Source organism: Mytilus californianus, unplaced genomic scaffold, assembly GCF_021869535.1.
Source record: "Mytilus californianus isolate M0D057914Y unplaced genomic scaffold, xbMytCali1.0.p SCAF_12, whole genome shotgun sequence".
NCBI lineage: Eukaryota > Metazoa > Mollusca > Bivalvia > Mytilida > Mytilidae > Mytilus > Mytilus californianus.
The window spans coordinates 26,840,293-26,912,381 of NW_026262604.1; the positions used below are offsets into that span (position 1 = coordinate 26,840,293).

The window sequence follows — 72,089 nt, forward strand, 5'->3', positions numbered from 1 at the left end:
CTTTTTGCGCCAAATATGAACTCATTTGTGCCACAACTTATTTGCGCCAATACTACTTCAGTGCCACTTCTTTTTAACAAGAGTGCACACGCTGAAATGTCTCGCCTTCTTTACTAATCATTGATATTATGTTGATTGTCCTAAATATAAAGCTTTATTACAACTGTCACATAAACTTAACATTAACCAAGTAAACTAAACATTGACCAATGAACCATGAAAATGAGGTCAAGGTCAGATGAACCATGCTAGGCAGGCATGTACAGCTAAAAATTCTTCCATACAACAAATATAGTTGACCTATTGCTTATAGTTTAAGAAAAACAGACCAAAACACAAAAACTAAACACTGAGCAATGAACCTTGAAAAATGAGGTCAAGGTCAAATAAAACCTGCGTGACTGCCAAATAAATCATAAAATATTTCCATACACCAAATATAGTTGAACTATTGCATATATAGTATTAGAAAAAAAGACCAAAACTCAAAAAACTTAACTTTGACCACTGAACCATGAAAATGAGGTCAAGGTCAGATGACACCTGCCCGCTAGACATGTACACCTTACAATCATTCCATACACCAAATAAAGTAGACCTATGGCATACAGTATAGGAAAAACAGACCAAAACACAAAAACTTAACTATAACCACTGAACCATGAAAATGAGGTCAAGGTCAGATGACACCTGCCAGTTGGACATGTACACCTTACAGTCCTTCCATACACCGAATATACCAGACCTATTGCTTATAGTATCTGAGATATGGACTTGACCACCAAAACTTAACCTTGTTCACTGATCCATGAAATGAGGTTGAGGTCAAGTGAAAACTGTCTGACGGGCATGAGGACCTTGCAAGGTACGCACATACCAAATATAGTTGAACTATTGCATATAGTATTAAAAAAAAAGACCAAAACTCAAAAACTTAACTTTGACCACTGAACCATGAAAATGAGGTCAAGGTCAGATGACACCTGCTCGCTAAACATGTACATCTTACAATCATTCCATACACCAAATATAGTAGACCTATGGCATACAGTATAAGAAAAACAGACCAAAACGCAAAAACTTAACTATAACCACTGAACCATGAAAATGAGGTCAAGGTCAGATGACACCTGCCAGTTGGACATGTACACCTTACAGTCCTTCCATACACCGAATATACTAGACCTATTGCTTATAGTATCTGAGATATGGACTTGACCACCAAAACTTAACCTTGTTCACTGATCCATATAATGAGGTCGAGGTCAAGTGAAAACTGTCTGACGGGCATGAGGACCTTGCAAGGTACGCACATACCAAATATAGTTATCCTATTACTTATAATAAGAGAGAATCTAACATTACAAAAAATCTTAACTTTTTTTTCAAGTAGTCACTGAACCATGAAAATGAGGTCAAGGACATTGGACATGTGACTGACGGAAACTTCGTAACATGAGGCATCCATATACAAAGTATGAAGTATCCAGACCTTCCACCCTCTAAAATATAAAGCTTTTAAGAAGTTAGCTAACGCCGCTGCCGCCGCCGCCGCTGCCGCCGCCGGATCACTATCCCTATGTCGAGCTTTCTGCGACAAAAGTCGCAGGCTCAACAAAAACTATATGTATCATTTGTGCCAATTTTATGAACTTATTTACATTTACTTATATATCTATCAATCTCTTTTATCCAGGCTTGAGTCCGACAGTTTATCGACTGGCAGAATAAAGTCATTTGAATACAAAATATATGCTGAATTAAATTGCTCACTCATATATACATACAGTTAAAACTATAAAATGTCTATGTTCAGGCTGGTATTTATAATTTAAAATAGAAACATATTCCTTTCTGCCCACTTCTCCTCTCACTAGTTTTTTTAAAGCTTTTTCCGAGATCTCCATCTTATTTCTTCATTTTTCTTAATAATTAAATGCATGACGGATTTTGTGATCTTCTACAATGATGATAGGTTTCCCTTATTCGGACTCTATTTTATAAAACGATATACATGTATTAGACATATTTCCAAGTAAAAAACTCTTCTATTACTGAACAATTTATGTATTGGTGAGTTTTCTTAATTTTGATGAGTGTTCAGTTAATCTAAAGTGGATAGGTTAACGGTTACATGAATGATATAGGTAAAAATATACAGGTAAATGTGGCGCAATTTGATTCTATTTACTGGCGCAATTAATACCATCAGAAAAATGGAGAGTGGCGCAATAAGTACCTTTTCAAAACTGTAATGGGCTCAAATTGATTCTGCCCATTACAGTAGTGCTTCTTTATAGATTACTGTCAGTTTTATGACTAGAAAAGTGTGGCTGTTTAAGGCAAAAGGTCAAGTCTTATTGGTTGATTTTTCTGAATCACATGAATGTTTAAATGGCAAACCCACGTAGGATACCGTTTCATGCTTTGCCCAGTCGGACAGTCTGGTAAACTGAAATTTGTCCTGCAAATACCACCGTTTTGGAAGCCTTGAACTAAACTTGTAGGCTAATCAACTTTAACCAAAATTTCAAGATGTAAATAATTTTTGAAGATGGAATGTTATAGAAATTTGTTAATTTTATGAAAGAAATATTAAACATACTTCCCGTCACTTCAAGTTGGAATAAACCATCTGCCACCATGTGATCAGGACCTTCAGGCCTAGGTGAACAAGATTTACCTAAAATAAATACAAATCATTCTGAAAACAGATAATTATGTGGAAAAAAGGGTCAATTTAAATTGAAAGGTTAGTTACTTAACAAAAATTATTGTCTGATTTATGCAACACAAAAGTTCAGGTGTCAGACCATTAACAAAACAAATACTGTCTCTGGACATGGGTCTCTACATGCAGTCTATTGAAATAAAATGTGTAACCAAGCATAACTGGTCATTCCCTTTCATTGAAGCCAAAGAACACTTTTACAATTGTCCTTGTACAAGCAGTGTTGTAAATGTTAAAGTGTTTACAAAAAGGGAAGTGACTTTTGCGGCAGATGAAACAACTGCTGAAGGTGTAATACCACCATTGAATTTCCCTTATTAGTTTTTGTTAAATTTGCACTTTTCAAAAAATTGTTTCAAGTAAAGAAATACTTGGCATGAGCATTATTCTGTCCAGTACTATAAACAAAATTTCACATAACATTTCATTCCATATATATAAGAAAATAACCATTACTGGAAGTTAACCAATCAAATTTTCAACTCTTATGAAACTGTCAGCTACTGCTCACTGAAGATACCCAAGCCGCAATTGGATAATTTTAATAGTGGAAAAATATGCGAGTTTTCGGTAAAAAGTAAGTTGTTGAGTGATGAATCTGAAAACGCATCACAAGGTATAGCTGACTCATATAAACCCTGAAACCAAGTTTCAGAAATCCTTGTAATGTAGTAATGTAGTTCCTGAGAAAAATGCGGCGTAAATTTTCAACTTGGGTGTCATGACTTGTGTAAAATGATGTCAGTGTTCGGTAAAAAGGAAGTTGTTGGGAGATGAATCTGAAAATGCATCACATGGTATAGCTGACTCATATAAACCCTGAAACCAAATTTCAGAAATCTTTGTATTGTAGTTCCTGAGAAAAAATGAAAAAAATTTCAACTTGGATGTCATGTGTAAAATGATGTCAGTGTTCGGTAAAAAGGAAGTGGTTGAGGGATGAATCTGAAAACGCATCACACTGTGTAGCTGACTCATATAAACCCTGAAACCAAAGGACAAGGTACACTAAGGGCCTTATATGGTCCCCTTTTTTGTCACAAAATCATTTTCATGACATAAATGAACTGAGCATCAGAAAAGATTTCTATGTATCTGTTCTTCAGTAGCACATGTGCGTATTTTATCTTCATGAAAACAGAAACCTGATTTTGGGTCGCTTAAAGTGTGTTGATAGCGTCAAAATATAGAAATTGTAGTTGATTTTTGGACTGCAATCCTTCGTTTTAAAAGGCCTCCGCCAACGTGAGCCACAGTAATAATTAGTGATAAAGATGGTATACAAACAGGGTTTCCCAAATAAGAAAAGAAATAATTACACCTTAAAATCCCTAAAACTTAACATGATCAAGCTACAGACCTAATATAAAATCATTCCTTTCAATAGTTTTGACCGAATTTGACCATAACTTTCCTTGCACATGTGTTTTATAAATTTTCTAAATATCTGGAAACAGGAAGTGGCTTAACTACAAATGTCAAAGGAGTATGTTCAATAACACCCTAAAACGATCCCTATTTCTAGCTACAATTATAAATTAGGATTTAATGACCAATATCACAATGAATCATAGCTAATACAATGACTATATAGAAAATATGTCTTTTTGTTGAAAATTTACGTACTTGCTTTCTATTCATGATGTCACAAATATCACTCATTTTGATTTTGACCAAAAATTCAATGAAAACGGGTCAATTTCCAATGATTTTTTGGACAGGAAACATAAAGCTCATGCCTCAACAAAAAAGCTTTTTAACAAAATATTTGTTATCACATTTTACATATCTGACTTGAATATTAAGTTTGTCGACGCCTGTGCTCTAAGTTTCCTAGGCCATAATTTGGTTGAAATTTTGACAATTTTGTTAAATTTAGCAAAAATCTCTATTTTGATCTTTACAGGATGTAAAAATCAACGCTTTTAAACTAGAACTTTAACAAAAAAGTTCTATTCAACTTTCTCACGTGTCTTTTTATCACTTTAAAACATTTATTGTCTTGAAACATTGAACATAATAATCGGGGCCAAATATGACCCTTACCAAACTTACTTCTTTGCTAACACGGTAAAAAATAACATTATCAGGCTGCAGACCAAATATAACCTTATTTCCATGGATAGATTGCTAAGAAAAACTTTCACAATTGGCAATGCAGGTAAAAAGTTCTAAATGACTTAAATGCGGACTTTTTAATATGAACTATGTTCATAATTTCACATTATATGCAAATTTGTTAATATAAAAAACAATATTCAACTGTAAACTTTTATTGTATTCAACAGTGGTCTGTTTTGCTGCTTTTAAAGCAACACCAGTAGGCACATAGTCAAAACAACTGCTAGTTTGGTTACATTTACTTGATAACAAGGCACACAATATATCATTGTCGAGTTCTGATCAGAATTCAGGGTAAATTTCTTTATAATTGAAAATGATCTCTCACAGTCAGAATTGATATTTGGATGAACTATAATAGCTTCATGAAGCTTTGAAAGAGTGTCATAATGTTTTTTTTTGCCATCTAAAATGTCATCTATGATCTCTGCCATTGCTCCCAACAAACTATACAATATATGTTGCTATTGCCTGGTCAAAGCTGGGTAGTTCATCAGAAGACAGCTAATACTATGAGAACTGATCCAACAGTTCCGTGATATTTCCATCCCTTATGGCCTGTGGAAATCTGTTGGCTACATTTTAAACTGAAAAAGAAAAATATTTTATAATTGTTAAATGCTTAATCAAATAGCTATGTATTTTAGTTCTCCTCTCATATGTATTGTTATGATTGCAACATAGAGTGCACAATGCGTTACTCATCCCTCAATGATTTAAAATCGAACTCCCAAATATAATTTATAAATCTTGGTACGTACACATCGTTTTCGCTTAGAAATCGGCTCTATAGACGACGGCACAGGTCCTGAAAGCTACCTCTTTCTGTGGACATTTCCCCTAAGTGAATTTGAAAGAAAGAAAGTCCCAAAATTGTAAAAACTAATCACAAACTACTTACCTTGAGAGCTTTTGCTGTTCGTCCATATAGAAAAATAAACAATGGCCAGATAACAATTACTTAGCCTGGGATCCTGGCCAACTGTTTGACATCGACGAAGTATTAGATTTGGTCAGGATGCCAGGCTAAACAATTACTTCGAAATTTCGGTATTTATCGTGTTATAATGAAAAAACCCGAGAATCGCGATATCACTAACAACCTAAAAATCATAACGAAAAAGCGTGTAATTGCGTGTAAAGTGGTGAAAAGCGTGTACACACCATGTGATAAAATCCTCACGTGTAAACCGTTGAAAAAGCGTGTATTACACGCGAATATCATGTCAGTTGGCAACTATGGTCATAAGGAGTATTCATGCCATGTTTTATTCCATTCCATTCAGTGGTTCTTTAAAAGAAGACATTTGTATGTATTTCCCATAGGGTCCTATGTTAAACTAAGTCCCTCTCTGGCGTCCATCTTGGATGATGGATCAGTTTCAAAGTAATAACACTTGGTCAGCACCTGAAAAGGAACATTTTTGCCATGTTTGGTTCCATTCCATTCCTTGTTCTCTTAAAGAAGACATTTGTATGTATTATCCATAGGGTCGATGTTAAACAAAGTACCCTACTGGTGGCCATCTTGGAAGATGGATCAGCTACAAAGTAACAACACTTGGTCAGCACCTCATAAGGAATATTCATGCCATGTTTGGTTTCATTCCATTCAGTGGATCTATAAAAGAAGACATTTGTATGTATTGTCCATATGGTCCTATGTTAAACAAAGTCCCACCCTGGTGGCCATATTGGATGTTTGATCGCCTACAATGTAACAACACTTGGTCAGCACATCATAAGGAATATTCATGCAATGTTTGGTTTCATTCCATTCAGTGGTTCTCTAGAAGAAGTTCAAAATATAAAAAGTTATCAACGACAACGAAGATGGACAATTACAACAGACAAGGACAGACAACAGGTGCTAAGTAATGAGAAAAGCTCACTTGGCCTTTTAGACCAGGTGAGCTAAAAACCAAGCCATAATTATGAAAAAATAATAAAGTTACACATTATTTGATATATGCTCTTATAAGCAGACTTCATAAGAACCAACTCCGACCTGTTGGTCCTAACGTTGACAAAATTTAAAGACGTCTGCCAATTTCACAATTGAGCCTGTCTGTTTGTACGACTGCTATCATACAAAAGGCCTTTTGGGTCACTGGGGTTACTTCTACCAACATTTTGTAGTTTGTCAAATCATTGGACACTTGTTTTTTGTTTTACTTTTACTTATTGAGGTCAGAAATCATATTACTTAAATAAGGATGATTGTGTCTGACAAAACTTGTTATAAGGATCTATATTTCAATGATGTTCTCTAAACATTTAAACTTTTTAGCAAAACATATTTAACTGAAAAATAAAACGAAAATTTCATGTGAATAAATTTTGAAAATGGTATATTGATAAAATTTGTTGATTTTATTATAAGAAATATTAAACATACTTTTTGTCTCTTCAGGTTGGATTAAACCATCTGCCACCATGAGATCAGGACCTTCAGGTGAACAAGATTTACCTAAAATAAATACAAATCATTCTGAAAACAGATAATTATGTGTAAAAAGGGTTAATTTAAAGTGAAATTTAAAACAAATTTAAATTGAAGGTTATTGACTAAACAAAAATTATTGTCTGATCAATGTAAAAGTTCAGGTGTCGGACCATTAACAAAACAAATACTCAGTCTGGACCTGGGTCTCTACGTGCAATCAATTGAAATAACATGTGAGCCAAACTGATCATTCCCTTTCATTGAACAATGAGTAATGTGAAATTTTCAACAGTCTGCAAAAAGGAAGTGGCTTACATGACAGGTAAAAAAAAATTGCTGAAACACTCAAGTTCAACATTATCAAGCTACAGAGTTTTGACCAAATTTGACAAAAAAATTTCCCTTGTTTCTAGCTTATTGTACTCTATAGTCCAACCCTATCTGGCAGGTTCAATTTTGGAGAATAAAACTGCTGACTATACAAGCCTGAATTCGTTGGTGGTGCTAAAAACTTTGCCTCTACGCATTTTTCACAGGGTCTTACCCTTTTGATTTGGCAGTCCTACTACAAATCTTCCTCCTATAAGACAATACACAAAAAATCAATTAGTTTTCAATTCTATAATTTTTTAATTATATGATGAATGACAGCTGAAAGATTTACTTGTTGACAAAATATTTTTGTATACATAATAATTAGATATTTGGGCCATCTTTTAGTCCTCCTTTTAATATGTATACTATCTGACACTGAATAATTGGTGTAAATGAAGAAATGTATATGGAAAGGGTTGGTGTTTAATGTCTAGTGGAAAACATAACATGCATATGGGATGAAAACATGTAAATGTGAATCACTGCTTAGAACAAGATAGACATGCTGAGTCAAAATTTCAACAATAGTATTTCCCAAACTACCAGTCAACATGAAATATGCAACCCAACCCAGAACATTTCAATTAATTGGTTTGACACAGATCAGGATAGAACCCAAATCCTCCCACACATGCTAGGCAAACTGCCACCACAAGACTATTCAGGCAGTCCCCAAGGAAAGGCTCTTCATTTTTATGGATGGCAGAGATGACAAAATATCACACAGTACAAAGTTAGTAGAACTTTCCTAATCTATTAAAAGCTAGATTGAAAACTGTGAAGTCATGCATTAGATAAACCATAAAAGTGAATTTTCACTTGAACTTGCATTGGTCTATAGTATGTTGTGAATACTGATTTTATTTCTAACCGTACTTTAACTGAATGGTCTCAGAACTTTGAACATTCTATTGAAAGGTAAACCATTTTACATACCAAAAATTAATACTTACTTTTCAGTTCTGATATTGAAAACTTTTTCAAACTGACATAACACTTCTTTGTCATCTGAAAATATTATTTTTGAAATTATTTCCAGTCTGAATAAGGTATATAATTGGTTAACTGGCAAATTCCATTAAACTTAGTTTAAGCATACATATCCATAAACCAATCTTACGACTAAGGCCATCCAAAATGTGTTTGTGCCTGGACATAAATTTTCTTGAAAATAGGCCTCATAAGCAACATAATTTTCAAGAAATCTTATATAAGACTGATTTTTAGGCTTTTCAGTCAAAACGTTTTTATTGCAGACTCTTTACACAGAATATAAATAAAACAAGAATGTATCCATAGTACATGGATGCCACACTCGCACTATCATTTTCAATTTTCAGTGGACCATGAAATTGGGGTCAAGACTCTAATTTGGCATTAAAATTAGAAAGATCATATCATAGAGAACATGTGTACTAAGTTTCAAGTTGATTGGACTCCAACTTCATCAAAAACTACCATGACCAAAAACTTGAACCAAAAACTTTAACCTGACACGTGACAGACGGATGGACGAAAGAATGAACGAACTGAGTGAGGAAAGGATGAACGAAAGGACACAGACCAAAAAACATAATGCCCCTAAGTGGAGAATAACAAAATAAGAGGTACACATCAATAACATAGCAATACATCTGCACAAGCAAAAACATTTATAAGATATAGACTGAGAAAATCCTTATGATCTTCATTTATGATGTCTTTTATTTTGAATGATTTAGTTTTCATTTTTTAACATCTTAATTTTGATTATCTGATTGTTGTGTTTTTGTTTCTTAACCAATAAACACAACAACTAATCCTATATATATATTAATGTTTTTGTCCAATTAGTCAAAATGATATGCAAGGCCAGATTCAATTCACCTCAACATGGTCAGTACTTCAGCTTGCTGTCAGTAGTTCAAAGTCTTCTTTGACACAATATTTTTCAAACAAGTGTATTTCTTGTACTTTTGGTTTTACTTGAAATGTACCATTTCTTATTCAACAGTTCCAAATTATAAAGGACAGCTGATACTCAGATCTCAAAAAGTTAGGTAGTTGATCATGTACCAAACGTTTGTCTTATGAATGTCTATAAACCAAATCCCTGTTACTTGTTGTCTTTTGTTATCTAAATAACTTTGTCATTGAGGGAATTTTATACACATTGTTGTCAATTTAATGGAATTTTATGCAACTGTCATACAAGTAAGAGGTTTAGCTAGCTATAAAACCAGGTTTAATCCATTATTTTTTACATGAGAAAATGCCTGTACCAAAGTCAGGAATATAACAGTTATTTTCCATTCCTTTGATGTGTTTGAGCTTTTGATTTTGCCATTTGATAAGGGACTTTCCTTTTTGAATTTTCCTTGGAGTTTGGTATTTTTGTTACATACTTTTTGTTATGGAAGATTAATTTTAACTTTATAAAAGTTGTTGTCTTACTTGAAGTTTCGAAGATTGCTCATGGACAGTACACAAAGAGTCTTCCAACATGTTTGGAGTTCTTGGTTCACCTATTTAATTCAAATATAGAATTGTAAGCATATGATATTGCAAATGTTTAAAGGCAATCTGTAAATTTAGGCATAACAGAAGGCAAAACTATTACACTCTACTGGTAAATATTATGTGTCACTGACGATGACTATATATAGCATGTAAAAAAAAAGTAAAAACTATAACCTACAAGATAAAGACTATCATAGCAACATTGCATCCATCTGCCAATGAAAATTACATAATACAGATATTCACAATATAGAGAATTCTGACTTGAAATCTAGAAGTGAATTTAAATATTATAGTCAAATTAGAAATTATACAATCAGGAAAAGAACTATTTTAGCAGCAAATCATTTTGCCCTTTTTGAAAGGACAAGAAGTGACCTCTTACAGAAAGCACATATATATTTTTTTTTTCTTTTTTAAAGGTTCCACCTAAATAATCCTCATTGCTCATAGTCTATAAGGGTGTGATAAACTCAGATTAACTCATAACATGAAAACATGCAGAGAAAATTTACAACAGATAGATCTCAACTAGATTAACATTTTTACCCCATGTCAGATTTACTCTAAATGCTTTAATTTCAGATATGTAAGCCAAAAACTGTATTTCACCCTTATATTCTATTTTTATGGGCCATGTTGATAGGCAGGCAGGGTCATCGGACACATTTTTTCAACTAAATACCCTAATGATTAATGTGGCCAAGTTTGGTTAAATTTGGCCCAGTAGTTACAGAGGAGAAGATTTTTGTAAAAGTTAATGGACGACGGACGACGACGGATGTCAAGTGATGAGAAAAGCTCACAATGGGCCAGATGAGCTAATAAATCGTGGTACTATCATATAGAATCATCAAAATATCTAAATGAACAGCAGACCGGAAATGATTTCCAGTATTCACTTCATCCTACAATAGCCTTTTCTTTATACTATAATCAGGATAATGGTAGGTTTCTTAATGACTTTAAATCATCTGAAAAGGAACACAGTAGTCCATTTTATTATAATTGCATGAATTTAAAGTGAGATTTTAACAGAGAGCGCCTAGTTTTCTTCTTCTTATTCTTCATAATTAAGGTATGAAATATTCCATCGACATCTGATGACCACATACTGTTGCATATGTGGACTATATATAAAATCTACCCCAATTTAAACAGAAAATAAATATTTATAGTACAATGAAAATAACAACCTTGATACTATAAACATTCTAACTTTATGTTATTAAATAATAGTACAGAGAACAGCAAGAGGGAGCTTTTGTCTGACGTTATTAACTGATGGTGCCTGAACAAGTACCACAGGAGCTGATTCCACTCACAGTGACACAATGCAAATGATTAGAAGGGACCATCAGAGAAATATGGGGAATAATGAAATCAAAGTTATTTGTTAATTTGTTCATATTCAAACACTTCTTATTTGACTCAATTTCAAATTTAGAATTTTGTGGAAGACATTTATTATGGATTGCCATGTCCAAGGATAAAAAGCCTTTTTTTAAATGTTTTTCGTTAAGCAATTGCTGTATCATTGCTAGGCTGTTATAAGCATCTAGTACACTAAATCTAAGGGTCACCATTCATTTGTCCCGTAATTAGGCTTGTATAGTTTGCACTGGTACATTATCCGAACCCCCCTTCTCGCCATGAAATTTCAGGTAAAACAAGTGAAACTGTGAGCTACTGCTCACTGATGATACCCCCGCCCAAATACTTGACGGTAAACAGGAAGTTGTTGAGTGATGAATCTGAAAACACATCACATGGTATAGCTGATTTATATAAACCCTGAAACTAAATTTCAGAAATCCTTGTAATGTAGTTCCTGAGAAAAATTTGACGAACATTTTTCAACTTGGATGTCATTTGTACAATGATGTAAGTGTTCTGTAAATAGGAAGTTGTTGAGTGATGAATCTGAAAACGCATCACACGGTATAGCTGACTTATACAAACCCTGAAACCAACTTTCTGAAATCCTTGTAATGTCGTTCCTTAGAAAAATGAGACGAAAAATTATTCATGGGACGGACGGACGGACTGACGGATGGATGGATGGACTGACTGATGGACGGACGGATGGACAGACAGAGGTAAAACAGTATACCCCCACTTTTTTAAACCTGGGTATAAACTCTGAACTGTTACAAAATGTCTGATGAAACTCCAGTAATTTCAAATCTTGTGTGGTAATTTGTGGTATCGTTTTCCATCATCAAACAGAAGTTGAAACTGCTTGTAAATGGTTCTAGAACACTTCACAATTGTCATGATTGTTAAAATAAGTCAATATCACACAAAAAGCAATTTAGAAACTTGTGTATATTTAAACCAGAAGTTTGAATAGCTCATGTAAAAGAAAATAAATACGGTGAGAGTGTACGGAAAAATCTGTATTTAATAGATATCACTAGAATACGACTTTAAAAGTAAAACAGTTCCATTCTTGTGTAAAACAATGTTTAATATTTATATAACACTGATGTTTGAAGGATTTTAAGCTAATACAAAACACAGATTCCAGTTTATTTTAAGCAATGCAGTGAAAGAAACAAGAAATTTGTAGTGAAGCATTTAGTTTTTAAATTTATCAGTTTTAACTTGATATTGAATGAAAATAACATATTAATATGGATAAGGTAAATTATTAGTTTTGAAAATGATAATAGCGCCCTCTACAATAATAATAATAAACATGGCAGAACGTAAACAAACCATCTCGCGAAATAGAATTTTTCTATTATTTCTTGCTTATTGCACTCTATGGTTCGCACCCCTGTATGGCAGGTTCATTTTTTGGAGAATAAAACTGTGGACTATACAAGCCTTTATTCGGAAGCTTTGAATTCTTCTTAAACAAACAATATTATTTTGTTTTGTTCTAATTTTGTACTAATAAAGCAATTAATATGTGATAATCTTTGTATCTAATAAAAACTGTTGCTAGGCAACCTTTCTTTTAACAGGAGCACAATAGTTTTTTTTCTTCAAGTAACTTAGGGCATTGACCATCAATGATATAAACATTAACTTACTTGGAGAGGGCTAAAAGTGACCCTAATCATACCTTGTCCTTTACTGATTGACAATTAGTAATGGCACACAAACTATTATGCAATAAATATGTCATAATTAAGGATCATTTAAGCCATGGTTTAATGTAGATACATATTTATTTAGTCCATGAATCAGAATCATGTGCATTCGTATCAAGAAATTTTCAAAAAATCATGAGTTTTGGGATAATATAAGTCTCCAAGAATATTGCTTTACATAGCAAATTAGACAAGACTGCCTTAAATGCAAACCATTATTCCCGTTGGGACAGTAGGCGACTATTAAATTATGGACAACAGAAAACAAATAAAGACAAATTTAGCTGAATGATAGATACCTTTATCATGTGAAGCTTTAACTGTCTTCAAGCTATTCTTGTCAGACTGGAAAAGAAAAATCAATTCAATGTAGCCTACAAGAATCTTGCATCACTTATCAGGCATCTATACAATTCACAACTACATATTTTTTCTCTTCCCCATAAATAACATGAGCCCGTTATTCAGTTGTTGTCTTTGGTTACTGTTTATTATATTTGTTGTTATTCATTTTTTTAGGATAAATCATGCTGTTGCATGGTAATCTCGTTTGAATGTTTACATTTTTATTTGTCTTACTATAAGGTATGCATGGATTTCGCTCAATGTTGATTGCAGTAATATGAGTAAACATGACCTACAATTTCTTAAATCCAAGTCTTTTGGTTCCAGTGGATAGTTGTCTCAATGGCAATCAAACAATGTCTCCTTATTTTCATACAATTGCTTTCGAAATGGGACATTAAAAAAAACCATAAAAACACAACAATTTTTTTTATAAATTCCCCCTAAATGATGCTTCAGATAAAATCAAGTCTCTTTGTTTCTTGCTTTAATATGTGTAGTATTGTGAATCTTTGAGGACAGTTTTTTGTGGATTTTGTGGGTACAGATGAATAGTTAATTCAAATGTTCAACAAAGTATAAATTTCTCTTAGGATTGTATGCAAACTTTAAAGATTATCCCAAAGTCTGCATCAGCAGAGGAAAAATTTAGCATAACTAACAAAATATGAAAAATGTAAATCATAATGCAATTGGCCTGGTTGAGCAATTTTCATCAATAAAGCCATTTCTTAATCAATCAAGGACTATTACATCAGATCAACAACAGTGATAAACGCACAGATATGTCTCGCTTTTTTGTTATTTTTGTTGTAAAATGCAAATGTTGAAATCAAAATAGCAATACCTTAACATGTAAGATATGCAAAATATTCAGAGTCAATGAAAAAAGGTACAGGGCCAAACAATCTCCATGGAAATGAGATGTGTCAATGCTAATACAAGTGCATACCATATTATTGACCTTCCACTAGTGGTTCCCCATAAACTGACCTAATCACAAACTAATACATGCAAACTAACCAAAAGTTTCAAAGTCAATAGACCATGATTGAGGGGCGTGGTCAAATAATCTCCATGGAAATGAGGTGATGTGCCAATTCTAATACAACTACAAACCAAATATCATTAACCTACCACCATTGGTTCCCCATAAACTGACCTAATCACAAACTAATATGTGTAAACTAAGCAAATGTTTCAAAGACAACAGACCATGACTGAGGGGGCTGGGCCAAATAATAGACAAAGAAATGAGATGTGACAATGCTAATACAACTGCACACCAAATATCATTGACCTACCACCAGTTGTTCTACATAAACTGACCTAATCACAAACTAAAACATTGCTGATGCCACCGATGAAAGCGCTGTATGAAACAGCATACCAGGTCTTGCTATAAGTCTTGCTTTTTTACTACATCATGTACATTAAGGTGATACACACATTATTAAAATGGAACTTGACCACCATTTTCTAATCAGTAACAACATAAAAAAAAATTTAATCATTGATTGATGTTTTATCAAGTGATCATTATCATAAACAGCTGGAGCAACCTGGCCAAAAAACCTGCTGACACTGCTGTAAATGTATTACCCCAAATAAATGACCAGTGCTGTACATGTATTACCCCAAATTAATGACCAGTGCTGTACATGTATTACCCCAAATTAATAACCAGTGCTGTACATGTATGACCCCAAATTAATAACCAGTGCTGTATGTGTATTGCCACAAATTAATAACCAGTGCTATACATGTATTACCACAAATTAATAACCAGTGCTGTACATGTATTACCCCAAATTAATAACTAGTGCTGTACATGTATGACCTCATATTAATAACCAGTGCTGTACATGTATTACCCCAAATTAATACCTAGTGCTGTACATGTATGACCCCAAATTAATAACCAGTGCTGTACATGTATGACCCCAAATTAATAACCAGTGCTGTACATGTATTACCCCAAATTAATAACTAGTGCTGTACATGTATGACCCCAAATTAATAACCAGTGCTGTACATGTTTTACCCCAAATTAATACCTAGTGCTGTACATGTATGACCCCAAATTAATAACCAGTGCTGTACATGTATGACCCCAAATTAATAACCAGTGCTGTACGTGTATTGCCACAAATTAATAACCAGTGCTGTACATGTATTACCCCAAATTAATAACCAGTGCTGTACATGTATTACCCCAAATTAATAACTAGTGCTGTACATGTATGACCCCCAAATTAATAACCTGTGCTGTACATGTATTACCCCAAATTAATAACCAGTTTTTAGTTTGTTTGAAAACCAAATAAATTTGACAAGGCCTCTTTTAAACATATAAATGGTATTAGAAAAAATCAAAATGGATCATCAACAATAACTCATATCATAATATAATTCAAATAAATTCAGTCATTTAAAATGTTAGAAAAATGTTTAAAAATCAAGCTTACATTTGTTGTTTTGGACTTTTTTCTCCATGGCAGGTTTTTAGATTGATCCCCATAATCGTAGCGTAACTCCTCTCCCCTGACTATTTCTTTGAGGGCAAATAATGCCAAATGGGGATTACCATCCACATGAATACGCCTCATAATAGAATTTTTTTCTCTGCCAACGCCATCATTGACATACCTGCCCATTAATTTTGAATTTGTAGCATCAATGCTGAAAAATGAAATTTCACAATAAACATTCATTGTCAACGATCAATTAGCAGTTTTGTAAAGCCTGTCATGGCATATTATACAATATTGTACAATTAGTAGTAAATTGATCAAAATATACAAGAGCTAGTACCGGACATGAAAAATACCTGTGTCAATGCAGATGTTAGCATCCATATGTCACCCTACAGCCTTCAACAATGACCAAAACCCAAAACATGACAAAAAATGTAAAAAATATCAAAAGAATCAACTGTTGACACAGATATGTGTCTCACCTTTTTGAAATTTTGATAGTATAATAAAAATATTGAAATTAAAATGTAAATATCATGTACCCTATGCAAAACAATCAAATTCAATGAACCATGGTTGAAAGTGCTGGTGCAAACTATTCAAATACATGTAATTCAAGCAAATGTTTTAAAGCCATTAGACAATAACTGAGGGGTATTGAGCCAAATATTCACCATTAATATTTGATGTGCCAATGCTTATACATCTGTATACCAAATATCAATAACTTACATCAAGTGGTTCCCCTTAAACTGACCTAATCATATCATAGTATCAAAGAAACAGACTTAACCAGAAAAAACTATAAACATTGACCAATGAACCATGAAAATGAAGTCAAGATCAGAGAATCCTACCAAACAGACAGACACCATGTCCTTTTTTCCATATGTACACCTTACAATCATTACATACACCAAATATAGTTGACCTATTGCTTATTCTTGTATCTGAGATTAGGACCAAATTTCAGAAACTTAACATTGACCAATGCTACAGTTGACACAAAAAAAAATGATCATGCTGCACAGAATGTTTTTGAAACAATGGAGAACTAGACATCATTGAGATGGGAGCCATCTTTGTGGTCCCCGCTGTAAATAACCTGTGGTAACAAATTTGTATCTTTACCAAAGGACATGGGGTTGTGAACTGAAACCAAAGTTTTTGAGCTTGACCTTTGACCTAGGAAGTTGTAAATACATTATGACACACCCTCTGGTAGTGGTAAATATACATGTCAAGTATAAACTTTGAAATCATAACGGTTGTCAAGATATAGAGCGGACACGATCTTTACCATAGGACATGGGGTTGTCAACTGAAACCAAAGTTTTTGACCTTGACCTTTGACCTTGGAAGTTGTACATACATTATGACACACCTTCTAGTGTTGGTTAATATATATGTCAAGTATCTATAATATTATATGAGAAGACCTCATTTTGTGTGTTGCTTTCCAAGATAAATTAATCATCATGCCTCTGTGTCCCATAGGTATCATGCATAGTCGTGTTTGTCATCCTCGCTTTTCATTATTCAGTTTGGGTTATTTTTGGAGGAAAAACGAAAATAAAGGCATTCGGATATTGTGTCCGTCATCCGACGGACTTTTAAGTCATAGACAAGACCTCCTTTTAGGACTGTTTTAACATTACACATAATTTTCATAAGTACTTGGGGACAGGACAATTATTTATGTGTTTTTCTGTATACTATGATCATACATATACTATAAATAAAGTGTATTTGCTATTTACTATCATTTATATTATATAGAATCTCTATATTATGTACAAGTGACCGCCTTGCATAGTAAACTTGGAATTGAATGATAGTAAATAGCAAATATAATTTACTTATAGTACATGTTTGTTCATAGTATAAAGAAAAACGTGAAAATAATTGAAATTAATAGAAAAAAATAACGGACTGTGGAAAAAAGGGAAGGGCTAAAAACTCATCCTACAACAGTTTACATAATTTCAACAATGCTCTAAATGCCTGCAATTTCGCGGGTGTGTTCTAGTAAACTTTGAAATCATAACGGTTCTAAAGATATAGAGCAGACACAGTCTGCGCCATAGGACATGGGGTTATCAACTGAAACCAAAGTTTTTGACCTTGAACTTTGACCTAGGAAGTTGTACAAACATAATGACACTCCCTCTGGTGTTGGTTAACATACATGTCAAGTATAAAGTATGAAAGTACATGTATGAAGTTTCTCTAGACATAGAGCGGACACAATTTGTTAGGTGTGGACACTGGACAAACAGACAGAAAGATGGATGGACTGACTGACTGATCACTATAGGGCAACCCGCCACTAGGCGGAGCCCTAATGATCTTTACAAATTACTACTGTGTAGCATCATCACCTGATATAGGCACTCCAGAAGCAGTTGAAAAAACAAATGGGTAGTCAGGACAAGGTCAAATTCTTCTCATTTTCATAATATTCTACGTTTTGCTGACAAGTAAAGTTTTCTGATACTGATTCCTAATACATGTAACATAGCCATTATTTGGGTCTGATTATGATCCTTTAATGACTTTTTCTCTCTCAAATCTTCAAAATCAGAACTGGTGGTACCTGTTCAAAGAAGCATGTAACAAGTTGAAACTCATTTAAACACATTTATCCTTCAACTATTCATTTGAGGTATTTGTAGAACAAAGTTATATTATATTTAAGCTTGAACAATATTGTGACATAATTAGTTTTTATCTATTGTTTTCTGAGAATTTCATGTAAATGAAGTGAATAAATTGTACAGCAAAATGCTTTTTTTTCATCTTTTGCAAAGTTCATATCCTCTTACATTTTTTTTATTCTTGAACATGCATGAAATATTTGCCACTAGACATTAAGCTACCAAAAATCAATCAATTATACAATTCAATAATATCATGTGCACAACTAGTACTGTAATAGTTGTTCAATAATTCTGTGAAGTTTAAGGGATCTAAATTTAAAATTGAAGGCAGAATTGTTTACACAAAACAGATCCCTCTTTTGTTAATTTTGCCAAAAATTATAACCAAGTTTGGAAAAAGAGAAAAAATTCCTTTAACAATTCCATAATAGCAAGTGTACAATATTTCCGTCAAGTTTCGATTGCTACACTTTATATTGCTAAATCAACACCGAAAGGGTACTGTCACCTGCATTTGTAAAGATGATTACTGTAAGATCTAAATAATCACTTATTAATTGTGATGTACATGTGAGTATGTTAAAATTGTGTAGACATTTTAAATACACAAAATGTTGTTAAAAAGTAAATGTCAATATTTCAAACCCTAGCAAATTTTTATAAAAAGGAAAAAAAGATCTCTCTTACCCCTCCCCCTGAAATTACAATCTGAATAATGAATTAAAATGTTTTCTCACAAAATATGCTTAGAATAATCCTGAAAAGTCACAACATCATCATTTTGAAACCAAAAAAATGCAGCTTTCTTACCTCAGCTTCTGATCCTCATTGTCTCTAAAAAAGAAAACATAACATCCATGGCCTTTTCTGACATGGCTGTCAAGTCTCCTGTCTCCTTTTTCACTGGACATCAACTTGCCTTCATACTCAAGTAGAAATTCTCCCTTCATAAAAGCTCTTGTTGTAAAGACCCCTTTTCCTGAAATGAAAAAAAATTGCTTATATCTACTTAATACAATAAAATGCTTCGCTGATTGCAGCCTGATATGACTGCAGAAGTCGAAACCTGAACAGCTGGGGCAAGTTTGGACATAAAATTCAAGCTTGATACTGTCTGTTGGATTGTGATCAAATTTTTGACATAAAATAGGTTTCTGACACAAAATAGATGTGGTCAAAGATCTTAAAAATCTATTACGCAATACTGTGCTATTGGGTAATATTGTTCAATTGAAGATTTCTTCTTGAAACTTTTCAAAAATTTGAAATTCAAAAATTTTGGAGAAAAAAAATATGAACCCCCCACCCCCCAAAAAAAAAATTTGGGAAAAAAAAAATACCCCAAACTTTTTGACCCCCCTTGGAGTAATTACCCCCAAACTCAATCCCAGCCTTCCATTTGAGTTATGGCACCTTATAGTACAACTTTAGAGAGATCCATACATTTAAACACAAGTTATTGTCTGGAAACTAGAAAAATGCTTGTTTTTGGTCACTTTTTGGCCTCTTAATTCCTACATGTTTGGGGCAATTACCCTCAAACTCAATCCCAGCCTTCCCTTTGTGATATGGAACCTTGTGGTATAATTTCAGAGAGATCCATACACTTACACACAAGTTATTGTCCAGAAACTACAAAAATGCTTGTTTTTTTGCCCCTTTTTAGCCCCCAACTCCTAAATTGTTGGTACCATAACCCCTAAAATCAATCCCAACCTTCCTTTTGTGGTATTTAACCTTCTTGTAAAATTTCATAGAGATCCATTCACTTAAACTAAAGTTATTGTCCAGAAACCAAATGTGTGTCTAGACGACCACGACGACAACCACATCATAGCATTATACAAACCCAAAAATTTTTTTGCTGTCGTATAAAAACTGAAATATTCATGTAGTCTGGTAGTTCCTTCTATATCTAATTATGATATCAGAAAGTGAATAAAACTAAAGGCTGTAAAGGGTATTTGTTGCTCACAGAGGTCTATGTGCATCTTCCACAATGGGGACAAAAAAGTGTAAAAAAAATTATCATTTAAAGGGAAATAACTCCAATAAAGAGTGATCCGATAATTTCAGGCATGTGAATTATTTGTAGCTCTAGTCTTGCTGATCAATTTTGCTATCCAATTTTCTCTCTATCTACTAGTCTTTTTAAGATTATCAGTCAGGGGCATTACTTAAACAAGTAATTTTTTTTAGTTACTTACATCGGTAATTTTTGTTTTTAAAAATTATTTAATTACTTAATAGAGTTATTTTAAATTTCAAAGAAGCATGGACTAAATGTAGTTTTCATGAATTTTTACATCATTTTATATCATAAAATGATGAATTTATTAGATTTTAGAGGAGTATAGAGATAAAGGGTTACTTTAAAAATAATGACAAAAATATTACTTGAATAAGTTATTTTATACATCTTTGAAAGAATTCGTAATAACACTTATTTACTTAGGAGCAAATGTAAGTGTTTTTGGTTACAAATTATAAATAACTTCAAGTCTTAATTAATTCACAAGTTTCTATCTATTTATATCTGTTTATCTTCAAGATTTTTGAGGAAAATGATATTTTAATAGTCCCAAGAGACCAATCTTTGACCCAAAAGCGGTGATATGAAAGATAAGTGCGTCAGAAAGGCAATTAGTGTTTCAGAAAGATTAGATTTTACATGTCATGGGAAAAATAACCAGATGACCGTGAAAATTTGTTAAAGCTAGTAAAATCTGTATAGTTGGACACCTATAAAAATAATATTTAGAAAAGTTACTTATATAAGTAATATCTAAAATAGCCTCGTTTTCAACATTACTTGTATAGGTAATTTTAAATGTTACTTGTTTAAGTAATGCCCCTGACTGATTATAGGAAAAAATGAACAAAAATTGGTAATAATTCCTATAAGTCATCTGACAGTTTAGATGAAAATAGACAATAAGTAAATTTTTCCACATTCTGAACATTTTCTCTAAGTCGCCACCGGCAGATCACTATTGCTATGTCGAGCTTTCTGAAACAAAAAAAAGATGTGGTATGATTGATACTACTCTCCAGCAGAGGCCAAATGAATTAGAAGGTTAGCATCTATAGGTCACTGTTACATATAATGACCTTCAACAATGGGCAAAGCTCAAAAGCAAGCTTTAAACGTCATCGAAATGAAAAAATGTAAAAGAATTTAAATGAGAAAACTTATTTTCATCATCAGCATTACAGTAACCTTCATACTAAAAGTATAATATAAGTGTATGATGTTAAATTTTAAAATTTAATTTAAAAAATAATATTTATATGCTCGACATAAACCAAAACACAAAAACTGAATTTTAACCACTGAACTATTAAAATGAAGTCAAGGTCAGATGGCACCTGCCAATTGCAGCAATTTTTCCATTTGTAAAGGGGCATAACTCTAGAACAGCAAAAGTGATGCCACCAACCTTCAAACTCAATCTGTGTTTTGTAGTCGTTAGCATTGTGTATAAGATTCATTACATTTTTTTGAGGCAAACTAAAGTCACGAGAACTGAAACAAAAATTCAGCAATATTCCATTTGTAAAGGGGCATAACTCTAGAACAATAAAAGTTACCCCACCAAAATTCAAACTTTATTTGTGTTTTGTTGTAATAAGCATTGTTTATAGTTTCATAATATTTGGTTGAGGCAATCTTAAGTTAGAGAAAGGAAACCAATTTTGGGGCATACCAACAGATGGACGGAAGAACAAGGGTAAAACTTAATGCCCCCCTGATACGGTGAGGGCATTTGACGCTAACAGTAGTGAAAAAGATACGTTTGATGCTTGACAAAAATTGCCATTCCTACCCTTATTACTATACTATATATAAAAATATTAATTTTCGCGAACCATTTAGGTCACGGAAATTCCAAAAAATCCCTAGAGTAAGGAGAGTTGTACAGATAATGTGAATACACAGAACCCCGATCCAATTCATCTTTTGCTAAAAGTGTTCGTCATTTTCTGTTTTGTATCTACTAACAACCTTCCATTTTTCAATAATTCCTATTTAAGTGTGCAAAAAAACTGCATTAAAAATAGATATTCCCAAAGTTAAAATTCCGCTGATTGGTTGAACTACTGCTAAGATTCACAAACCTAAACTATAAATACATTTCCTCCTTTAAAATGTAATTCCTAAGTGAAGCTACTGTAAAGGTAATATATTAATCCTGATGTAATCTTCAATATTAAATGAAGCTGAAACTGTATATCAGTAGAAGAGAAGACAATGATAGATTGTTAAATGAACGTCTATATAATGTTGTTACATAAAATGCGATATTGAGTAAGGATCTATCCCGCCATAAAAAAAATCCATTGAAAACAGAGAATATAATCTTTTTGTTTTCAGAAATTCCGTTGAGCATTATTTACATTTAATTTGTATTGTATTTGGGTGCTGTTGACCTTTGTCTTTGAGAGCGCGGTAAGTAACAATCCCATTTCTTAGAAATGTAGACAATGGACAAAAATGTGAACCTTGACGATATGGGTCACTGACTTTTTTCTCTGATTTTTAATACTAGTATCTAACCATTTCATAATTTCCGAATTATCTGTATTTACAATATTTTTGTATTTAACGTGTAATCATGAACATATCTTCAATTTGTTTCAAGTTTATACACGATAAATGGCTATATATGATGATGAAGAATTTGTATGCACACAAGATGGTGGAAAATGAATCTGACATCACTGTACAATCACTTGACATTATTATTTGTAAACAAACGTCGAAAAGAACATGTGTCGTATAATTTCCATATCATTCCAAATTTTGGATTATTTTTACAGATTTTGCAAAAAAATACTGGATTTCCACCTATTTGTCTATCCAAATTTTTGTCTTGAACTAATATGTCCATGAAACTTATTCAATAGACAATACAAAATCAGCAACACATTGAAAATATTATTTCAACAAACATGTTCAATACTTGAAAAAAAATACATGCAGTGAAATTTTTTGGTTAAAATACATTATGGTTGGATATAATTTCTGTATAAATATGCTTTTGGTTGCATATAATTTCTGTATAAATGCTTTTTCCCTTCATAATAGTATTACAAAATGTACATGTATGACAGTATGTATTCTATAAAGTACATGTATTTTTAAAATGCACATTGAGTGGTCCCAAGTAAGGAGTATTATGTTTGTAACACTCAGAAACGTGATGTCTATCCCCCAAACATGTCCTTTGTATGATAATGAACAATAAAACGCTAAGTATGAAGCCAAAACGTATCCCTGCACTATTAAAGTTCATCAAGTGTCTTCGTGATCGTCAAGATGAACTAGAAATAAATAATGTTTGTTCCAAAAGGTACTTAATAACATTTGTGTCATTTCTCTAATGACAGAAGTGCTGATTATCAATTATAAGCATTTAATTTGCGAAAATGATTCGCTGCATTGAAGACCCATTGGTGGCCTTTGGCTGTTATCTGCTCTTTGGTCGGGTTGTTGTCTCTTTGACATATTCCCCATTTTCATTCTCAATTTTATTTTTTACAGAGATTATCTTTAGTGCCGTGTGGAGACAGTAGAGTGCCTCCCCATGTTTCAGGTTTATGCTATTATAATATACTAGATAATGGAGTGTGTGTCTGAGCAAGAACATCTCTATGTTCATTACTTTAGGAATATTTATTTAAAACACAGATTTCACTATTCAGCCCCATTAGGGGCCAGCTGAGGCCCACCTCTGGGTGGGGGATTTTCTAGCTGCATTGAAGACCCATTGGTGGCCTTCCGCTGCTATCTGCTCTTTGGTCGGGTTGTTGTCTCTTTGACGTATTCCCCATTTCTATTTCCAATTTAATTTTTACAGAGTTTGTCTTTAGTGCTGTGTGGAGACAGTAGGGTGCCTCTCCGTGCTTCAGGTTTATGCTATTATAATATACTAGATAATGAAGTGTGTGTCTGAGCGAGAACATCTCTATGTTCATTACTTTAGAAATATTTATTCAAAACACAGATTTCACTATTCAGCCCCATTAGGGGCCATCTGAGGCCCACCTATAAGTGTGGGATTTTCTCGCTGCATTGAAGACCCATTGGTGGCCTTCCGATGTTGTCTGCTCTTTGGTTGGGTTGTTGTCTCTTTGACATATTCCCCATTTCCATTCTCAATTTTATTATTTTAGCTTCTTTTTGATAGCTGAGGGATAGTTATGATAACTAGACTCAGCTAGTGTTATCAGGAAGCGTTCCTTGGACGCACAGGTTCATGCATAGCTCATTCAGACAGAAAACCATGCGTCCAGGGTGACTATACGTGCCTTAACAAGAATATTGTTAGTATGACAAACACAGGTTTCCTCTCCATATGACTAATCAACAGTGGAACAATAAAATCAGTTGTAACAGTGAAACACCAAATCAAATATATAGTTGAATAGCATTGGAAACCAAAAGTTACAATAAGGGACAACCAATGACCAGATACTTTTATGTAAATACAATTAAACAAAAACATTCAAGTATCAAGTGTAGTACAACATTGTCATTTATTTATCTGATGTTGCAGGATCATTTAAATTGAGTGTGATCTCAGTCATTAAACCACCCCTGGGGATATCCTTAACCTGGTCGTTCCAGTCAAGGTTTAAGGTATCTTAATCCAACTTTTTTTTTTTTTTTTTTTTTTTTTAAAGTAGGTCTGGCGATAGGACTGGCAAAACTGTCTTACAGGATCCAATGTTCACAAGTACTATATAAAATTCTAAAAACTTAGCCACACGTGCACCTATCCCAAATAAACCGAAGGGTGATCGAATGTGCTCTAGAAAGGTAATAAGTTACTGCATGCCCCACTAGTGCCACCAGATTATATAAGTTTGAGAGAAAATACAAAACTGGCTGAACAGTTAAAACAAACCAGACTTTAAATGAACAATTGCTCATCAAGGTATAAACCAAATAAAACAGCCATCACATATATAATGAAAGAAACATATTTAAATATGGATGAACATCTCGGTTTGATATTACTTCATTATAACATGCCTAAATTCAACATCTTGATGATGAAAAAAACCAATACATTAAAGAACTTGGTGGTGAAAAACCCAATTTGATATTTGCTTGAAGGGTGAATTGGAGTTAATAATGCAATTGAAAAAACTATTTCACTCAATTACATAAAAAATAATGGGTAAAAACCCCAATTTGTGAATTCTTATGTGGAGCTCTGTTATATATACTGAATCTGATTAGTTCAGTTTGTGGGGAACCAGTACTGGTAAGTCAATAATATTTGGTGTGTTGTTGAACATGTATCAGAATTCCAACATCTCATCCATGGGGATTAGTTGGTCAACCCCCTTAGTCATGGTTGTCATGATATATTGACATTAAATCTTGGACATGTTACAGCTTAAAATTAAAAGGTCAAACCTCAGAAAATTACAATAAGACCACCATCAACATCATCTTAAAAATTACATGTATATGTACATGCATATTAATATTTTGGTGAAAGAAGTTCATCCTCTCGATCTACTTTGTCACATTCCTTACATATTCATTTAAATAAATGCCACGAGGATTATTATTAATATACATGTACAACAACAAGAAAACAACCCACTGCCAAAGATAATTGAAAGACGTCTAGAGGTCAATACACTATCTCAAACAATAGACAAAATAAAAAACTAAAAGTACAGCCAATTGCTGAAATGTATCATTACATGTATTTGCAAGATTTAAAATATTATATCTTTCACAACTTTTTGAGTATTAGTTCAATCTATCATTTTATAAAACTTTGATTTCATTGTGGCTAGTCTGTAAAAAAGTCATCAATTAGAGATACCAATACTATTGGGACATTAATTTGAGAACAACAAAAAAGATGTCTATTTCAGGGATATATATATAATTGGTCATACATGTAGATTTGAAATCTTATTTTATTATGACGTCAGATTTGGATGTCGACTTCAGGAATGTTTGTTCACCTGTTTTCAATGATTAGGTGGAAGTATGTTCTTATTTCAAAAAGAGGCAGGCACTCAGCAAATATTATTAATTTGTGCATGAACTACTTGCTAGAAACTGAATGTTTTTACCACAACTTTGTATGTTTTAACTGGAATACATATACGTACATATAATATAAAAAAATACGTGTCTTTTTCAGGACTTCTGATCCATGTTTGGCATGTTTGTTAGATCATAGAGGTGGTTATGAAGGGTGAATGTTCATGACAGTCCTCTATTACAAAGTATATCACTGGATTGAGCTTTTTGTCCAAGTGTATTATTAAAGTGTTTTGCTTTGAGCTCAGTTCATTGTTATGCAAATGCATTCTTTGTGAAATAAAGATTTGACAGACAACTCACATCTGCACATGATCTGCTGCAAGGTAAGATGATTAAATCTGTCAGCACAAGCAGTTGTACCATCCATTCAATGTAAGTATTTAAGGGGAGATTAAAGCATTTTATCATGTTTATTTACACTTGAACCAAACATTTTTTGTCCAGAAGCCAAATAAAAAAAGCACAAATTAACCAAACAATGCTACTCATGCTACTAACAATATGATGCTAGGTGGTTTTGTTTTTTTTTAACATCTGTGCTGCCTGCTGATGAGTCCTGAGTGTAAATGATCATTCACTTATACATACCGGTAATGTTAGTAAGTATAAATTATTTTTTTTAATCCTTTTGTCCGTAAATCCTTTTCATATCTAAAAGAATTTTAATCAGTGTGTAGGAGTTATGAGCATCTGTATTGGAATCTGCCATATCTGGTATATTATCATTACTTAAAACCATAATATATCTTCATAGAAACAATTTCCACATTCAAACAAAATCTTTTACTAATGATACTGGGAAGATCCTGAACAAATTTTCAGTTTTATGTGGACAAACCCAAGTAAGAAATTACCACCTCAAAGGAACATAAATAGAACCATACAAATATTACGTGCATGCAGGTTCACAGACACCATCTCGCATACTAAAATTTAAAACTGATTTAAAGTAGTGTCTCCTCCATAACAGTCTTGAACATTAAAACTCAATATTAAATAAAAGACACTGCTATTTTCAGTGTTTGGTACAGGTTTGCTGTCACTGTGCACAACAGTTCAACATAGAACCCTATGGGGAAAAACCAGAGAACTGTTTGTGTCAGAAATCACTGTCAAACATCCAAACATACTATCCACACTGATCTGTGTCCACACTTGTATATATATAAAAAATATTTTCAAAGTAAATCAAGCTGGATCATTTCATAAAAGTTAGGACAAAATTAAAAAGAGTGTAGAATTTAAATAAATTGATTGACTACAATAGCCTGAAATGGATGTTTTACTTACATTATGTTGCTTAAATCAGTCTTAATCTATCTTTAAAGGGAAACTTCGCAAAAAAATGAAAAATTGATATTATGTTCATTCTGTTTAAAAAAGCACAAATTCATAAATATTAAAGTTTTATTCTGCTATATAAGAGATCACCATCGATTTTAAATTTAGAGTATCAATTCTCTGCATGCGGCCATTTTGACATCTTCTCGGTTTCGAAACCACAATATATCTATAAACCACAAAGGACCAAAACTAGCAGTAACCTAACATAGTCGTAATTGCGTGTCGATATCTTGTCAAGCGTACAGTTGTTTTATCCGACAAGAAAAGCATAAACAGTTTCCCGGGTCACAAACATGATTATAATAGACATGGTTGTTCAACCTTTCCTAACTAACATGATACGGAAAATGTAATTATTTTTTTTTAATAACTAAAGTCTGTCGTTTTTAAACTGTTTTTTTTTACCAAGGATTTGTATTTGTTACTATACAAATTCTTGTTTTTACTAAGTTTTGAAACAAGAAATTTATATGGGAATTAGTTAAAAAGTTCAAAGTCATAAATAAGTGTCCCGTGTATAATTGTTTTCGAAAATCTAACTTGTTCATACTTTTTTTATGTAATAAACTTTTATGTAATAAACCAAGGCTCCGGGTTGAAGACCGTACTTTTACCTATAATGGTTTACTTTTATAAATTGACAATTTGTGAATTGGATGGAGAGTTGTCTCATTAGCACTCATACAACATTTTCTTATATCTAATTATTTAAATAAATTCAGACCTTCCCTTATCTGATCATCAGCATGCATATGGCTAAAGGAATTATTCCCAGAGGTATTGTGAGGTGACACGTCCAGGTATTCATGCGATTTCCTGTCGGACTTAAAAACTCTTATTACACAATTACATAAAGCAAGTTCATGCATCCCTTCATTTCTGAGGGTATTGATCAGTGTACACGGCCGATAACTTATAACTTTCCATTTTGAAACTATCGGGTGAAATATACATCTTTGTCTTGTGTGTCCGAGAGTGATATACTAGTCATTACTAAACACATACGCTTGTTTATAAATGACATTTCTGGTGTAAAGAATGATATTTATGAAAATCTAAATAATTCCAAAAAAAGATTTGATAAAATTTTTCCAAGGGTAAATTGTGGAAAATGTAAGTATATACTCGTTGTCAATAATGATGGACATTTTGAAACATACAAATATTGATATAACAAAAATGTACGCACTTGTCGGTCATTGGTTAATACCCCTAGATAGAAAGTTACGGATATAGATAGTCGCAATTAAAAATATATACATGTTTTTGAATATAACAGAGGAACATCCAGAACCAATTTGATTTAAATACAGGTTGATTTCTCACTTGCTTTGGTTCATTGAAGTTATGGACATAGTAAAATCACAGATTTATATTTCATTTAGATTGTTCTCAAACAGTTAAAGAAATTCGTCATCACCACAATTGTTGGATATAATGTATAATGATGTGAACATGGTTCTAAAAGTACATTATGCTAACTTTCCTATTCCGACATGCATGTAATATATATGCCACTGGACGTACACTAATGATCCCCAAAAAATCTATTTGAAGAAATAAAGAAACTTCACTCCGGATAGACTGATAGTATTTGTATTAACGTCTGATTAGCTAGATGGTTGATTAATTTATTTAGTTGGCTTGTGGGGGAATAAACTATTCCCAATATTGCACTTATGCATAAAATATTAAATGAGAGTAGCATAAGAGAAAATATAAATACGAAAAGTCGCATATCTGGTAAAAAAAAGTCTCACTGGCAACTATAGAATTTCACGTTCAATTGTCATTCTTAATCAAAATAAAGGACAGTCATTAAAATGCATGTACACTTTGATAAAAAGGGGTGCCGCAGTTGCATATTATACATCATACATCTATTTCAAGTATATACTTTCCTGTCATTCTTATAAGTTAACGCAGAGATGTGTAACTATACATCTCCAGTTAACGACAATCAACCATATAAATATTTGAATCTGATGTGACTTACCGTTCATCTCTTTCTTTTTTTTCTTCTTTTTTTTTTTGATTTGGGCAGGTACACAAACATTGTAATGTTAAATATACTATTCCCAGGTTGGGAGGGGGCTGTGGTTGGAGGTAAAGTATATTGAAAGTTACAAAATAAGGATGTTGTATTAATGAATATACATAAAGAATTCTGATCTTGGACAAAGGTTTCTTTTTTTTTAGTTCAGTGATTTAAATTGAGAGAAAAAAATCTAGTCAGAATTTAAATCGTACCGGCAATTTCCACCTAAGACTCCTCTAAAATCATGAATGGTCACGCTTCACAATCATCCGAATTTTCTTTGCATTGGTACATTCAGTATCGGTAGCAATTTACCTTGACATTTCCGGGTATAACAGAGCTACTTGTATATTACCTGTATGTGCTTAGGTGACGTTCCATGAGGTCTTACGTATACAGGTTCACATTTATAGTGGTTTCTGATATAACAAGGTTTTATGACATTCACACTTCTGCATGTTCTGTACACCATATCATTATCTTATTTTCAGACCAAACGTGTGGATGTGAATATTTTCCAGGAAAAATATTGAGTATCACAAAGTATCAAATTAATTTCGGGATTTTTTTTCTTTCTTGGTATCAAATCACAGAAATTTAAAGAATATACTGCTTGTCCGCTTGAGGTGTATTCTTGTCAGTTAAGACTGACATATATGTCTCTGGTATAGAGTGGGTTTATGAATGAATGATAAGTCTTGCAAAGGTACAAGATATAAAGCACATTGAAAATTGATTTCGCCGATCTGTCTCCATTCAAAAAAGGAAAGTTGACGTAAGATTGAATCTGTTATTTTTTTCAAACATCGTTGGTCAAATAGCTAAAGTATGTACACGTTGTGAGATTTTAAATATTTTAATAAGGGCATTCCTGATTAGGTAAATTTAGATCGCTGTGGACGGACCAAGCTATATTAATCATGTAACCGCGAAAGTTTTCTCTAAACATTGAAATACTCAAGGTTAATACCCATGATAATTTGAAAAAGTAAGTACAGTGTTTGGTTTATACGCTCATTTTCGTGGGCCATTTTTATTTATAAAATTATTTAATTAAAAGTAATTCAGAATTTCGATGTTACAACAAAATACTCACCTATCTATTTTAAAATAAGCTTACCAAAAATATAAAAGATATATATAACGGCGATTCAGGTATTTTGCCACCATATTCCTCTCCAAATAATTAATGTTTTTATCATTCATACGAAATGTTGTTCACACCTGTAACGGTGAACCGTGTTGGCTAAAATTCACTGAGTGAAGATCAAAAGAATAGAATTACAGAATGCTAATCTTTTAATTACCTTGAATTTAACCACGCATTCAACAGGTAGTCACTAAGTGTCACAGTACAATACACATTGTATTTACACTGTACTAGTGGGAAATGTTTGCTAGACTGAAGTAAGAGACTTCAGGTGAGAATACAAACATGCATTTGTAAAACAATATCAGTTATATATGTTTGTTCAAAATATCCATCGGAAAAAAATCATAAAAATATATTCTATTGTATGATTTACTTTTATTACTATAATCATATCAGAAATCCTTTAAATATAAATCGTACATTTTAATTTTGAAAGTTGCATGGCTGATCACTTTACTTTCTTAATTATTAGTTGGTTAATAGCTACGCCAAAAGTCGTCGATGCGCTTTAAATCGCGTTATTAGATGATTAACGAACAAGACTTACAATGAGATTTATTCACTCCCGGCATGCAAAAAGACTTAAACTACGTCACATAAGTCAGGAAGTTCGAACAAATTAAATTATTAATTCCCAATTTTCTTCTTTATTAGTGTTCATATCCAGATAAAACTTGGTGAATATGTTTTTTATGGTATTATGAACATATTAAGATGAATAGTAAAAAATCGCGAATTTTCCCTTTAATTTATCAGCCAGGATGTTTTCAACATAGAGATATAAAACTAGCTTGTTAAAAGTCTAGATGCATTTATCATTTATAACACTCAACAAGAGGCTCTCAAGAGCCTGAATCGCTCACCTGTATTTCAGAGAAGATTTTTAAATGTTAGCAAACTTGAAGAACAAATTGTGTAAAATTGTCTTTAAAGGGCAAAACCTCCTTAAGGGGTCAATTGACAATTTTGGTCATATTAACTTTTTTGTAGATCTTACTTTGCTGAACACTATTGCTGCTTACAGTTTATATATATATCTATAATAATATTCAAAATAATAACAAAAAACTTCAAAATTTTGTTAAAACTACCAATTCGGTGGCAGCAACCCAACAATGGGTTGTTTGATTCGTCTGATAATATCAGGGCCGATAGATCTTGACCAATTAATCAATTTACCCCATGTCACATTTGCTCTAAAAGATTGAGTTTTTGAGATATAAGCCAAAAACTGCATTTGACCCTTATGTTCTATTTTTAGCCATGGCGACCATGTTTGTCGATGGATACAAACTTCGGAAACAATTTATAAACAAGATACCCTAAGGAACATTTAGTTAAAATTTGAAGGTATTTGGCCCAGTCGTTTCAGAGGAGAAGATTTTTGAAAAAGTTTACGACGACGACGGATGCCAAGTGATGGCAAAAGCTCACATGGGGCCCTTCGGTGAGCTAAAAAGGAGGATCCAAGCCCTGTTACCCCTCCCAATCCGCCTCTGGTTTGTATTTATTGGAATTCATTAACCATTATAGATTATTATGTGCATATGGCATTGAATCCCTCTTTTTTTCATTTTTTGTTTAAGGTGGTACCTAACACTACAGGGAGATAACTCTGTAAAAATCAGCTAAACGTTTTAATTACATTGTATTGTTAAGGAAATATTAAGCTTCTCAATGATCAAAATTAGTGTTTGTCAAACTGCTATATAACCAATGAAATTTTTCTGATAAAGTGGTTGGTTCAAATTTTTTGAAATTTTTATATTTTTGTCAAAGGGTCAAAGTAAACATTTTGTCAAAATTTTATGAAAATTAAACGAGCCAAATTAATATTAGTCAAGGTGTTGGGTACCACCTTAATTCTATTAATATTTTATTATGTATTTATTGTAACATATTTTATGTGTTATTGTTCTCAGTTATAAGTATAAAGATTGTAAATATATCATTTCCTTTGAGTTAATTAGCAATTAGAATTTAAGGCATGTAAGAATGGTTTTCCATTTTTTTTTTTTTTACTTGGCATGTCATTTTCTTCCACTCCCATTTCCTTTTTATTTGTAGTGGAGGAAACATATGGGTTGCAGAGATTATATACTTTCTTCAACATGTTCAATCTGTTCAAGAAAACTAATCATTAACACTGAACTATGAATTAATTTTTATCAAAGACAAACATCTCTGTCAGATGGAATTTACACCTTACAAAATAATGTTCTAGATATAGTAACAACTAAATGATTACTGATTCATTAAAATGAAGTTAAGGTCATGTGATCCTGTCAGACAGGAAAAGTAATAGTTACACAGAAATTAGTGTGCTAACATTCCATTGGCAAATTTAGTCTGATACATTTTACAAAAGTGTGGGACTTTTACATCATGCACTGTCTAGAATGTACATGAGTCATACAGTAAAATTCATTAATGGCATTTGTTTAGAATCAGAAAAATATCAGGGTTGAAAAATGTGCTCACTGATTTATAAATAAATTTAAATGATTTCTGCTAAATTGTTTAGTAAAAATTTAGGTCTAAACTGTAATCTTCCAGTTTTCTATACTGGAGTGTAATAAATTATTTAATAACTCATGTTTACTTTCAAAGTTTCCATTCTTTGGCTGACTCATAATGAGTATAACAGGTTGTACTAAGGACCTTTCTAATGAGTAAAATTAAGAATTGGAAATGAGGAATGTGTCAAAGAGACAACAACCCGACCAAAGAGCAGAGACCTTGTTTTCTTTCAAATTTTGAACCTTGAACATGTTGAAGTACAAATAAATAGTTTTCTTATTTAATTGTTCCATATTTTTCATATTTGTGCCTTTTATAGACAGTTTTTCTCATTGTTGAAGGTTGTAGGGTTGCCTATAATTGCTTACATCCACTTCATTTGAACTCTGGTGGATATCATCTGATTCAATAGAGTTGCCTCATTGGCAATTATATACCACATCTCTTAATTCATTGTTATTCAGGTGATTTTTTCAAGCTTAATTTTCTAAATATATCACTGAATAGTAATCTTACATGTATATATGCAACTACTCAATATGTAATTTTATATTTTTAAGCTAAAATATATTCAATAAATACATTTATCATATATTTGTTATGAAACATTGGGGTTTGCATATTTACACAAAATATATATAACCACAGATTTGCCCTATTAATATTTCCAAATAACCAGTTAATTGTGCCTTGTCATTTGGTTATTAATGATGTTGTAAGCATTTCTAACAGCAATGACTGATGAAGAGGTGCTCATTTTGTCAAAATCAATGAAAATTAATTTGTCAAATAAATAAAGATAACTAACACTTAACTGCTAAAAGAAAATTTCACATGACATTACAATTTTCAAGTATTTTGAGTTTCGTAATAGTGAAATTATTTCAGTGGAAAAACATTTATGATCTTGCCAGAAAAATCATAAAATTCTTTCCTTAAGCATATGTATAAATATATGATATGTTCTTTTCCATATGGGCCCTAGTATCATCCCTTGATCCATATGAGCCCTCAGCTTGTGCCTTTAGCTAATATTAGTGTCTTGGGATGATACCAGGACAGATATGGAAAGACATGTTTCAGTCTATAAGTACATATAAAAATAATTAGATATGGTAAGACTGCTAATGAGACAAATATCCTGGGACCAAAGTTCAAATGAAAAGGATATATTACGCGCAATTGAAGTTTACTGTATGGATTTCAACAAAGATAAAACAGTCATGCTGTATAGTCAGCTATAAAAAGCCCCAAAATGAAAATGTAAAAAATTAAACAAGAAAACTAATAATATATTTATAAGTATTTTTGTGCTTTACATCCTATGAGCTGTGCCCTTTAACAATACCATTGCTGAAATATTTTACCACATATATACATTATTATAAGTAAACCAGAAATATATTAGTGCATCTCATGCATCACACACACACGAATACTGTGAAAGTACTTTTATTCGTGGGGTACCAATTTTCGTGGTTTTCGTGGAAGGTTTTATCCACGAATTTAAGTGTCCAACGAAATATAACAACTGTTGTCCAAATCAAGACATGGAAAAATCCCCTGTAGGTTCGACTACATGGATACGGGCATATTTTCTAGAGAAAACATCAAATATCAGCAAACGCACTATGAACTATATGCAGTGGCGTAGCAAAAGTGTAGCATGTACAACTTCAGACAGGATTTTAATTTTTAAATTATAAACCAAAGTAAAAAATTAGCTTTGAAAAATGAAAGTCAGACTTCCGGTTAAGATGTATGATGATGAAGTGTTAATTTTATCTGCTCATAATTCTCTCACGGAAAAAAATAATAATTGTTGCATATTGGGCTTGCTTTTTTTATTTCAAAAGTATTATTTCATAAGTATTCATTCATTTTGTTTAAGGGCCAGCTGAAGCCCACCTCCGGGTGCGGGATTTTCTCGCTGTGTTGAAGACTCATTGGTGGCCGTCAGCTGTTTTCTGCTGTTTGGTCGGGTTGTTGTCTCTTTGACACATTCCCCATTTCCATTCTCAATTTTCTTCAAAGTACATTTGTAGCATTTTTATGCAATTTTTTTCTTTAGATGACATGTTTATGGCCCAATTAACACCTTTGATGATCGTTAATCTCTTGATTATTGGATGTCGGGTTAATTGGTGTCACCACTTCTGATTACACGTGTGCAACAATCAAAATGTTTACTTTGCAATTTTCTTCAATGAGACCATTTGTATTCAGAGATGAGTCAGCTTATTTCTGAAAGCAATTATTTTATAAAAAATTTGATGAATGTTGTCAGAAAATTAAAGACGAACATATAAGTGAAAATGAACACCATATGATTATTTTCAAGATACTTCGTTTCTGATGGGATCCAATTTTCACCCAAATTTTTTTCTCAGAAAACTAAAATCCATGAATTTAAGAACCCACGAACATGTAACTTTTGCTCAATCCATGAAAATTGATAACCATGAATAAAAATCCTTTCGCAGTATGCATATATGTAGTAGCATGCTTTCCTAAGCTTAAAACCAAATTTCATGAGCTCTAATTTGCAGTTCCTGAGAGAAACACAACCAACATTTATTGCAATATAGTTCCCTCTCCTAGAGTGAGGATGTATTGATTTGAATTTATATTATTTATTTTTAGAAGTATACAGTGTATTCAATGGAATTAAGGTTATTACTCTTCAGAATCAGGATTACTTCAGTTTAAATTAAATGATCCATAAATCAGCAGACATATAATTATTTAATACAACAGAGAAATTTATTCAAGTTGCTTGTTTATCACTTCAAAAACATTAAACATAAATAAACAGTCAGTTGGCAGGTTCAAAATATTGCAATCTTAAACAGCATGAGTTACAGACATGATTTAAATTAGAAATCTAGTTAAAATGGTTCTTTTTTCTTCCATTGGTTTAGGAATTTCAGACAATTACAAGTATCTCACACATATCCAAATAAAATAAGGGATATATTTTAAACATAGTGAAACCTGTTGCGAATGTTTCCTGTGCAGGTTTTAAATAGTGTGTTTTTGTTGGATGTTTGTATGACAGGCAAAAGGACACAATATGTTTAACAAAATAAAATTGTACTTTATTAGCATGATTGATGAAGTTTATCTAAGTTGAATACTGAAATATCAGAAATTATTGCAATAAGAAATTATTGCAATAATATATTATTGTGAATTTTACATGACCATACAAAATTAAAGATTAATTTTTGCAATTTCATGAAAAAAGTGCAAACAGATATAATTTTAATTTTGTATTCATATATATGGATTGTGATTTTATATTATTGTGATAGTCATCCTTACTTTAAGACAATTTTCAACCAATGTTTAAATATTTAAAGTCTTGCAGTGAAACACCACCATTCAGAAGTCAAGTGCTACTAAAAATAAACCCCGGTTTTCTGAATATCTTCAATGAGCATACTATCGAGCACATTAATCCTCAATTTTTAAAGCATAATCTTTGACTTGTAAATTTTAACTCAAAATTAATGTAAAAATAAGAAGATGTGGTATGATTGCCAATGAGACAACTCTCCACAAGAGACCAAACATCACAGAAATTAACAACTATGTCACTGTATGGCCTTCAACAATGACTATAAACCATACCACATTATCAGCTATAAAAGGCCCCGAAATGACAAATGTAAAACAATTTAAATAAAAAAACTTAAGGCATGATTTATGTTCAAATTGGTCTATATGTATATTTCATTTCTACAAATTTGTTTGCTAGTTTAAGTAAACAACAGCATATGTTCTAAAAACTAAAATAACAAAAAATACCGAACTTCGAGGAATATTCAAATCGGAAAGTTCGTAGCCAAATGGCATAATCAAAAGCACAAACACATCAAAAGAATGAATAACAACTGTCATATTCCTGACTTGGTACAGGCATTTTCAAGTTGAAGTGGGTGAATTGGTGTCCAAACAAATTAATGGAAACCTTACAATAATTTCTAATTCACTGTACCTTTGATGCCAAAATGTTAGAATTTACCTAGAAACTGAAATGGAAGGCTGTATTGTTACAAAGATATCAATGGAGGACAACACATAAAATTCTAACAAAACTCACCTATTTCAGGGTTAATATCTTTGACAATAAAACCATCCTTGTCAATACCCTGTCTTATATACAACTCTGCCTCTTTAACTGCACTAGACACCTAATGAGGAAAAAGAAATGAAAATTCTATGATTGTTTGAATTCATATGTTATGTATGTATATATATTAACTTATGAAGTAAGATTGGTTTAATACATGCTAGCTATATTCATAAAGCAAAGGCTGATCCAGGAATTCTTTCACAAGGGAGGCTCAACTGCCAAGTTAAAAGGCAAAAGATGGATGTCAATAATAGCCTCTCGAGAGATTCACTTAGTGTAAAAATAGATGCTAGTTTGTCCCTCACATTTGGATGTGCAGGAGCAATTTTCCTAAAGATTGGACTCTGATAAGAAGGGAAAAGTAGCATTATATCTGCACCTTTTAATTTTATTGAACCTATATGCTGAGAGTACCATGAGATGCACAAGCAGATCGTAGAGGTCACTAGCGTATTTGGTCTTATGAGGTCAATTCATGAAATTTATCCCTCTTAAGTTTATTGGAAATAATGGATATCTTACTTGTTTTTATTTGGAAATTAATTTATTTGTGACATTTGGAATACGATATTTACGATTTGATATAGTTTTTGGATTCATTAATATTCTAACGATGTAGCTTGTGATGGATAATTTTGTTACGTTGTCAGCAAACATTTGCTAATGGAACGGTAACGGAACTTTCTGGCAAGGCCAAGACAAGTTCTAAAAGTGACAATATTTTCAGCCCAAATTATGACCACAGGCAACTTATTTCGCCAGGTTATGATAACAAAAAACAGTGCTTTTCAAGCGAGTATTGAAAACACTATTGTAGGAGGTGGAGCCATGGGTAATACTCCTGTCAATCAAACACAGGAAGTAGCTATATCGGATTTCTACAATATGTTATTGCAGAATCAGTTATACATACAAACTTTGATGCAAAAACAGAATTTACAAACTGATACTATTCAGACAGCACCAAAGATTTATTCTAGACAATTGGCAACAATGGCCAGACCAAGAAAGGTCGTTCAAAATAAATCTAGAAAAGATAACTATCAATCACAAATGGACTGTTTGTTTGACACAAACAATAATATTTCTGCACCTTCTGAATTATATCCAGATGTTTCATGTGACAAACAAAGTTAAGATTGCAATGATGAAGATTGTTCGGAGAACAATGATCATGATGAACATGAAGCAGATCTAGAAAAAACTAAAAATGCAAATGTCTTAGAACCAATGAAAGATTTTATTATAAATTCTGATGAAAAGACAGGTCCAAAAATTAATCATGGTTTAGCCAATCATATGAACCAGGGACTGAGGACAAGAGTGAATGAAGATAAATTCAAAGAACTCACCAAAAAGTATGATAAACCTGGAAGCCATTGTACATAGCTTATAGTAATGACGCTAATTTAGCTCTTGTAAACCGATAAATTTATTCACATAGCACCATTAATATGATCATTATATGCCTTGGTTGTATTTTAAAAGCTAAATGTATCTACTACCTATTGAGCATCATTTATTGTATTTTTCTGCATTCAGTCAATTTAAAACTATTGTCTGATCGGTTGTCATGTGGAATTTTCAAAAAGTTAAAAATGTTTTATAAAATCCTAATCAAATATTTCATGGAAAGAAAGACTAACAAGAGGCTCTCAAGAGTCTGAATCGCTCACCTGTATTTCAGAGGAGAAGATTTTTAAATGTTAGCAAACTTGATGAACAAATTGTGTAAAATTGTCTTTAAAGGGCAATAACTCCTTAAGGGGTCAATTGACAATTATGGTCATATTAACTTTTTTGTAGATCTTACTTTGCTGAACATTATTGCTGCTTACAGTTTATATATATCTATAATAATATTCAAAATAATAACAAACAACTGCAAAATTTTGTTAAAACTACCAATTCGGTACAGCAACCCAACAATGGGTTGTTCGATTCGTCTGAAAATTTCAGGGCTGATAGACCTTGACCAATTAAACAATTTTACCCCATGTCACATTTGCTCTAAAAGATTTAGTTTTTGAGATATAAGCCAAAAACTGCATTTGACCCTTATGTTTTATTTTTAGCCATGGCGGCCATGTTTGTCGATGGATACAAACTTCGGATACAATTTATAAACAAGATACCCTAAGAAACATTTAGTTAAAGTTTGAAGGTAATTGGCCCAGTAGTTTCAGAGGAGAAGATTTTTAAATGTTAGCAAACTTGATGAACAAATTGTGTAAAATTGTCTTTAAAGGGCAATAACTCCTTAAGGGGTCAATTGACAATTATGGTCATATTAAATTTTTTGTAGATCTTACTTACCAGAACATTATTGCAACTTACAGTTTATATATATCTATAATGATATTCAAAATAATAACAAAAAACTGCAAAATTTTGTTAAAACTACCAATTCGGTACAGCAACCCGACAATGGGTTGTTTGATTCGTCTGAAAATTTCAGGGCCGATAGACCTTGACCAATTAAACAATTTTACCCCTGTCACATTTGCTCTAAAAGATTTAGTTTTTGAGATATAAGCCAAAAACTGCATTTGACCCTTATGTTTTATTTTTAGCCATGGCGGCCATGTTTGTTGATGGATACAAACTTCGGATACAATTTATAAACAAGATACCCTAAGGAACATTTAGTTAAAGTTTGAAGGTAATTGGCCCAGTAGTTTCAGAGGAGAAGATTTTTAAATGTTAGCAAACTTGATGAACAAATTGTGTAAAATTGTCTTTAAAGGGCAATAACTCCTTAAGGGGTCAATTGACAATTATGGTCATATTAACTTTTTTGTAGATCTTACTTTGCTGAACATTATTGCTGCTTACAGTTTATATATATCTATAATAATATTCAAAATAATAAAAAAAAACTGCAAAATTTTGTTAAAACTACCAATTCGGTGGCAGCAACCCAACAATGGGTTGTTCGATTCGTCTGAAAATTTCAGAGCTGATAGATTTTGACTAATTCAATAAATTTACCCCATGTCAGATTTGCTCTAAAAGCTTTAGTTTTTGAGATATAAGCCAAAAACTGCATTTGACCCCTATGTTCTATTTTTAGCCATGGCGGCCATGTTTGTAAATGGATCAAAACTTCGGATACAATTTATAAACTAGATACCCTAAGGAACATTTATTTAAATTTGAAGGTATTTGGCCCAGTAGTTTCAGAGGAGAAGATTTTTTAAATAGTTTACGACGACGACAGACGACGACAGACGACGGACGCCAAGTGATGGCATAAGCTCACATGGGGCCCTTAGGGCCCCGGTGAGCTAAAAATTGGCAGAGGATGAAGACTAATAACCTAGATAACACACACAAACAAGAATGTGTCCATAGTATACAGGTTACACAGATGCCCCACTAGCAGTATCATTTTCTATCTTCAGTGGACCGTGAAATTGAAGTCAAAGCTCTAATCTGGCATTAAAATTAGAAAGATCATATCATGTGTACCAAGTTTCAAGTTGATTGGACTTCAACTTCATTAACAAATACCTTGACTAAAAACTTTAACCTAAAGCGGGACAGACGAACGGACGGACGGACGGACAAATGAATGGATGCACAGACAGAAAAAACATATACCCCAAGGTGGTGCATAAAAATGAAATTATTTTGAAATTATGCATTTTTAAGATCCACTTTTTATATGTTTTCAAGTACTTTTAGTAAAAATTTGTTAATTGAACACACCTACACTGTTGTTATGACTCATTTATTAATACTTACATTTTTCTGGCCTTTGATTTGGGCACGTTCACTTTTCCTTGTCCTGTATAAAAAATATTTCATTTTAATACATTTTATATGTTTGAGCAATTTCAAAATTATTTTAGAAATTTCTGAATTATATTGATTTAATTTAAAGAATATACATATCTGTGTATATATATATAGGATAAGATTAGAGATCACCAAATGCGGCCAAAAAATATGAAGTACTGTTTTATGTACATGTACATCGCATGTATAATTAAAGAACCTTTGTGAGCACGCTCACATACCCCAAAGCCCCCACATTGTCACTGGACAAACAAAATCTCAACAGATTCCTAAGTTCAAAGACTCATAACTCTACAAAACAAACTGAAAAGTAAACTGATAAAAATTTTCTTGTGAATATGCACATTTACATATTATGTTTTCATTAACTACAAAGTTTCATGAAATTGTCTTGTGTGGTTTCAGAGGAGTTGCGATTACAAACTGTTGCAGTAGTATATTTAGACCAAAATTAAGTTCAAAGGGGCATAACTCCTAGAAAAAAATTGAATCATAATTTCCTGTGGATATGCACATCTACATAGTATGTCCTTATTATCTACAAATTTTCATGAAATTCTGTTGTGTGGTTTCAGAGGAGTTGTGATGACAAAGTATATTTTGGCCAAAATTTTAAGTTAAAGGGGCATAACTTCTAGAAAAAAATTGAATCGTAATTTCCTGTTGATATAAACATCTACATAGTATCATGTCCTTATTATCTTCAGTTTCATGAAATTCTGTTGTGCGGTTTCAGAGGAGTTGCGATGACAAGAACGGGACTGGCCAAATTCTAAGTTAAAGGGGCATAACTCCTAGAAAAATAAATGGGGAATATGTCCATGTGACACAGATGATGCCCCCGCTTGCATATCATATAAAGTTATAAAGGGACATAACTGAAGAACAGTAAAAGTGACACTACCCAAATTTGTACTTCATCTGAGTTTTGTGGTAATAAGTATTGTGTATAAGTTTCACAACATTTGGTTGAGGCAAACTGAACTTAGAGAAAAGAAACGAAAAATTCAGCAATTTTTCCCTTTGTAAAGGAGCATAACTCTAGAACAGAAAAAAAGATGCTACCAAAATTCAAACTTGATCTGTATTTTGTGGTAATAAGCCTTGCACATTAGTTTCATAATATTTGGTTGAGGCAAACTAAAGTTAGAGAACGGTAAAGAAAAAATTCAGCAATTTTTCCATTTGTAAAGGAGCATAACTCTGGAACAGTTAAAGTGACGCCACCAAAATTCAAACTTGATTTGTGTTTTGTGGTAATAAGCATTGTGTATAAGTTTCATAACATTTGGTTGAGGAAAACTAAAGTTAGAGAACGGAAACCAATTTTTGGACGTACGTACGTACGTACGGATGGACGGACGGACGGACAGCTGAAAAACATTATACCTTCCGCAACTTTGTTGCGTGGGGTATAATTAAACATTAAGGGCTGTTCCAGAATGAAACAAATGGGCAGGAAGGAGAAAAGGTGTATGGATAGGGCTTGATATTACCATTTGTCAGATTGACCTAGACAATTAAATGAAGGTATTGGACAAATAGAATTAACATATAATTTTTTATTGACAAGCGGAAAAACTATTAATTAGATCTGATTTCCTCTAATGACCTATAAAAAGAGTTGCACAACATAATTATTTATTTAAGTACATTGGTTTGCAATCATTCAATGATTAATTGGCCTCTTTGACAACTATATTGCTGTTAAAGGTGTGAAAGGGAAAACAAATTTCAATTTTCTTCAGATTTCTTGTTTGATTGCATGAGCTATTAAGCCACACCAATTAAATTCTTGTTCTACCTGGTTTTTTTTCGACTCCAACAATTGGGGCGAGCGGGTTGGAAAATTTTAATAAAAAAAACTTTAATTTGCAAATTTTTGAGGCGAAGCTTGAAAAGTAAAAGCGAGTGAATATATTTATTTTGTAAACATAGGTTTTGACAATATTGATCAAAACACCGTGGGATAAAACTTGATTTACCACTTGTACTTTGACATTTCTTTAATTTATGAAGTGTTTTTTTTCTTTCCTGTTCACCAAGAAAGATAATTGAATAATTACTTCAACTGCTTTAAATGATCTCCATTGAATTGTCATAGATGTCTTTCCTCCTTTACAGACATGACTTCTAACTAGCAACATGGTGGCTGTCTTGCAAGAAGCAGGAACTGCTCATCCTTCCGGAACACCTGAGTTCACCTCCAGTTTTTTGGGGTTCGAGCTGTTCGTTAATGTGTGTACATTTTAGTTCTTTATGTTATATGATGGTTGTCTGTGTCTCTGTCGTTTTGGTGTTCTCATTTTAGTTCTTTGTCTTTTATTCTTTTTGGCACTATGTGTATACATAATATGTGGTATGAGTGCCAATGAGACAATTCTCCATCCAAGTCATAATCAGGTTGGGAACAACCCCTCAAAAGATGGGTAACCTCTCAATGTAATAACTCTTTTTTTTAGGAGGAGTACATTTCAAGTGATATACAGTATTTTTTTTTTGTAAAAACCACTTTCTAGTTCAAAAGGGCACATATTTATATCATTTGAAGAACCTTTTCCCAAAGAACTATACATATATCTGGTATTACATGGTCAAAACATGTCCAAGAATTTTGTAATAGGTGTCAGACCACCAATTACTCCCTCCAATTTTAGAACGTATGTGAAAGTAGGCCTACTCGGACAAAAAATAGTGCATTTGATGTCATTGTTTACTTAAACTAACCAACAAATTGGCAGAAATGAAACTTTTGGTGAAAGAGAATTATATTAAGACCATTTTCAGCCAAAATTTACTTGTCTATGAGTTTGCATTCAACAGTGAGGATTAATGCACTCCATAGTATACTAATTTAAGATTTCCAGAAAACCAGGGGTTATTTTTAGTGGTACCTCTATTCGGGAGGCCTCTTCTTTCTTATATGATTTTAAAGGTATGTTGAAAATTGGCATGTAGAAAGCTGATACATGTACAATTCAGGATATACCTGGTTTCTATGAAATTAAACTTAAGGTAAAATATTTAGAAAGCTGTGAAAATTGCAAATTTTGGTTGAACAGATAGGGACTTTTAATTGGTGGTCTGACACCTTTAAAGGGAAATTGCGGTTAAACCCCAAAATCAGAAAACAATTGATTTTTTTGTCTTAACTGATCATTTGAAATGATAGTAGCCACATTTCAATCTTTTTTGGGTGAAAAAGTCACATATTGCAAATTAAGAGCCTTAAACCTGAATTTGTGCTATTTTTAGCTTTTCCCAACCTGACAATATGCTTTCATATAAACAAATGTCCAAAATTGTTATAAATGCACAGTAAGTTGTTTCTGTGGTGTTAAACATGAAAACATCGGTTGTTTACTACCCAAAAAAAATTGTTGTCATGAAGATTTAATGAAATTATTTGATTTTTACCTCTTATATCATTGTGTCATACCATGTATTTGGCAGATAACATAGCCTGATGTAAACACTGCATAAACTCACAAAAATCCCATTTATTATCTCAAATAAAATTTTTATATCTTAAATTTTATTGACTGATAGTAAATAAAACAATTTAATGACCATGACTGCACTTTTGATCAATTAATAGTCCCATTACTGACACCAGGTGAAAAAAAAGGGGGTCAATATTCCTTGACTCTTCAATACCTTGGATTTTTTACTAAACTCATTGCAAAAATTGTGGAAAGTCTTTAAAGCAGTAGAACAAGCAAGGAAAAATCAACACAAACTGATCTTGATATTGAAAGTTTATGTTCCTGTAGTCCAAAAATGAAATTTTCAAGTATTTTCTAAAAAAATCATACATTACAGTCAGTTTAAATTGAGCTGTAAAATTTGTAATATAAGTCGCATTATGCTCAGATAGGATGTTTTTAACTACAAATTGACTATGGATTAAGAATAAAGAAAAACAAAAGATTTCTGATCAACTTTTTTGGCTCTTTAGGTGTCAGACCACCAATTACTCCCTCCAATTTAGAACATATGTGAAAGTAGGCCTACTCAGACAAAAAATAGTGCATTTGATGTCATTGTTTACTTAAACTAACCAACAAATTGGCAGAAATGAAACTTTTGGTGAAAGAGAAATATATTAAGACCATTTTGAGCCAAAATTTACTTGTCTATGAGTTTGCATTCAACAGTGAGGATTAATGCACTCCATAGTATACTAATTTAAGATTTCCAGAAATTAAACTTAAGGTAAAAATTTAGAAAGCTGTGAAAATTGCAAATTTTGGTTGAACAGATAGGGACTTTTAATTGGTGGTCTGACACCTTTAATAGTCCTGCATGGACTTTAATTATATATATCTTCTTTATTATTAAAAATAAGTGGACCCCTCTTTTAAAAAAGTTGTTCCAAATATGATGAATTTTCCCCCCTTTTAGGTTAAAAAATATACGTTTTTTCTGTTTTCTTTTCTACAACAGTTAAATGAGGGACAGTCTTTCATTTAAGGGATTATTCATTTGGAGGATTGTTCCCAACCTGATAATGTATTTAGAGTTAATACAATTACAGGTCATAGTACGGCCTTCAACACAGAGCTTTGGCCCAGACCAAACAGCAAGCTATAAAGGACCCCAAAATTACTAGTGTAAAACAATTCAAACATGTCAAACAGGAAAACCAACGATCTAATCTATATACAAACGGAGAAATAACTATGGACCACACCAACAAACCACAACTACTGAACAACAGGCTCCTGACTCAGGATAGGTGCATAGACATTCGGTCCGAGTACACAGTTATTTCATAGTGCATTTCTTTTAGACAATAAATGAAAATTAAAAAAATCCCACCTGCGCTTTCTCAATAATATTTTTACAGTGTGTTGTACTACTTATGGGACAAATTATATCAAAATTATAGAAAACTACATCGGCTCTAACTCAAAATATGGACAATTTCATGTTAAGGGGGTCTTCAAATCTTTTGACAGCTTCCGAAGTGCTAATTTTTAACATTTTTCAGCTGGACCAAATCACTACTTTACTTTAAAATTCATGACCCAAATTTTTTTACAGTGTCATTTCACCCCCCTACTTACTATTTGAGTCATAAAACATGGAGAAATAAATTTGGAAGGGGTATAAAAAAAATCGACAAGTAACACACTGTCCATACTAGGGACTATATTCGTGGACAACGAAAATCAAAGGACGATAACTGTGTACCCGGAACCTAATAGGGTAGAAAAAGTTGACCAATCTTAATGAAACTTGGTATGACCAAAGCTTATTAAATTATAAGACTGCTTACAAAGTTTCATGGCAATAGGATTTATATTATAGACAATATGACTAATTCTATATTCAACTTTGCGTGTTAAATTTAGACGTTAAAATTGAAAATTTTCAACTATCAACATTTGGGGCTTAAAAAATTAAAATATTGCAAAAAAATACTTTTGAAATGCCTTAATATATAATATATTATGTATTAAAAGCAATAGAGTACTCATTTGATTTATCAGACTTATCATAATTATTAAAAAGTCAAATTTATATGAGCCTGTGGCTAAAAATGGAGGTTTTCCAATGAAGGGGAGCCTTACATGAAGATGTAATATTTTCCAGCAATTTTAAATTTGTAAAGCTTTTTGGTTATAAATAATCCTTACGTATGTATTTAATGTACTTTAAATGGAAAGAAAACTTACAAATAACATATCACATTAGTTTAAAAGGGTCTTAGGCCAAGAAAGACTGAAAATAATTTAGGGTCAATTTAGGCCGTATCACATATTTACATTTAAAAATGCATATTGAAGCTATAGGAAATAAAATTTTGTGTCTGTTCTATCATTTCTATACTCAGGTGACATGATACAATAAATCTAAGCACAAAAAGACTCTTGCATTCAACTTTTTTTGCAGACAGTATGGTCTGATACAAAGATTTTTCACTTTTTAGTGAAAAACATGCATGCAATTTTAGTCTCAACAGGCTTATATTTGAACCACTTGCTATCCTACAGAAGAAAAGAAAGATATTATGTGACATAAAACAGGTACAAAAGACATTGTTAAGTGCTTTTTATACAAATTAAGTGAGGTCTTTATAATGGACTTCAACTTTTATGTTCCAAGCTCCTCACATTTAACTTGATCCAAACAGGGCGTTAGACGAGGATCATATATACAACACATTTTGCACATATTGTCCGAGATAATCTTCTTTTCTGTAGATTCAGAGTTCACAAATGAGTAATACAACTGGATTGAAGCATAGAAACACAAATATTGACACATAAAAACCTGTCAGATAGAAAGTCAGAATGCCACTTATGCATCAAAATTGAAAAAGCTATGAAATGCTTATTTTGACCATAAAATACCAAAATTGGTAATTTTTGCAGAAATTCTATCATATAAAAGTTTAAATCCTTTAGTTTTATGCTATTTGATAAATTGACACCATCAAATCATTCAGGGAAGCTGCCAAAGTACAGATTCTATATTTCCTGATTTCACCTCTTAGGTCAGAGTACACAGTTATTTCGTAGTGCATTTCTTTTAGACAATAAATGAAAATTAAAAAAATCCCACCTGCGCTTTCTCAATAATATTTTTACAGTGTGTTGTACTACTTTTGGGACAAATTATATCAAAATTATAGAAAACTTCATCGGCTCTAACTCAAAATATGGACAATTTCATGTTAAGGGGGTCTTCAAATTTTTTGACAGCTTCCGAAGTGCTAATTTTAACATTTTTCAGCTGGACCAAATCACTACTTTACTTTAAAATTCATGACCCAATTTTTTTTACAGTGTCATTTCACCCCCCTACTTACTATTTGAGTCATAAAACATGGAGAAATAAATTTGGAAGGGGTATAAAAAAAATCGACAAGTAACACACTGTCCATACTAGGGACTATATTCGTGGACAATGAAAATCACAGGACGATAACTGTGTACCCGGACCATTCAGTGGGTTTGGATAGTTTTGTTCCGCCTGCAAACAATGTTGCAGTTGAAGGCAACACTTCTTTCAGAAGTTCTGCATACTTTATTCTAAAAACGAAAATCAGCATGATTTTGCAGGGGAATGTAAGTAAGGGGGAAGGAAACCAATATTAATATCTTTTTACAACAACAAAAAACGGCAGGGGAAATAGACACGATTACTTTTCCGCATGCGGGAAGCGGGAATATTAAAAAAAAAAATGTTTAGAAAAAATTATGTGCGGGCGGGTCCGTTGAACAAGGAATTAAATTGGTGTGGCCTTACTATGTGATTATGTGCCTGGCTAAATTGTATCACCATTTTGTGTTTCTCTAGAAACTTACCATTATTGCAAGCATGCATGATAATTAGTTAAATCAATTTCTGGTTAAAAACAATATTGACAACATATTGACAAGCATATTTTTAAATACTATTTAACAGCTAAAGGATAATCTTGATAATGCTAGGACTCAGCAGGACCAGGACGCGTCCCATGGATGCACAGGTTAATGATATGATGCATCAAAAAAAAATTGTGCGTCCAGGATTCATTTAAGCACCTCAATAAGTAAAATGCTTAATCATTATTTTATCTAAGCGTATTAAGGGGAGGTAACTCAGAAATTCTACAATTTTTAAAGGAATCTACAAGCAATTTTCTATTTAATGTTATTGTCGAAAAAAACGTACGATGTCCCACTTTTTCTTTTGATATTCAAAAAGCACTTTATAAGAGCTATAACCTCGTATATTATTTAAAATTTTTAGCAAAGTATGATTATTTTTTTTTCATTTTTCATTTATATACTTCCATACCGCCTTTAACATAGCTTGTAATATATTTTTTGTAATTGTTTGAACTCCCAAATTTCTGTTTGAAGACAAATATTTCAATTTTTATTTTCATTATAGATATCTACAGAAGAAACGAGAAAGACGTTGTGTACATGTTATTATTTTGTACAAGTTATTACTTCTGCAAAAACTTTGAACGAGCAATTACTTGTAGGATGCCATCATACAAGTTATTACTTCTACAAATATAATTGTACAGGTAATTACTAATTACCTGTACAATTTTTGTTAAGAAAAAGATAATAAGTTGTACATGTTGTACAACCACTATTTTTGAGGTATATTTAAGTAAAAATGTTCATTAGGCTTAAATCTATCTGCCCTGAAATTTTCAGACGAATGAGACATCTTGTTGTTGGGTTGTAAAGGACAGAAAGATACACGCGTACAATTGCATGTACAACAGGGATAGCAAATAGTCCCTTGAGGGCAAGGGTCCTGATAAAGTGAGTATAAAATAACAAGATATTTAAGCCAGATATGTACATAGAAAATAACAATACAAACACAAGTAAAACATAAGAGTTTGATATGTTCTGTATAGTTTTTTATAGGCCCTTCACCATCTTTGTGAACGTTTCAAACAAAATTCATGACTCACATGTAGTTTCTACTTCCTCTGGAAATTTCAGGGCTGTAGATCTATTATAAAGATCCAGAGCCCTTTATTTTTCCTAAAATAGATTGTATGCAGTGATCCCCTGATTATGCAAAATTTATGGCAATGACCAATTGATGGAAATATCTTAGAAATGTTCTTTGGTGGACTACATGTGATTTCTAAAAAAAAAAGCAGTCAATGGTACGTTGTACAGCATCTTAACCGAGGTCACCCAATCAGCTTAAATCATTATAATCATCTTAAATTCGTAAATCTTAAAGTCACCGACCATTTATCTTTTTTGAGGGAGGGGGGGGCATGTTTTTTTCTTAATTCTTAAAAAAAATATAATTAATAAATAAAGCCCCAAAAAAGTATTTAATATGAATGCTGTGTACCTGTTGAATGAATACTGTTTCTTAACAAATATTACTTAACTATTTAAAACCTTTTTTTGCTTTGCATTTAAAAGAAAAAAATAGACTCTAGAAAAAAACTATGCATCCCCCCCTCCTTATAATAGACGAATGGTTGATGCCTTGGTATTCCCGTTTTCTGCTGCAGAAAACGGTAATATAAGATATTCTATGTGCTGGTTATTTCATGTATTTCAAGCTATAGGGACATCCCGGACCACAACAAAATTGGACCGTTGCAAACTGTGACTACTTCTTTATTGAATTTGATGGCTGTTTGTTCTTGTGTAATATAAAAGAAAGGATATGTGGTTTGCTTGCCAATAAAATGAATAAGACAACTACCACCAAAGTTCAAATGAAGTGGATGTAAGCAATTATAGGCAACCGTACGGCCTTCAACAATGAGAAAACTCCATACCGTATAATGCTATAGATGGTCCCGACATGAAAAATATGGAACAATTCAATTGAGAAAACTAACAGCTTAATTTATAACAAAACAATTGACGTGGCAGGGTATTTATAATACATCCCTCATTACAACAAAAACACAAAGTACAGATCTGAGAGTACTCGCAGTTACTGATACTAGTTCAAAGCCAATAACAACAAATAAAAAAATCATGTGTCTAAGACATTGTGGGTCTTTCTTGTCCCGCGTTAGTCTTTGTCAAATGATTTCCCTTCTCCTGGACTAACGCTTGGTTTGTCTGCCATTCAATGGTTAAGTCAAGAAAATTGTTGAGGCAATCTGACTGTGCATAACACTAATGTATAGATTTTTTTGTAATTTTGGAGTAAACTGGGGAAATGGGGAATATGTCAAAGAGACAACAACCTTACCAAAGAGCAGATAACAATTGAAGGCCACCAATGGGTCTTCAACGCAGCGAGAAAATCCTGCACACAGAGGTGGGCCTCAGCAGGCCCCTAAATAAAAATGAGTACTAGTTCAGTGAAAATAGACGTCATACTAAACTCCAAAACATATAAATGAACTAAAATTTTAAAACATACAAGACTAACAAAGGCCAGAGGCTCCTGACTTGGGACAGGCGCAAAAATGCGGCGGGGCTAAACATGTTTTGTGAGATCTCAACCCTCCCCCTATACCTCTAGCCAATGTAGAATAAAGAAACACACAGCAATATGCACAGTAAAACTCAGTTTAAAAGAAGTCCGAGTCCGATGTCAGAATAGAAAACAAAAGAAACTAAGCAAAATGACAATGATACATAAATTAACAATGGACTACTAGCAGTTACTGACATGCCAGCTCCAGACCTCAATTAAACTGATTGAAAGATGTTTCTAAAAAAGGGTGTGATGCTGAAGGTCAATTGCAAAATGTGAATATTGAAGAAAACAGATACTACTATTATTGACAATATCTTGTAAAATGTACACTGATGTTAATGCATCACAATAAGGGGCCCCAGTAGAATCCCTTAGGTTGCGTTAAAAAAATGCATCCATCAGTTTGTCTCACTTTTAAGCAAATTTAAGATTTTTTCTCGCCGCGATATAGTCTTTTTGTGCTGATGCGGCGTAAAGCAATCACCAATCAACCAATCAATCATTTTTTTTTTTAAAAGTCATAGGTTGTTTTACATGAGACGCAGAAATGCCCATCTAATCCCTAAGGAAACAAGTCGGATTTGGCCATATTGGAGCCACACAATATCCAATATATAGAATAGATTCTGTATTTTATAATGCAAATCATATTCTGACCCCGCCTAATTTGTTGAAAATAGTTTGATGAGAATCTTGTATAAAAAATTCCCTGTATAACATAATTTGAATTATGTATATATATACTTAATTAAAATTCTGTATAGTCAGACTGAGTCTGCATTTGCGTATGAAAAAAATTGTTACGTCATAATTCAGTATATACGGAATTCGATCCATACAGAAATAGTTCTGTATATCCGTTTTTTTAATTCTGTAAATACATAAACAATTTCTGTATATACGAAAAGGCGCGAAAATACATAATTGAATAATATACCTCTATACACAAATTTTAATTACGTATATACAGATTTTGAATTAAGTATATAAAAAGTATTCAAACTATACCCATCATATAATACATATATACGGAATTATTTCTGTACATATGTAATTACATATACGTTATAATACAGACAGACATTTTTTGTTTTACCCTGATGCTGCGCAATAATTATTTCTTAGTGTTGGACTAATGGGTTGTCAGATTATTGGGCTGTCGAAGCAATGGGTTGTCGGATTATTGGGTTGTCGGATTATTGGGTTGTCGGACTTGGGTTGTTCTGGGAACAATATGTTCCTGGGTTGTTGGACTAATGGGCTGTCAGAAGAATGGGGTTCGGACTAATGAGCTATCGGGCTAATGGGCTGTCGGAATAATGGCGTGTAACAGTAACATAATAGCATAGGCATTGTAATCTAATGTACGGGAAATAATATGAAAACAACACGAAATAATTCCATGTCTGTTCTGAACGTACCTTGAGTCGTCAACCCGCTCAAAATGCACTATAGTTTCACAAACATCTTAGTATTCTATATTATTCGCGTTCTTACCATTCGATCTGCTTTCATTTTGTACAAAATAACATGTCTTAAGGATCCACTATTTTTAACTTTTCCGTCTGCATAAACTTTCAAAAGCTTAGATGGGTATAATATGAAGACTCGGTGACGGGGAATCTTAATTTTTATCCGTGTCTGTTCTGTATACAGATGAGACAGACTGTATCTCGATTTCGGGCCCTTACAAATGTTCGACTTTGAGCGTTCGTAACGAAGATCAATCCCAAAAAAAATCGTTTCGTGTACATGAAATTTATACTGTGTTATTCTAATTTTCTTAATTTTTATCTTGAACAAATCTACTGTCTGTGAACGTATCACTATGTTTTCCAGCAGAAGGATACACATATTTTAACCAAGGAATTGTATATCTAAAATATATACAATTCCTTGTTTTAACACAGTGACAAACAAAAAATTATTTTTTTGTTAGATATATATTTTTTGAATATGTCTTAAATAAAGCAGGAATTCGTTTGCATGATTGGTTTTCATGATTGAAGGGATTGAAACTTTTAAATTTAAGATATTTGAAAAAAAAACTGACTGTGCAATATCACTTTTCTATCTGCTGGGGTTTTTTTTTCTATCTTTGCCGGCGACATAGTTTAACATAATTCATTACGAAAAAACTAGCCAAATTAATTTAATATGCAAAATGAAAACAGTATAATGCATACATCCTGATCGACAAAAAGTAACACGTTTATGCTTTGTGCCAGCAGAGATTACATTTCAGTCACCAATTTAATTTCGATTAAAGTTATGTCTTGGGTTGCTGTCTCGTTGCCTTTAAATTAAATATGTTTTGTTTATTAGGAATCGATTACCAGTTATTGCTGCTCTCAATTGAAATATCCTTTATCCAAAACATATAATCTACTCAACACACATCACCAATAAATATCCCGTTGGTGTGGAAATTACTTGAAGTTATAAAGTTGTTTCCATTATATCATCTCATTACAAATCAGAAAGATATAAAAGCAAGAGGCTCTCGAGAGCTTGAATCGCTCACCTGTACTTTTTGATTAAATCTTTCATCAATGATTATTTTTTGCTTTTCAATATATATTAATGGGTGGCTTAATTAAAAATGCCAAAAAGTTTGGTTTAACTTGGTTCAGTAGTTTCAGAGGAGAAAATTTTTCAAAGTTGGAAATCTATAGATAAACAAAGTGTGAAAAATTGTCTTTAAAGGGCAATAACTCCTTAAGGGATCAATTGACAATTTTGGTCATATAAAATTATTTGTATATCTTACTCTGCTGCACATTTTTTCGGTTGACAGTTTATAATGATATTCAAGATAATAACCAAAAACTGCAAAATTTGCTTAAAATTACCAATTTAGTGGCAGCAACCCAATTGTTGTTAGATTCATCTGAAAATTTCAGGGCTAATAGAACTTGACTATCCCTTAAAATAGATAAGCTCTAAATGCTTTAATTTTTTAGATATAAGCGAAAAAACTGCATTTTCCCCATATGTTCTATGTTTTAGCCATGGCGGCCATGTTTTTGACGAAACAGAAAATAAAACACAAACTTTATTCTTGATACCCTACGGATATTCCGCTTAAGTGTGGTTTGAATTCGCCTTTTTAGAATCTTAAGACCATTGTTCGTACACCAAAATGAAAATAACGTTACGTCATTGGTTGAATTTCCATAGTTTAGAACATCTTAAACCAATCACAACGTTTTGATGTACGCTTTTGAAAATATTACCCAGAATGCATGAGATTCTGAAACGGCGAATTGGTACAGTAGTTTCAGAGAAAGTTGTTTGGAATATGTTACACCGGACGGACGACGACGGACGCCAAATGTTGGCAAAAGCACACCTTTTCAAAGGAAAGGTGATTTAAAAAAACGAAATAAAATAACAGCATAGTATCTCTTCTGATTAATGTACCACTTTAATTTTCGTCTTTAGCGCAATATTGGATTTGAAACTTTGGCTAGAAAGTAAATATTCAATATTTATATCATTTATGATTAAGAAACTGTTTCCATCCTCAGTACTGTAAAGCGACCCGACTGTATATCTTATTTTTATTACCACATTTCAACATCTATTTCATTGCACTCTTATCACCAATGATTTATCTTGACAGCTTAATGTTTTCTTTCTCACCATGCTCACAAATACAAATTATGAATACGTGTAATGCCATACTTGCAATTATTTTAAACAAATGGTTAATAAAATTGAATTCTAGTTCATTTCGATAATCACTTAAGAACCTTTTGTTGTATTGTCGCTAATGAAATTGGCCGGAATATATTACAGGAAACTGTACACAAATAAGTCACACATTATACTTGCATGCCTTATATTTTGATTAGTAATTGTGTACTTAAAATGCTAACGCATACATGAAACCTTTTTCATTTTCATACTACACTACTGAAATTACATGAAATCTTCTCGAAAATACTAAACTTTTTGTACATATTCTGTATGCAAACTTCGAAAGTTGCTTGGTTATCATAAAATCCACATATCACATTAAATCATATCAAATACTCACATTTTTTAATGATAACGCTTCCGTTTAACAATAAACTATATAAATGATAGCTAATTCCTTGTTTTGTGTAGCAAAATATCGATATAATCGACGAATGCAATAAATATATATTCAAATTACCAAATTTTACAAAATGGCAGAACATACAAATATTTTAAAATAATTTGTGTCAAATTCGAGGCTCCAAATTCCGGAAAAACCTATGACGCGCCTGACAACAAGTGTGAAAATACAGTAAAATTGTGCTAATTGAACATTTCCTATCATTTAAAATCTTTCCAAATGAAATACAATATTTTGATAAATATTTTACTTGAAGAAAATTATTAATTAAAGTATCAAAATGTTTCAAAAACTGGAATTAAGAACGCAACAATGAAATTTAAGGGGAAAAGGGGGAGGGTCATTTCTGTAGCCGAGAAAAGACTTATTATTTCAAATTCGTCCGTATTATTATGTCAATTTTTTTTTACCATATATACTGACTTAATAATCATCAATATCGTTGATATTTTAAAGCATGTATTTCAACAAAAAATACTGATCCAATTTTTTGTCATTATCATTATGATTTAATACCTTCATCAATGTTCATTGCGTCTTTTTATACCGTTTATTCAAAGCGACTCATTCAATTTCCTTTCAGGCTTGCTATAAAAAAAATGCATCAAAAACCAACGAAAATGGTCCATAATCTGTTATCATTTAACTTGAAATTTTAAATTGGCGAAAGGAAGGGAGGGTATATGTGTGTCAGAATTTGAGGTTACTATAACCACATAGAACCGTTAAAATTAGTTGGCTTTATTTGCAGTCAATATGTTACCTAACAAACTGTAAAAACATTAGCTGAGCTTTGATTCGACGTAGTTACAACGTAACTACGAGTGTAGCAAATGAGATGCATAGTTTAGTACAAATTATCAAGTACAGAACGTAAATTAAACTATATTAACCTGCATGTATTTCTCACTTTACAAGTATATAATGTTGATATGAGTCCCTGTATAAAAAATATCGGACACCGGTATATATACATATAACACAGGCGGATTTAAGGGGAGCAGGCCCCTCTTTTTTGTGGGAAAATTTAGTTAGTTATTTAGGGAATCACTGAAGCATGACTGGAGCGACCCCCTCTTATGCAGTCAGTGGGCTTCCACTTAAAACAATTTCTGGACCCGCCACTGTATATTAAGCAAAACATGCTGTCCGACGTGTTTCTGTTGCTTTATATTTGTCATGAATTTCTATTCAGGATTTAATGCAAACAAAACATATATCGTTCTGGACATATATAAAAAGAAAGGGGACGAAAGAAACCCAGCGATAAAAAAAACATGTCAAGGAAAAAAAAGCACAACACATTTGTCAAAAGAAAAACATCAAAAGGATAAACAACAGTAAAAACTTTATACTAAGAATTTTATTTTGAAAGATCCCAGGTTGGAGGAGGGTTTTGCACCAACAAGCCACATTCTGCATGAGCCTGTCCCAAATCAGGAGTCTATAATTCAGTCGTTGTCGTTTGTTAATGTATATCATATCCGTTTTCGTTCATTGCATTATTTTATCAGACCGTTATTTTTCTCGTTTGATTGTTTTACATTTGTCATTTCGGGGCCTTTTATAACTGATATGTGGTTTGGGTTTCGCTCATTGTTGAAGGTATTGTACGGTGACCTATAGTTGTAAACTTATATGACATTCGAAATCTGGTGGAGAGGTGTCTCATATGCAGTCATACCACATCTTCTTATTTTTATATAACAGCATCAAATCCATTGTGTAGTGGTTAGCGCATCGGACTACAAACCGTTGAAAAAAGGTTCCTGGTTCGATCTCCGTTCCGGGGAGAAAATTTTAGGGGCTGAATTTTCCGCTCTCCCTTGACACCATTTGCGAGAATGGTCTTGAGAAATGATGATAGTCCGTCGGAAGGGGACTATCAATGGCTGACCCGTGTTAAGAGAGAGCAATATATTTTGCACTTAAAAGACACCCTTGTAGATATCGAAAAAGAACAGGCTAATGCCGATACAAGGCAGCACTCGCACCAGCAAAGTGGAAAGGGATTAATATAAGTTGTAATAACTTGTTTCCCATTCCACTATAAATAAATATGTTTAAACTAAATCCGTAGATGAACTCTGATGCTCCGGATGAGTGACTTGTTCATGCTCTAATAATGGTACCCGTCGTTTAAACATGGTTAATAGTACGTACACAGGTTAAGTGGTACTTTTCCCATAGCATTAGAATAACAAGTTTACTCATGTAATGATTATATGAGTGCGAATATCACATGAAAATGTAAACTCTGACACTGGAGACGTAAACTCATTGGTTGCTGATGTTAAGTACATCGTACGAATAATATTTGAATAGAAAAAAGCTAACCCATTTAATAAGTATATGCGTCTATTGTTCAAAGCCTATTTTGGGAACTGAAGGTTGACAGTTTTTTAATTGCTTGATACAGTGCTCGACTTTGTCTCTTCGGCATTGGATTAAAAATTAAAAATTCGCCGCACTGGTTTCAAATTTCCATTGTTACGTTCCTCTGGGAATACACGATAAAAGTTGCCATAAAGAAATGTTACCATAAAAACGCAGCTAAGTGTATCTAAAGGGGTCGCATCAAAAGTTACCATTCAGTGAAATTTTCCTCTTGGAAACACAAAAATATTTCCCAGGAAAACACTTATTTAGTGAAATGTTCCTCTGGGGAACACATTAAATGACTAAATGATCAATATGATATCCCTCTTAGCAGTAAATATTTAATAACTTAAGACTTGCCAATTTTGGGGGAGAATATTACAAAAGAGAAATCATTGACTAGTCTATAACTCTCGGGTAAGTCATAATTCTTATACTGTATATGTAGTCTTCATTACAATGTTCTCCTGAGGAACACTTCACTCAATGGTAACTTTTGTCATGTGTTCACAGGATACCATTTCAATAAATGATAGATGTGTCCATAGACGAATATAACGCTATGTGTTCCCCAGAGGAACATTTCAGTAAGGTTAACAGGGGGAATTTCACGAAATAGTACAATAGTCATGCAATATTACTTATGCAACTAGTAGGTTCACCCACTACACACAATCAGCTAAATTAAAGCCGTAAGAAAAACAAATGTTGTTTAAAGACTAACAATGTCGGTGATGTGATAATAACATGTTTAATTCAACCCTGATTCGGGTTTTGCTACAGCATATTCTACCTTCAAAACCGAAGAAGCGTTGTTTAGGCTCTTAACATAGTTAGATAGTTGCTGTAGAACACAAACTCAGTCAGTGCCAATAAAAAAATAAAACGATGTGGTATTATTGCTAATGAGTCAAATCTCCATACGAGACCGAATGACATTAAAAATTAACAACTATATTTATATAGGTCATCGTACGGCCTTCAACAACGAGCAAATCTCATACCGCATAATCAGCTATAAAAGGCCCCGAAATGGACAATTGTAAAACAATTCAACCGAGAAAACTAACGGCCTAATTTATGTAAAACTAATTAACGAAAAAAAATATGATACACAGAAACAAACGACAACGGCTGAATTATAGGCCCCTGGCTTGGGACAGGGACATATAGAATGTGGCGAGGTAAAACATGTTAGCGGGCACCCAACCCTCCCCTAACCTGCCAGAGTGTTGTTACTGTACAACATAAGATCAAACTATAAAAATCAGTTGAAAAAGGCTAAACTCATCAGATGGATACAAATAGGAATACAATCTACCAACGACACGGAGTGGACATGGCAGGGTACTCATACATCCCACAACAAAAATGCAAATATGATCGGGTTGTTGTCTCTTTGACACATTCCCCATTTCCATTCTCAATTTTAGATAAACTGTTTCTGAAAAGAGGTTGATCATTTCCAAAAATATACAGTTGAAATTTGTAAGCTTCTTGAGAAAGTCAAACCAAATCAATGCAAGTCTTAAGCGTTTAGCCTCTTGCATAAGTGTATTTATATATAAACATTTATTTTTATATCTACTTGATTGCTTAATGTCCAGTTGCAAATATATCATATAGAATTACGGAGATGTGATATTATTGCCAATAAGATATCTATCCGCCTAAGTGTAAAATCAGTGTATGTAAGAAATTATAGGCAACGTTACGGCCTTCAAAAATGACAAAAAAATCCTACACCGTATAGTCGGCTATACATGGCCCCTACATGAGAAATGTGAAACAATTCAATTGAGAAATCTAACGGCTATTTAATAACATTACAATTAACGAAAACAAAATATGACAGACATGAACCAACGACAACCAGTAAACTACTGGTTTCTGACTTGGGGCAAGCACATAAGGAATGTGGCGGGTTGAACATGTTTGTGAAAGCTCACCCCTCCCCACGCCTCCCTAGCCTGAGACAAGGGTGTTACAGCAAAAAATATGAACAAACTATCCAAATCAGCTGAAAAGGGCTTAATCACCTGTCCTAAGTCAGGAATCTGATGTTCAGTAGTTGTCGTTTGTTGATGTGGTTCATAAGTGTTTCTCGTTTCTCGTTTTTATATAGATTAGACCGTTGGTTTCCCCGTTTGAATGGTTTTACACTAGTAAGTTTTGGAGCCCTTTATAGTTTGCTGTTCGGTGTGAATCAAGGCTCCGTGTTGAAGACCGTACTTTGACCTATAATGGTTTACTTTTATAAATTTTGACTTGAATGGAGAGTTGTCTCATTGGCACTCATACCACATCTTCTTATATCTATTAGCTCATCAGATCGATACAAAGCAAAAAAAAAAAAAAACATCTATCAAAACACAGACCAGACGTGGCAGGGTATTTATACATTCCTATATATAAAAAAAAACACACAATGCAGTGACAAATAATTCATGCATATTTAGAGAAACATTCTAATTACATTAAGTTACTTTTGTACTGTAAAAATCATTTACTAAGTGACTCCTTTTGTACTGATATACTCTCGTGGTGCATGTCTAATGTATATGAGGGTATTGTCTGTTTGTCCGTCCGTCGTCAACATGTCGGACAATAACTCAAAAACGCTTTAACAAATTAACATGCAACCTTTGCGAATTGTTTATATTCATTAATGTAAGCTCCCTTTCGATTTTTATAAATCTTAGATTAAACGTTTACGAGTTACGGGGTTTTGTTTATTAAATTTTTCATATATTTCAAGTAATTAATAATATTGAACTTTTGCTACTTTTCACAAACAATAATAACCATGAACTGAATTCGAATTTGCTCATTGGTTGACTAGTTCCGTGTTTTACAAGAAACCGAAGCACGTTGATATATGAAGAATTTCACAAGGAAAACAAGGAAAATAATTTGCAGACATATTCATCTAACCATGACTCATTATCAAAGGAAAGGTTCCACAGAAAATTAACGTCCTATCAAAATTATGAACATAGACTAACTTACCTAAGGAAAAGTTCGAGGGACACACTTTACTACCAACCGTATTATCTAATAAGTTTTCTTTTGGTGCAGGATCGAACAATTAGAAAAACTTTTCCATCACCAGTGCTGTTTCTTTCTCTGCATGCTTATCTATTAATATTATTACATTTTGGGTTCTTATAAACGTAAAACATAATCATTTCTTTCTTTTGCATCAAAAGCACACCGTAAGAATAGATATTAGATACATTTGAAGGAAGATATTCGGTGAAATTATTCATTTCCGGAATAAAAAAAATATTATTCTATGTAATACGGATTACACTAAGCAGGAACTGCTTATCCTACTGAAGGCACCTAGTTCATCCCTATATTTGTTGTAAATGGATTCCTATTGCTTATGTTCTACTTTTTGGAGCAAGAGTACCACATAGCACCCTATTCTACTAAGTGAACACAATAACATATTACAGTTTATTCCGTGGAGGCATATGTACAAAACAATATCGACTGGATATTTCGCGATCCGTCAAGTTACATGGATCCAATAAATTTGTCCTAACAATTTCGGGTTTGTACCGACGGTTAAAGCATTTGGTTATGCCTTGGTTTTAGTTAGACAAGACAAAAATATCCAATCTTCTTTCTTACGACGCCTTATTATACCAAATAATGACTCATCAATGGTTATTTCACGCAAAGGTTACATAATTGGTGTCACTAGTGGATTGGGAACTACTGATCCTACAGGAATATCAGAAATCCTCTTCATGAGTTTTTGGTGGGGTTCGTGTCGCTCAATTATTATTTTTCTCTGTTATTTTTGGTGTTTTTTGGTTGTTTTTTTTTTTTTTGCCTAGCTACACGAATTTTTAATAGTTTGATATAAAATGGCCTGGGCATGATCCCAAAAAAAGAATGTGTCACTAAGAAAATGTGAAAAATATCAAATAATAATAATTATGATATTATTGACGGATACAAATAGAAATTTATTTTTACAAAGAGAAATAAATGCTGCCGGGCATGCAAATAATGACACTCTTAAAATCTAATGGTCGAGCTCCTATCATGTGCCTATGGTGTATGGTCAAGTCATTTTTTGACGAAAAACATAAAGAGGTGGATTTAGGGGGAGGTGAACCGCCCCCCCTCTTATGGAGCTACATATATTGTGAATGCATAGACTTTTTATTTGTCCCACTCCAAATGTTGCCTAGTTTGCCCCTTCAAAATCCTGGATCCGCATCTGACTTAAATGTAAAGTTTAATCAAGACGCCTACACTTCGTGACTTGAAATTTTACATAAATTTTACACATGACGTTTAACGCTCTTTTTTTAGTTGGGAAGATCGCGAAATTCCAAGAGTTTGGAGAACCTTTTCACGTGACAAACACCAAGGTTGGAGAATAAAAACAGAAATAATAATATCATCTATCCGAATAACGTTAAACTTAGTTTTAGAACATAAGGCATATAAAATTATTTGTAAGATTTTCATCTCCGTCTGTCATGATTTATTTTATTATACGTTTATTCAATATTAGAGAAAAACATGTACTAGTATACTAGAAATGTCAATGCAAAGTGATGCCAATTTTTATACATCTTTCACTAGTAAACATGCATAAACGTCGTAATAATTCATGTTCATGAGCTGTATACAGTACATGGTATGCGATGAGCACATCTTATAACACACAAAAAAAAAAAAAAAAACAAAGAACAAAACAAACAAAAAACAACGTTTGTTGCATATATTATATTTGTTTTTCGTTTATTGTTTTGTACTTAAATCAGGCCGTTTGTTTTCTCGTTTGAATTGTTTTACATATTTGTCATTTCGATGTCTTTTATACGGTAAGGTTTTGCTCATTATTGGCGACCGTACAGTGGCCGATAGCCGCTAACCTTCTACCTCATTCTGGTCTCTGATGGAGAGTTGTCTCATTGACAATCATACTACATCTTCTCATTTTTATATTACCAGTAAGTTACAGTTTAGAGATTTTTTACTGGGATTTCTAAGCGAGTACTACTGACACCAAAGACAATTGGCATTAAAAGATGTGAGATAACAACCAACAACCGTGCACTGGAATAGCAAGCACCACACAGGCACTTAGTAAACGGGACAGGTTAGAACTAAATGTTAGTCTATAAAATGCCAAAATTGCTATTTGGTTTTCGAGTATACCACAAAATGGTAAAAAAAAAGGCTGATGACACTTCAAAACTCATAAGTCGAAGAGAAACTCACAGTACCATGGCAATAAACGAAAAAAAAACAAAAAAAAAAACAAATTCACAAACCACTACATAGTAAACTTAAGACTGAGCAACACGAATCCTACCCCACACCCTTTCCCCCCAAAAAAAATCCTGCTTGATCCTATGTGCTCCGGAAGGTTAGCAGATCATAAACATTTACGAATCGGACAATTATGCAAATCTGTTTAACCCTGCCGCATTTTTTATGTGCTTGTCCCTAATCAGGAGATTTCATCAGTTGTTGTCCATCGTAGCTCTCTGTCATAATTGTTTTTCGTTTGTTTTTTCTGCATACATGTTTACATATATTCGATCGTTTTTGAATAATATAAAATGATTTTTATTTCATTTCATTTCATTTCATTTCATTTCGTCCATTTTTCGTTTCGTTTCGTTCATTGTTTCTATTTCGTTTCTCATTTTAGCACAACTCAGTATCGTTTCGTTTCGTTCATTGTGTTTCTGTTTCATTTCTCACAATACATTTTTGATGCCGTTTTCTGTTTCGTTTCGTTTCGTTTTGTTTGGTATCTTTCAGCTGTCTTTTTACATTTATGCTTTTTAATGTTGAAGTCATCTGTTCATGGACTTGACGCATGATTGAGGAAAAACATTTGCTCTACTGATTTGTCCTTTCTGTAAATTTAGTGCCAATGTGAGATCTTTGATAGTCTTTGTAAGAATTTAATATATATCTATATACTAGATATAATGCTTAATAGGTATACATTGATCTTGTTTAGACGAGAGGATTTAGAGTGAACATGTCTCGAACAGATTTTACATATGCATTACTGGACCTTACATCACCAGCCTTTAATTTTACGAAAAGCGCTAAAGATTACATCTCAATTAATTGCTGGAATCAATATCAAACGTAGAATTTTATGTCTCACTCAATTACTGAACGCCTCAACACAAGGCTATTTAGTACGGACCTGTTGGTCTCGTAAAATATTTCACATTTCAAGCTCTTGACTTAACATCTAAAGTACTGGAATAAACATGTCCTTGACTTTACATCTTAAATTATGACATCTCCAGCGCTAGATTATACATCGCCAATATTTGACTTTTAATGTCAAACACCGGAATTCTAATCTCACTTGACTTTACATCTCTTGCGCAAGACTTTTTTATTTCTAGAACTTGAATTTACATCTCAAACGATGGCGATGTAGTTGACCTATCTAACGCTTGACGTTTCATTTCCATCACTGTGCTTTTTCATCTTTTATGTTAGCCTTCACATCTCAAGCCCTGACGGAGGTGTAGACATGTGACAATTTATAGATTCCTCCAGTTAAAGTTTATTTACTAAAATAGGGCGTCCATTACGCCATGTTGTATGCATCAATATGAATATGAAGCTACGCTCGGTCGGAATAGGGAAGGGTGAGTGTCACGCTCTCAACCTTTGCATTCGGTCTCTATAAGGGATGATCTGTGTCAATTCTAAAATACTGTCCCTATCCAAAATACCTGGATTTCCAGATTCAGTCATCATTTCACAGCTTCATCCTACGTATTGTATTAATTTATTTTCGTCCTTCAAATGTATTTAATATTTGCCACTGGACGTTTAGAAAACAAATTTCAATCAATCATGCAATCCCTTTGGTCTGCTTGACTGTGTAGTTCTTCAATACAGTTGGGTTGAATTGCAGATATTAAGAAGCATCGGTTTGATTTATTTGCATCTATTCTATACTATAAGGAAAATTAAGTAAGGAGTCGTATTGTTTTATGCACACTTTTAATTACAATGCTAGACTTTACATCTAAAGTGCCGAATTGTCCATCTCAAGTCCTTGATTTTTGATCTCCAACATTGTACTATTTTTTTCTTGCGCAAGACGTCATAAGTAACGCAAGCGTGGGATTGTATAGTCAGAGCTGGGCTTTGCATCTGAAGCTCTACCCTTTACATTAGGAGATTTATACGGATACGCTTCACTGTGTTGTCCTTCGGTAAAAGTCGATGTCAATAACAGGTCTTTAATTGGAAGTGTAGGTTAAATGTATTCGCATCATTTCTAAACAAGAGGCGGTGTAAAGTGGAATATTTCAGATCAGTGTTTGACTTAACAAATTTAGCGCTGGACTTTAAATTTCAAGTGCTGCACTTAACATCTTTAAGGCTTCACTTTTCATCCCAAAACACTGGACTTCTTCTCAATAGCTTTCATTTCTCATTTTTTGCCTTCAAATTATTGACAAGGTTGTAGAAAATGGTCAACAAAAGACTTCGCCAGTTCCTGCCAGCTTCTTCTGGTTGACAATTACCTTGAAGAACATATCCATTGTTAGATTTGTATCCTCCCTAAATATTCCTGAAATATTTCCTGCTGGATGTTCAACGAAAAGCGATTTGTTATTAAACAATAAATCCCTTATGCTGTAATTAATAAATGTCAGACATTAATTTTCATTATGCCGACAGTATTAGTGTCAAAATCACCAATAACTCAAAATTTAAAGCTACTTTTTATATTTAGAAATTGATAACGAATAGCAAATTTCTTCATTATCGATTCCCAAGACTTTACCAACGAAATGTTAGCAATAGATGATAGAGAGAATTTACAAGAAGCAAAACTGATCAGCAGGACAAGATCTACAAATAAGTCAGCATGTCGAAAATCTTCAGTCGATTCCTTATAATTACCGTCAAAACTATAGTATACAAAATGAAAGTAAATAACAAAAAAAAAAAAGGATCGGCAAAATATGATTTGCAAACAAGTCATACGTAACCAAAGTCATCGATTAACTTCTTATAGTAGTTATTTTATTTGTGCTCTGATTTTACCAAGTTTTGCCTTTTCGTTAAAAATCATTCGAAATATCATATAATTTTGTGTTAAAATTCCAGGTGAGCGACATAAGGTCTTTGAAGCGTCTTCTTCAATATGTGCTGAATAGTTATACTTAGAAATTAAATGTTGAAGCTAGATCTTTTGGTTTTTGGTCATTCTTTGGTTTTTGATATAAAATATGAAGATATGGCATGTTTGTCAATGAGACATTAGTTACTATAGGCAGAGTTCAAATTACGTTGGTTTAAGCAACTGCATTTAACTAAACTGCCTCTAACGATATATACAAAAGGTCCCCGGGCGAAACGAAAATTGTGAACCAATTCAAATGAAAAATAAAAACACACAAAAAAAAAAAAACCAAAAAAACAACAGCCTGGTTTATGGCAACAAAATAAACGAAAAACAGATATAATAGACAGAAACCATGAAAAGTCAACTTAAACATAAAATAAAAGGCTGTGGACTACAAACAGGCACTTACAAGATGTGGCGGGGTTAAACAAGGTGGGTCCTTCGTTTCTGTATTCTTTATTTTTATGACATTTTTCTCTATTCTCATACTATTGTCCGTAATTATATATTCTTTATATTTTCGCACCTCATTATTCTCTATTCTTTTTTCCTTTATCCATTCTCTCTATTCTTTACATTTTTTGTCCATTATTCTCTATTATGTAAACCCCCATCTACACCCTCGTTTGTATTTAAATTTGAGTTAATGGAGAGAGAGAGAGAGAGAGAGAGAGAGAGAGAGAGAGAGAGAGAGATAGAGAGTATTACAACACTTTATAAATGCAAATGCTTTATGGATTTACCTCCACCAGGAACACTCAAAACCGTACATTTGAAATCCACCATGTATAAAGTCTTCTTTTTGTTAACGTTTATTATTTCCGAGGCCCTCTTGCGTTATAACTCTCATTGCATTACTGTGTCAATGTCAAAGAACTGTTGTGGGATGCCAGCAGCGTGTTTGCTTGTGCTGTGCAATCGGTTAAATTTTCGATCGGTGATGGATTATTTGTAAAACGAGAAGAAAAGACACCTACAGTAAATATAGTTTCATAAAACAGAGAAATAAAACAAGAATGGCAATAACAATGTTCAGAAAATAGTTTGGTGTTATATTTATATGCAAATTTAACAAATGTTATCGCTGGTATTAAAATTTCATTCCAATGGCTATTCGTACACAATCCAGATTGGTTAATTTTCTTAATGTCCAGTGGCAAATGTTTTATGTAATTTTAATACAAGTTCATGCTTACGGCAAATTTCTTCCGTTTAACCGAAGTTTCAACACCAATAAAGTCTGCATATATAGAACCAATTATCATTGATTGATTAATCTCACTAACGAAGCTTCGAACAAACTTTTAAATTCACTAATTTTCAATCATATTTTCAACTCGACAACTTTTAGTGACAGTTTCTGATACTAAACTACGTTAACGATGAGAGACTGCACTACTGGGGACTGTTCTATACATTTTCTTTTTATAGGCTGCCTAGTATATTTTCCCATAGAACACACCGTGTACGAATTAACCAAAACTTGCAAGGTTCTGGATTGCTTTATGTGCATATGGTCATCGTATTTCTTAGATACTTGAGTGGTGGTGTAGTTTTTTCTGTTTCTGTTTATTTGACATACTAATAAAAAAGGGTAGTTTAAATACCACGCAAACAACTTGAACGATTCTATGAAATAAAGTTTCTATTACGGCAGTAATGGACCTTCATTTGTGGGACTATTGGGCTGTCGGACCAATGGGACGTCGGACTAGTGGGTGTCTGTATATCAGGGCGACCCCCGTAATGTGTTTTTTCTCATTGTTGAGTGACGTATGGTACCTATGTTTGCTTTTATCTTCGTCGTTTGAATTCTGGTCAATAGTTGTCTCATTGGCAACAAGAGTGCACACGCTGAAATGTCTCGCCTTCTCTACTAATCATTGATATTATGTTGATAGTCCTAAATATAAAGCTTTATTACAACTGTCACATAAACTTAACATTAACCAAGTAAACTACCATGAAAATGAGGTCAAGGTCAGATGAACCATGCTAGGCAGGCATGTACAGCTAACAATTCTTCCATACAACAAATATAGTTGACCTATTGCTTATAGTTTAAGAAAAACAGACCAAAACACAAAAACTTAACACTGAGCAATGAACCTTGAAAATGAGGTCAAGGTCAAATAAAACCTGCGTGACAGACATATAGATCATTAAATATTTCCATACACCAAATATAGTTGAACTATTGCATATAGTATTAGAAAAAAAGACCAAAACTCAAAAACTTAACTTTGACCACTGAACCATGAAAATGAGGTCAAGGTCAGATGACACCTGCCAGCTAGACATGTACACCTTACAATCATTCCATACACCAAATATAGTAGACCTATTGCATACAGTATAAGAAAAACAGACCAAAACACAAAAACTTAACTATAACCACTAAACCATGAAAATGAGGTCAAGGTCAGATGACACCTGCCAGTTGGACATGTACACCTTACAGTCCTTCCATACACCGAATATACTAGACCTATTGCTTATAGTATCTGAGATATGGACTTGACCACCAAAACTTAACCTTCTTCACTGATCCATGAAATGAGGTCGAGGTCAAGTGAAAACTGTCTGACGGGCATGAGGACCTTGCAAGGTACGCACAAACCAAATATAGGTATCCTATTACTCATAATAAGAGAGAATTTAACATTACAAAAAATCTTAACTTTTTTTCAAGTAGTCACTGAACCATGAAAATGAGGTCAAGGACATTGGACATGTGACTGACGGAAACTTCGTAACATGAGGCATCCATATACAACGTATGAAGCATCCAGATTTTCCACCTTCTAAAATATAAAGCTTTTAAGAAGTGAGCTAACGCCGCCGCCGCCACCGCCGCCGGATCACTATCCCTATGTCGAGCTTTCTGCGACAAAAGTCGCAGGCTCGACAATCATATAACATCTCCTTATATTTCTATACTAATAACGAAAAAATGTACATCGTCTATTGAATTATATACTAGAGGCTCTAAAGAAAAGAATATTTGCCAGTGGCGGATCCAGAAATTTTCATAAGAGGGGGCCCACTGACTGCCTAAGAGAGGGCCCGCTCCAGTCATGCTTCAGTGATTCCCTATATAATCAACCAAATTTTTCCCACAAAAAAGGGGGGGGGGGCCCGCTGCCCCCCCCCCCCCCCTTTTCCCCCATAAATCTGCATCTGTTTGCTGCTCACCTATGTATATGCGAATAATCAACAATGGACCCTCTCTAACATTGTAGACAAGAAGATAATTCATGACTTATTTCTTGATCTTTTAATGCTGATCTTTTTGTCTGGTTTGTTTTTCTTGATCTCCTTTAGGTTTTACTCAAATCTTCAGATGCCTTTCCTTTAAGATCATCCATGTTTCAAAACACTGCATGAAAGATTCACAAAGTAGATATGGTCTTAAAAAAAAACAATAGCCTCAGAATGTATGTAAATTTCAAATGCATAAAAAAAAACCATGCATCTGTGATTGCTGCTTTCAGTGTAAAAGTGTTATGTTGGTTGTTTAAAAGCAAGTCCACTTGTCAGTAAAATGCAAAATGAATATTAAATACTCTTTAAATTTTATTTTTTGATCTTAAACATGATAAGGATTAGCTTCTGTCTAAGTTTTATAAAAATCTAGGAAGATTACATACTGATTATGTAAAAAAAGTGTGATGCCACAAAGAATAAAGAAATAAAGAATAAAAGAATAAAAGTTCCAATGTCCACCACGTTGCACGTATTTTATATTTCCAAGAGGCATTACTCTTAAAAAAGTCGATGGCCCACTAGTATATAATTTGTCCGAGATATTGTTGATATTAACCTATAAAATTGAGAATGGAAACGGGGAATGTGTCAAAGAGACAACAACCCGACCATAGAGCAGACAACAGCCGAAGGCCACCAATGGGTCTTCAATGCACCCGGAGGCGTCCTTCAGCTGGCCCCTAAACAAATATGTATACTAGTTCAGTGATAATGGACGTCATACTAAACTCCAAATTATACACAAGAAACTAAAATTAAAAATGATACAAGACTAATAAAGGCCAGAGGCTCCTGACTTGGGACAGGCGCAAAAATGCGGCGGGGTTAAACATGTTTTTGAGATCTCAAACCCCCCCCCCCCCCCCCCTCCTATAATTATTATACCTCTAGCCAATGTAGAAAACAAACGTACAAAAGTACGCACAGTAAAACTCTGTTTAAGAGAAGTCCGAGTCCGATGTCAGAATAAGAAACAAAAGAAAATAAACAAAATTACAATAATACATAAATAACAACAGACTACTAGCAGTTACTGACATGCCAGCTCCAGACCTCAATTAAACTGATTGAAAGATTATGTCTTCATCATATGAATATCATATACTATAGAATGAGTTTTATAAAAATCTGGCAAAAATTGTACTTGTGAGAGCGCCTCCATTTTCCATAAAATTCAATATTTCCAAGCCGGGGCATTACTTTTGAAAATAAGTGGGGAATGTGGCCATGAGACACAGATGATTCTCCCGCTGGCATATAACGTTAAAATGGGACATAACTCAATAACTATAAGTGAGGTTACGCAAATTTGAACTTCATCTGAGTTTTGTGGTAATAAGCATTGTGTATACGTTTCATAACATTTAATTGAGGCAATTTTTTTTTTCATTTGTAAAGGGCATAACGCTGGAACAGTAAAAGTGACGCCACCAAAATTTGAACTTGATCTGTGTTTTGTGGTAATAAGCATTCTGCATGAGTTTCATAACATTTGGTTGAGGCAAAGAGACAGAAACAAATATTTCAGCAATTTTACTATTTGTAAACGGGCATAACTCTAGAACGGTAAAAAAAAAATACACCACCAAAATTCAAACTTGGTCTGTGGTTTGTGGTGATAAGCATTGTGTATACGTTTCATTACATTAAGTTGATCCAAACTAGAGTCACAGAACGGAAATGAAAAATTTGCAATTTTTCCATTTGTAAAGGGGCATAACTCTAGGATCTGTGTTTGTGATAATAAGCATTGAGTATAAGTTTCATAACCTTTGGTACAGGCAAACTAAAGTTGGAGAACGGAAACCAATTTTGGGACATACTTCCAAGGGGCATAACTCTTAAAATAAAGTGTTTCGCCGAGCGCAGCCTCATACGGCCAATGAGGTCAAACCCTGAACAGTTGGTGCAAGTTTGCACACTATATTGAAGCTTGATTATAACTGTCTGAATTTGGATTGTGATCAAATTTTCGACATAATATAGGTTTCTGACACAAAATAAATGTGGTGAAAGATCTTAAAAATTTGAAATGGGTTAAAATATTTGCATTAATTTTCAATTGAAGATTTCTTGCTATTGCGCAATACTGTGATATTGTGCAATACTGTGCTATTGCAAAATACTGTGATATTGTCCAATATTGGGCTACTGCCCAATACTGTGCTATTGCGCAATACTGTGCAATTGGATATTTCTTGCTATTGCATAATATTGTGCAATTGAAGATTTCTTGCTATTGCGCAATTCTGTACCTTTGTAGATTTCTTGCTATTGCGCAATACTGTGCAATTGAAGATTTCTTGCTATTGCGCAATACTGTCTAATTGAAGATTTCTTGCTATTTTGTAATATGTATTGTGCTATTGTTCAATACTGTGCAATTGAAGATTTCTTGCTATTGCCTAATACTGAGCAATTGAAGAT

At 33.0% G+C, this 72,089-nt stretch overlaps 1 protein-coding gene and 1 long non-coding RNA gene across 2 annotated transcripts; both read right to left on the bottom strand.

Annotated features, from left to right (window-relative positions):
• Positions 1–4,988: 4,988 nt before the first annotated feature.
• Positions 4,989–7,351, bottom strand: LOC127721630 (uncharacterized). Its single transcript, XR_007991368.1, has 2 exons — positions 7,251–7,351; positions 4,989–5,439 (listed from the first exon to the last, which is right to left on the bottom strand). It is a non-coding gene; the product is annotated as an uncharacterized LOC127721630 (long non-coding RNA).
• A 102-nt stretch (positions 7,352–7,453) lies between these two features.
• LOC127722368 (N-lysine methyltransferase KMT5A-A-like) lies at positions 7,454–41,838 on the bottom strand. The gene is made up of 8 exons (XM_052229250.1): positions 41,776–41,838; positions 37,996–38,086; positions 19,566–19,734; positions 16,087–16,300; positions 13,573–13,618; positions 10,107–10,177; positions 8,627–8,681; positions 7,454–7,878 (listed from the first exon to the last, which is right to left on the bottom strand). The coding sequence occupies exons 1-8, from the start codon at positions 41,836–41,838 to the stop codon at positions 7,829–7,831; spliced, it is 759 nt and encodes a 252-aa protein (XP_052085210.1). The 3' UTR covers positions 7,454–7,828.
• Positions 41,839–72,089: the final 30,251 nt, after the last annotated feature.

What these genes read in the sequence shown, in the direction of transcription:
- LOC127722368 (XM_052229250.1), bottom strand. Translation starts at nt 41,838, where the DNA reads ATGAAATATTTTTTATACAGGACAAGGAAAAGTGAACGTGCCCAAATC. An exon ending in AGATATTAACCCTGAAATAG is followed by an intron (nt 19,735 to 37,995) that starts GTGAGTTTTGTT and finishes TTTTCATTTCAG; the next exon opens with GAAAAGGGGTCTTTACAACA. An exon ending in AAAAGTCCAAAACAACAAAT is followed by an intron (nt 13,619 to 16,086) that starts GTAAGCTTGATT and finishes TTTCTTTTCCAG; the next exon opens with TCTGACAAGAATAGCTTGAA.